Source organism: Rattus rattus, chromosome 5, assembly GCF_011064425.1.
Source record: "Rattus rattus isolate New Zealand chromosome 5, Rrattus_CSIRO_v1, whole genome shotgun sequence".
In the NCBI taxonomy this organism is placed as follows: Eukaryota; Metazoa; Chordata; class Mammalia; order Rodentia; family Muridae; genus Rattus; species Rattus rattus.
In genome coordinates this window covers 71153904-71225992 of record NC_046158.1, presented here as the reverse complement: position 1 = coordinate 71225992, position 72089 = coordinate 71153904, and the positions used below count along the sequence as shown (strand labels likewise).

The 72089-nt window shown below is 37.0% G+C and overlaps 3 protein-coding genes across 3 annotated transcripts; all 3 read left to right on the top strand.

Moving 5' to 3' along the window:
- The first annotated feature begins 14463 nt into the window (after nt 1-14463).
- Nucleotides 14464-15417, top strand: LOC116900460 (olfactory receptor 4A15-like). Its single transcript, XM_032902201.1, has one exon. The coding sequence runs from the start codon at nt 14470-14472 to the stop codon at nt 15415-15417; it is 948 nt and encodes a 315-aa protein (XP_032758092.1). The 5' UTR covers nt 14464-14469.
- An 18418-nt stretch (nt 15418-33835) lies between these two features.
- LOC116900459 (olfactory receptor 4A15) lies at nt 33836-34783 on the top strand. The gene has a single exon (XM_032902200.1). The coding sequence runs from the start codon at nt 33842-33844 to the stop codon at nt 34781-34783; it is 942 nt and encodes a 313-aa protein (XP_032758091.1). The 5' UTR covers nt 33836-33841.
- Nucleotides 34784-56596: 21813 nt separating this feature from the next.
- Nucleotides 56597-57529, top strand: LOC116900458 (olfactory receptor 140-like). Its single transcript, XM_032902199.1, has one exon. It carries the CDS (start codon nt 56597-56599, stop codon nt 57527-57529), a length of 933 nt encoding a protein of 310 aa, XP_032758090.1.
- Nucleotides 57530-72089: the final 14560 nt, after the last annotated feature.

Here is a 72089-nt window from a genome sequence, read left to right as displayed (position 1 = left end):
TTTGATCCTATCCCCTCAGCAGCCATTTCCTGCCCCTGTGGTCAAAATGCCCCAGGTTGGGGAGCAGAGAAGCCCCTAAAATAGTTTCAAAAAAAATCTACAACAAACTGCGAAGAACTTTGTTTTACCAGTCAAAATTTAGAATTCAGGCTTTGGCTGTGGCCAAGGTCAAGATTAATGTTTTTCTTTTCCATGGGCCTTTAGCCCACTGAGACAGTTTGATAAAGGGCTCCTACTGAGGTCCTGAAAGTCCCAGGTGAACTGGTTACAATTCTTTTGTCAGCCACTTGACGAAAAGATAATTTAAAAACATTAAATGACATTCAAAAATTACTAGGAAGCATAAATTGGGTTCGACCCTATATTAAAATGCCCAATGTAGATTTACAACCACTCTGGAGATCCTGAAAGGGATTCTCAGCTTACTTCACCCCCAAGTGCTTTAAATCCAAGGAAGCAACGGATTATCCTTAAGGGAAAGTAGAAGAAAAAGACTGGAAAAGGCAATGCTAAGAAGGTACAAGGAAAGGAAGATCTCCTTTTTGTACTAGAACCTTTCGTCAGCCACAGGAGTGCTATGGCAACAAGGACTGCTTCTTTGGATTTATCCCCATATTTCTCCAAATAAGACCCTTGAATATTACCCTTCTGCTGTTGCACAGCTTGCTATGTTAGGTGTTAAATCTTGCATTCTGCATTTTGGTATTGTACCCAAGAGAATTATTATACCATATACTACAGCTCAGATAGAAACATTGTGTGCCCTGATAGATGATTGGGCCATATTATGCTGTAGTTTTGATGGAGAGTTTGACAATCATTATCCTAAGGATCCTTTGTTACAATTAGAACCTTTGTTACAAGTAGAAATGTTGTATGAATTCAGAAACAACAATAATACAGTAGACGGGATTATAGATCCTAAATAGCTAATGGTCTGAATCATTTGAAGTCATCAGCCCAGGTAACAATACCATAAATAACCTTACTTATTTTATGCAGTTTGCTAACTTTGGATTAAATGAAAGATTCATAGATTGACCATCCTCTAGAACACAAATTACTGACCACTTAAGAAGTAGTTAGATGCAATATTGTTCTGTGTTATATTTCAGTAAATATGGCAATTTTGATGGTATGGAAATTACACTTAAAATTACTCAAATAAACCTATCAGCCTAAAGAACTGACTCTATGTCTACTTACATATCTATAGTAAATTGCTCCTACTAGAAAGTATCTTGGCAACTGGAATCCTTTCTTTGTTTTAATTGCTAACATCTTTATAAATGTCTGAGTTTTATAAATTGAGTCACCGAACAACCAATGGTGTTTATATTTTCTGCTCTTTATAGTATTACCTAGAATTTAGAGATTGTTATTAATTTTGTGCCTCCACCTAAGATCTTTTGAAGAAAATAAGAGCTGATGAAGAGAACTCTTTTAGGATCCTTGGATAAAGATGGCAATAATACATGTTTATGATTCCTGTAAGATCTGTAGAGTGGAAGATAAGGATGAGGACATACATCCTACCGTAATGCGCTCATGGTACTCTTTATATTTCCATGGCAGGTCACTTAAATCAAAGAGAAAAAAACTCAATAACGTGTTTGAAAAAGATTGTCTGGGACATGAACAAAAAGTTACCAAAGAAGAAAAAAATCGTTTAAGAAATATCACCAAAATTGTTCATTGTCCTTAGCAAATACGGAAATGCAAGCCAGACAACCAGAATAGCCCAAGGTCAACAAAAGAACCAACAACAAATGCTAGAAGATGTGTGATAAAAAGAGAACACTTGTTCATTGTTTTTGAAATTACGAACTGGTGAAACTACTGTTAAAAAAAAGGTGGTGAACTCTTTTTGAATCCTTATTCTCTCCTTAACATTTTTTATTGAACATTTTCTCATGATGTTCAAATTTATTGCCTCTAAACATAATTTTAATGGTTATATATTTTAAAAAGAATATATGAGCAGCACAAATTAGATTAGATGGGTTTAAAACAAAAAGGGAACAAAAAGTTGGGTGGATAATTTAGGAAGGATAAAGAGGGGCGGGTGGTGAATACAGAAAATATTAAAAACTCAAATTTTATTAAAAAATTAAAGTTGAAAAATAAGGTTTTTGAAATGAGTCATCTCACTAAATATAATTTTCTTTTTAATGTTTGTATATGTGTATGCAAATCATGATTAAAAAACTAGACAGGACACTAGGAGAAAAATAACTGAAGTAAAATAAGATAAAAAGTACTGATTTTTAGATACTGATTCATTGATTTATTTAGTGAGTTACTTATAGCACCTCCTGTACTGCCTATTTGTCAAGCATGACGCACTACCTGGAAGGGAATGACCTTGAGAAATAGCTGAAAGAGTGGTTATTGCCTTTGACACCATGGCTGCTGCCATACTTCTGCAAAATCTCCCTTGATTGCTGCCCCATCTTGTAGTGTCAGAGTATAAAAGGAGAATGCAAACTCAACCCTCAACCTGAGACACATCAGGAATTAGCCTAACTTTGGTCTGCCAATGAAATCTCCTTACCTCTGCTCTCAATGGTGCCAGAGTGCTTATTCCAGAGAGATCTCTGAAACAAAACAAGAGGTATTGATGAAAGAGAGAGTGAAAGGTGAAAAGGATCAAGGGAGAAAAAAGGAAAGAAGAAGGAAGGGAGAAAGACCTACAGAAATTGCATGTGAAGAATGTTGTAATGAAAAATAATTATCTATAAGCTATACAGAATAAGCTAATAAAGGTAAGGCATAGTAGTTAGAGCTGAGTACAGTACAGTTTGCAGTCAATTAGTTCCATAATGTACAAAACAGTAAATTAGGTTGATAAATTTCAAATACCTGAATGAATTATAGAAAAAGACTGTACAATTGACTATAGTAAATGACAAAGATTCTGCCATTGAGCACAGTGAAGAGGTAGCATCCATCCAATTGAAAATTTCCTTTGACATCAGGAAATTCATAGGTAAAAGGACTGAAGTAGAAAATATCATCCTGGGTGAGGTAACCCAATCACAGAAAAACGTACATGGTGTGCACTCACTGGTAAGTGGATATTAGCCCAAAAGCTTGAATTACCCAAGATACAATCCACAGACCACATCATGAAGCTCAAGAAGAAGGATGTCCAAAGAATGAATATTTCACTCCTTCTTAAAAGGGGGAACAAGAATATTCATAGGAAGGAATATGGAGGCAAAGTTTGGAGCAGAGACTGAAGGAACTGCCATTCAGAGCCTGCCCCACATGTGGCATATATATATATATATATATAGATAAGATAATCTAGATAAGATTGAAGAAGTTAAGAAAGTGCATGTTGACAGGAGTGGGATATAGATGTCTCCTGAGAGACACAGTCAAACATATCAAATACAGATATCGAATGCTAGCAGCAAACCATTAAACTGAGAATAGGATCCTCGTTGGAGGAATTAGAGAAAGGACTGAAAGAGCTGAAGGGACTTATAAGCCAATAAGTACAACAATACCAACGAACCAGAGCTCTTAAGGACTAAACAACTACCCAAAGGCTATACATGGACTGACCCATGGCTCTAGCTGAGATGTAGCAGAGCATGGCCTTGTTGGGCACCAATCGAAGGCAAAGCCCTTGGTCCTGCCAAGGATGGACCTCCCTTTGTAGGGGAATGTGGGGGGGGAGGGTGAGGCAAGAGGGATTAATGGGGAGGGGAACTCCCTTATAGAAGAAGGGGACAGGGATGAGATAGGAGGCTTATGTCCAGGAAACCGGGAAAGGGCATAACATTTGAAATGTAAATAAAAAATTTCCAATATAAAAAAATTCTGGAAAAAAAATTTCCTTTGGATAACTAGGATAAAGAGAGGGCCTTAGGGAATTTCTCTAATTCTGTTTATTTTAGCCCAATTTCTAAAACCACATGAGAAGCAGATAATAGTAAGAATATCTTGAACATTTTAATATTTATATGCAGGTAAGAAACTGATCATTCTTTGTGTTTAATTCTTAAACTTTCCTACAAATGAAGTATTTTATAACCCTCATTCTACACTATCTGTTGAATAATTTATTAAAGTTCATAGAGTTGTTCAATAGAGATTCTCTGTATCATATTCCAAATCAGAATCTGGTGCCTCACATTTCTGAAGCTCCAATAATTCAGGCATCCATGTGTTTTGATGTAAGATATACAAAACAAAAGCAAAGCAAAACAAAACTGCAATATAATGTAGGAGATAAATGATATAGGAGAACCATGCTCTCTGATTCCTGGTTTTTAGTATTTTTCCATAAAATCCATTCAATTGAGTGTTTTTTGCTTTGAAGAAATTGAAGAATAAAACATTGACTGTTTTTAAAAATGTATATTTAAAGTGAGGTCTGTAATTGTGTTTTCAGCTTCTATTTTTTTCCATTCTTACTACATAGCATAAAAGATTTTATGGAAAAAACTTAGCTTCTATCATAGCAGTTGTTAGTAGTTGTGCATTTCCTTACCCTTTCTACATAAAATTCTCTAAAAATCAATATAATAAATACAAATGTGCTCTGAATTCAGGTTAGACAATGAATCTGAAGGACCCTAGGGGCTTTTGCCAGCCTTACACCCACCCGACTCGGGGCAAGGCTAGGCCAGGTTTCATTCTCCACCTACAATTCTTGAGAGGAACAGGAACATTCTTTCAAAACTGCAAAATGTACTGACTGATAGTCACCTGGCCCTCTGGTCCCAGATAGAGTTCGAATGCTTGTCATAATCTGCCTATGCTTGCTAACCAAAAGATTTGAAGGTCAATATGCTTAGCCAATAAGTTTGAACTATAACCTTGCTGATGTAACCTCTACCCCTAAAAAGTATAAAAACTGCTTGTTATAGCCATTTGGGGTCGCCTTCTAGTTACTTGCCTTGAGGGGCTGATTGAGGGTTGACCCTAACATGCTGGAAAATAAACCTCTTGCATTTGCATGGAACTCTTTTCTTGTTTCTCAGTTGGAGGAGGGGGGTGGGGGCTTCTCCCAGTGGTTCAGACTCATTTTGAGTCTTACAAAACAAAGGGCAGGATTATAACATATGAAAAAACAGACAGCCTAAAGTATGCGAAGCAATTATTCCAGGTAACAGTGTTGGAAATATGTTTGCAATTTTGTTATTCAGGCTAGTATGTTGAGGTTTAATGAAAAATTCATGAAGACTGGTCATTTTTTGAGATAAATTGACTGATCACCTAATGTGTAGTAGGATGAAATTGTATCCAGTGATATGTATAAGGAAGGGTTGTTGTTAAGTTTGGTACTATACAAATTACATTGTGAAGTTATTCCTTCCTATCTATCATCTCCAAAACCTGGTTTTGTTCCGTCTTTTTTCTGTATTTGTAGATAATCAACAACAATAGAAAATATATGAGTTTGCTGCAGGAACCATTCCTCCTTATCATTGCTTATTATGTGACAGTTGATAATATATTCAAAATACATAGTTAATTAAATAACTGTGGTACTTTTGATACTGCTTCAAGGATGTTTACATTGGGCTAGGACAAAGAAGTAGGCTTAGGCAAGAATTTAACATTGGGTTAGGACAAGACTCAAGATGAATACAACTGAGGAATGTGCTCTTTGTATCCTGATCATCTTTGTAATGTCCTGAATACAGTAATCCAGAGACCTTTGTTTATGCTTTCTTTGTCCCTTAACTACTTTGTCTATGCCTTGGAACTGACCCTATTCTTTGCATGTACCTAGAATGATAAAAAAGCAGACTGGGAGAAATTAAATGTACATCAGTATTTGCTGACATACTATAATGTCTAATTGTCTTTTCTTTCTTTAATCCTTACTCCTTCACTTGAGATCCTGTTGTCTGATTGAGTGGGCTTTGGTCAAATAATTGACAGTGTTCTGCTATTATCCTCTGTATAGTGTCAATTAACATTTAGAGATAAAGCCATAAACCTCGAGGTCTCAAAAGAAGTCATTTGAGAAAACAGATTTGCTATGGGAAGGTCCTTAGGGTCCTTGGACAGAATTTTCAATTGATGCTCATTTAATGTTTCCTGAAGTTTTTTGTATGTAGATGATAAAAATGAAGATGTGTTTCATGTCCCAATAAAAGAATGTTTTGTAAGACTGGAGAAGCCCATAACACCTAAGTTCGGGATATCCCACTCACAGAGACACAGAGATAGAGATCCATGCAATAAACAAAAGGTTTATTGATCAAGTGCACTGGGGTCGTTCTGCAGTCGGGGCAGAGGTGACCCCAAAGAACAAAAGCACACACTTTTTATACTTGTTCAGGGTATAGGCTTTAGGTTACAGCATGAGTTGGTTATTTCTCATTGGCAGGACTTATTGCCTTTTGAATTCATTGGTGGCTGCCTATTGTCCTTGGAATTCATTGGAGGCCCTTGGTGGGGAGACACCTTTGTTATGCAGAAGCGGGGGGGGGTGTGTGGACGGCTCCGCCCTTACTGTGTTTGGGACACTTCCTGGATAAGGTGTTTACTCAGCAAATTCTTGTGAAACTACCTGGCCTCAAGTTTATCAGGAAGTCCCAGTCACCTGATGTTTTCTGAGATAGTTTTGTCAGCTTGATTCCCTCACTACAGAGTTTCTCCTCACAATTTCATAGAGAGCCCTGTTTCCTCTGACCTTCCTTCTGAAAAAATAAGCCAAATAGAAAAGTAAATGGAATAAGAAAAAAACAGAATTTGTTTTCTTGGGTAACAATCAGGATTCTGCTGGACAACAAATATTGTCATGCTTTTGTTCATCTATACTGTGACAATAATGGGCAGCTTACTTATTCTGAGGGCAATGGTTGCCGGTCCCTCCTTGGGCATTTCATTGTACTTCCTTCTATGTTGTTTATTCCACTGCCTTCTCATCCTAATTAATTTTATAGTTACTATGTGATGAAAAAATTATTTCATTTCCAGTTTGCATGGGGCAGAACCTAATAGCACAATTCTCTGGTGGGGCCGAAGCCTTCCTTTTGATGATGATTGCCACCTGCAAGCTGCTGCACTATTTGTCATAAATCAGGCTTATATATGCCCATTCGTAGTACAGTCTGAAAGAGGATTTTCATCTTCTCTGGTTTAATTTCTTCTTGTATTTGTCTTTATTTTTTAAAAGGGGAATAACTTCATGCAATATATTTCGATCATGTTTTACCTTCCACCAATTCCTCCCACATCCTCCCCATCTTTCAACTCACACAACCATAAATTTTTTTTGAAACAAATAAAAAACAAAACAAAAATACCCCATAAAAACATAAAACATATATAAAAATAAATAAGCAAGTGACCAATGAGACCACCCCCAGCCCCCACCCCCCCCAATAAAAGCAGGGAGAGATAAAAGTCTACAAGAATAAGTCTGAGTTCCTTTTGTGTTGGCCAACTACTCCTAGGCATAGTATACTCGGTGAGACTCCTTTGGCAGTGGGTAAAGACTGCAGATAGTTTCTTAGTTAGGGTATTTGTCTTTCTCAGTGTTGGGACCCCATCTAGATTGATTTTGGGTAAGTCTTATTTCTGTGGCACAGTTTCTGTGAACTTATATGTATATTAATCCTGCTGCCTGAAAGTCACTATTCTCTTGAAATCATCAAACTTCTGGGTTTTTTTTTATATTCTTTTGCATCATTTTCTGCATTGATTTCTCAGTTCATACAGGAGGCATTTGATGAAGATATCTCATTTAGGACTAAAATCTCCAAAGTTTCACTGTCTGCCTATTTTCCAGTTATAGATCTCTGTATTAGTTCCCATATACTATAAGAAGAGGTGACAATGACTCAGCAAGACATTGATCTATTAGTGATCTATTAGACTATCATCAGGAGTCATTTTATTAACATATTTCATTGGTAGAATAATTGGTATTAGGCTTTCCCCTAACTCTATGAACTGTCTAGTCTTAGATTCTTGGGCACTTGAGTACGGGTTGTGTGGCATAGAATGGGTCCTGAATTCCATCTAAATGTAGTAGTTATTTCTGTAACATTTGTGCCACTATTGTACCAATATATGTACCAGTTGATGGCTGTAGGATTTGTAGATACAGATATTGATGATAACCTCAAGTAGGATGTAGAGTGTCTCCAGCATCATGAATGCTAGTCAGTATGGATAAAAGGTCTAATTAGATACTAGCTTTCTTTTCCATGTAAATGACATATAAGTGCTAACTTCAGCAGTAGGGTCTAACCATCAGGTTGTGGAAGGAAGCCAATAGCATTAACGACCTATGATGTTTGAGGGTTTCAATGAGGACCCTTATAAAAATAGTAACCTATTACACTGAAAGCTTTACTTGGCAGCATAAATTATTTGTTCATAACCTTCCTTCCAGTGGGCACAACCATTTCATATATGATGTGTACTCTTTACTCTAGCTTGTGCCATGTACTTTATTGATATTACTTGATATTGCTAGTAGTAAAGCAGTCTGCATTGTGACAGCATTGCAAAAACTACTAATTGTGCTGATACTTCTGAATAATTTATTCCATTAATATTAGAATAAAACCAAGAGGAATGTATATTTTCTAGAAATGGAGGGGGGTGGTGGTAGTAAGCCACTGCCTGCCTGGCATGGCTGTTGTCTGAGGGGCTCTACCAGCAACTGAGTGAGACAAATACAGATACTTTCAGCCAACCATTAGATTGAGGTTGGGGACCAATATGGAAGAGTTAGAGGAAGGACTGATGTAGGTGAAGGGAATTGCAATCCCATAGGAAGAACAACATTGTTAACTAACCTGAATCCCTCAGAAGTCCCAAAGACTATGCCACACACCAAGGAGCATACATGGTCTAGTCTGTAGCCCTGGGCACATGTGTAGGAGAGGACTGTCTTGTATGGCCTCAGAGGTAGAAGATGCACTTAAGCCTGTGGAAATTTGATGCCCCAGGGAAGAGGAATGCTGATGGGACTGAGTTGGCATGTGGGGGGAGCACCCTCTCAGATGCAGGGGGAGAGGAGGGACCAGGAAGGGGGTGAGCTTGGAATGTAAATAAATAAAATAATTTAATAAAATTGTTACAGTTAATTTTAAAAAATACAGGTGGAAAAAATACAGGTGAAGTTTTTTCCACAAATCTCTGATTTTGAAATGCTGATATTGTTTTATCATCATGGAAAATTTCCAACTTGGTTTCTATGTTTCACTTAGTGATTTGTTTTTCAACATTTGTTCATTATTCATTCATGTTTAGATCATGAATATTGGGTGGCAGAAATTATTAGAATTACCAGGATATTGGCCTATGACTTTAAGCACTTGCAAAGCGGAAGCAGGATTATTAGTTTAAGACAGCATTTGGAAAACTCTAAAACTGTTATTAGAAAAGCCCACAAAACACTTTAAAGAAAGACACTCTCTATGGTGTCCTAAAATGGACTCTATGAGCTCATGACCTAAAATCAAGATGTTTTGCTCTTTCATTTAAGCTTCTTAATAAAATATATTTTACTAATTTTCTTTCTCCCATTTTCTTGAGATCTTCCTCATCTCACAACCCATTCAACTTTATGTTCTTTCTTTCTCCCATCTTCATCTCATTAAAATGTACCATAAATACAGAAAATGAAAGTCAAAACAAGCAAACCCAAAAGACAAATAAGTTAAATAAACAAAAGACAACAAAAATCTCATAAAAATAGATTTTCTGAAGTATTGAAGTCACCACTACTGTAATTTTAAATCTAGAAGAATTTGTGCAGAAGAGATCAGTACACACACAGAATCTATTGGAAGGAACACATAGGATAGATCAGTTCTCTGGGGTATTATTCTTTAGAGATTTAATTTAAAGGAAGCACACTGGGGGCAACTTGAAGAGATCAGTAAAATATTTAGTATTTTATTATGAAATTCTTATAAATATTTTCCTTTATCTCATAAAGGAATTCTCTTGAGGAATTGATGTTACCATTCATTATAAAACAAAGAGTCAATAACATGGTACATATAAACCAGATTAATGCTGTTTTGTGAATGATCAATAATATAAAATAGAGTCTGTATTTTGTGGCTATACTGTACTGTGCACAACTGAAACACATGCTAAGAGGATTATGTGATTAATTTAATAGTAACCATATGTGCAAAATTAAAATAGAGTCTTAGTATATGTTCCCAAAATAGCTTTCAAATTTCATGATTCATCTTATATATCAACTGTTTTGTTTTGTTTTCTGGATTTCAATTGTGCAAAAATCAGTAGTCTGACCTCGCAATTGCTCTTTGAAGAATGGAGAATGTTTACCATGCTCCGTGTGAGCCAAAGAAGCTGTATCTATGTGACAAAGCAAGTCTATCTTATAGGACTGAATGTTAATTTGTTTGAAGGTATACCTTTACTGATATGATTGTAGTTTTGACATTAAAGGTAAAAAGATATTTCTCTAGGCTTGAAAATGAAACCACAGAAGACTGAATTGGAATAAATGAACAAAGAAGAAAAAAAACCCAGGTAACATATCAGAAAAATCTTTCCAGTGGTATTTTTGTTGTTGCTGTGGTTTGTATTTTGTTTTTGTTTTAAAATAAGGTCAAAGAAGCTTAGTTCAATTGTGTCATTCATAAATAGGTTGATGACTTATTTCATAGTTTTATTCCAGAGATAGTAGGATAGTGCATGCACTTTATTTACTTTATAGAATATTAATAAAATAAGTAAACTAAAATTTTCTAGAAACTTTATATTATTATTTAAATGCATATGACACAAGTGAGAGTCTGTTGCAAAATGTGAACAATGTAACATGAACGTGGTTTATCTTCACAATAATGTGTTTATCAGATATTACAATTTACAGAATGCAACTGTTATTACAAATTGTCACCTCCTTGTGGGATTTTACATTTTCTATGTCTCTGCAGATGTTTCACTCTTTTTAAAATTTAATTTAACTGTTATAAACAATTTTTATCTTTAAAGTTAAAATATAATGACCATGTTCCTCCCACATTCCCTTTCCTTCCTCCAATTCTTTTCATGCACTGTTCTCCTTATTTTCAATCTAATATGTGGCCTCTATTTGTTCAACTGACTGAACAAGTTGTATTTAAGCATATTATCAATCCAGATATAAATGTATATAAAATTCCAAATGTATATTTTACAACAACAAAATTAGTAGAGGCCATTTCTTTTTAGTGAGGCAAATGCAAACAATTTATTCAATGTTGTATCCCCACACTCCATCACACCCTTAATCCTTAACCACACTGAATTATAACTCCACATCCCTTCCTCCTCCCTTCTCCTAGACCACTGTTCTATTAGTTCTATGAATATGACTAGTCTAAGTACTTCATAAATGTGAGATATTAAAATATATGTACCCTTATACTGACCCGATGTAATAATTTGATATAATTTATTCATTTCACCTATTAATTACATTTCTTATTGAAATGGAATATATTACTCATCTATTTCCTTACTAGTCCTACTTGGAAATCTACTTTGATACTAAACCTTTGTGAGTGTGTGTGTGTGTATGTGTCCTACAGTGTATTATTTATTTGTCTGCTGATGGACAAATGAGATGTTACAATTTTTTTGACTTTTGTGAATAATTCTGCCTTCAAAATCAGTTCAAAATTAATTATGGTTCATTTTTTAATTATTTTATGTATTTACATAAATGGAATTTTGTACTGGAAATTGCTAGGTAATTATTAAATATGCAACTCATGCTCAGAAGTTTATTCTTTTTCTTTTTTTTATCTCAAGTTTATCTGTAAAAGCAGCATAGGTCATCAGCACATAGTGTGTGGGTAGGTGTGTCACAGCAGTCCATCTGTCTTCACACTGGCAGAAGCCTTTTCTATGGGGCTTTCACAGGGGTCTGGGTTCATTTGGGAGCCTGAGCTGGAGCTGAAGCCTGGGCCTTAGCTGGAGCTTTGGCCTCTGCCTTGGTTTGAACCTTGGGCTTTGATTGTCAGAGCCTACAACCCTTGATCTGCTTCCTAAGATTGAGGTGAGCAATGAAAGTCAATGGCTGAGTTTGCAGCTGGGGCCTTTTGGCATCTTGGCCTGAGGCTTCCCAAGGACCTTGATGGCCTCTGTGCATGCACTCACTGCCTTTGCACTGTTGGCCTGTCTTCTTCAGGCCTTTCATGTTGTGCTTCTTGGCAAAGCACATGTTCCTCAGGAACTTGGAGCCCTTAAAAGAATCGTATGTTTGTGACCGGGGTTTCTTGATGCCATTTCTGTCCCATTTGCAGGACTGGTTGTGTGTGGTGTGGTTCTTGAACTTGGCCATGTCTGCAAGGTAAACTGCAGCTCCTGCAATGCCTGGGACTGGAAGAGCGAGATTTATTTTTTAAGTATTAATGGAAATACTTTTCCATATTAGAATGGATAAAGATTTTTTTATAATGATTGATATATACAATTTGCATGAATCTTCAAAAAATATCACCATCTGTTTCTGACTGTTCTATAGATTTCATTTTAATTGTTTTAAAAACTTCTGTGCTCAGTTGATTCTATAGCTTTAAAACATTAAATTAAATTGTAGAAAGTTTCAGTTCCATTAGTAATTCACAGAAAAAGAAACACAATGAATTTCCTCATAGTAATGTGTGTGGAAAGCAGGTGCAGGTTCATACCTGTGCACAATAAAATATATAATCTTCCTACCTATCCAATGGGAATTCCTGTTTGGGTCACGAGAGGTGAAGGCTCTTGGAAAGATTCACGAAGATATTTTACATTAACCATGACATTTAAAATTATGTACAGAAACTAGTAACAATCAAGATTACTTTGAATTTAGTGTTTATGTACCAGGTAAGTTTCTTTACACTATATTTTCATTTAAGCCTAGACACTCCTATAGGGCGTGTCCTATGTTAGATGTTTTACAGTTATCATAAAATATATTGTATAATTCACTCAAAGTCACACAATTGCTTAAGATAGATTATGGAGATTTAGAATCCGAACCAGAAATTGGATCGGAATATCTCAAGAGTTCCAAGTACTCTTTCCCATGAAGGCAAAGCAAAATTGTGCACCACCATGAATGACACAGGAAACCCACATTCTTTGATCATTGCTTAACTTGATTTTTCACCAAGTTCATACTTGCTTACAGATTTTAGAGATAACATTTTTTCTATTCTTTGAAGAAACTGAGTAAGAAAACACATAATATTTAAAGAAGTCATATTTAGGATGAGAAATCCAATGATCTGATTTAATTTTTAATTGGGGTGCATGTCTTAGATATGTTAGTTCCATAATTATTGTCCAATATTTGAGGAGAAGTATTGTTTTCAAAGGATATAAGTCTTATTATAGAATGATTTAAATAGAAATGCACAACCTTTCCTCATATGTTTCAAAATGTCAGAATTCAAACTGAGATCTCATCAATTATACTTGCAGAAAACTGTTGTTTAAAAGTGTTTCTAGCATTTTATGCTCTCAAATTCTATGCAGTCTGTTTATCTCTTATGAGCCTGTCTTGTGCAAGTTTCTTTTATTTATTTTATTTGCCATTAATCAGGTTCACATATTTAAAGCCTCTACTAAAAATCATTTGTTAAGTACTTAGGACATTGGAAGTATTACCAATGTTTATGTTTCTTTGTTTAATAAAGCCTATCATTGATTCAGAAAATGCATAAATTGAGAGAATAAAATAAGTACAGATATATCAACTTGCAGTCTTTGTAAGAGATTGTCTAAAGAAAGCCACTTTGGGGGAAATAGAAGACCCTTTTGTCCCAAAGTTTGTGAAAATCAGGTGGAGTACAGTGAGAGGAGAATCCATTTTCTGAGGTGTTGTAGGTGTAAGTAGCGTGAAAATGCTCAGAAAGTTTCCACAGTCATTCTCAGTTAGCGGTGGGAATTGGTGAACCAAATCCATATCCATTCTGTGATTTTCCTAGTTTATATATGGTTCTCATTTATGTAAGTGATACCGACTGTGAGTTCATGTGTGTAGTGTCCCTGTCATGTCTGGCTAATACTACTTTACATCAAATTTGCACTAATTCTGACCCATATGCATTCCTGACCCCTTTCTGTAACAAAATCTTTGCCTTATGAAGAGATGGATATAATAATAATAATAATAATAATAATAATAATAATAATAATAATAATAATAAATATATATTACATATGGTGTCCCAATTAGAGCTAAGACTCTACAATCTCCAATTTTCTGAATGCCCACCAGTTGTATGTTTTTGTGTGAAATTCTGTCTTCTATAGAAAGAAGATTCTCTACTGAGGTTCGAGATAGGTACAAGTGTATGGATATAAAGATAAAAATCTAGGAAATACTTTGATACTATATCATGTGAGCAGTTAGCCAATAATAGAATTTTGGTCATGAAACTTAAGATCACTTCAAATTCAGCATCCACTCTGTCTGCAGGCTCTGGCATCTTTATGAGTTCAACACTCTCAGAAGAGCATATGGAAAAGAATAATGTGACTGAATTTATCCTTCTGGGCCTCACCCAGAACCCAGAGGGCCAAAAGATTCTGTTTGTCACATTCTTGCTCATCTACATTGTGACAGTAATGGGCAATCTGCTCATCATGGTGACCATCATGGCTAGTCAGTCCCTTGGCTCCCCTATGTACTTTTTCCTGGCTTATTTGTCATTTATAGATACTGTCTATTCTACTGCCATTGCTCCCAAAATGATTATTGACTTGCTCTATGAAACAAAGACCATCTCCTTCCGGGCTTGTATGACTCAAGTTTTTATAGATCATTTATTTGCTGGAGCTGAGGTCATTCTTCTGGTGGTGATGGCCTATGACCGCTATGTGGCCATTTGTAAGCCTCTTCATTATTTGACCGTCATGAATCGGCGTGTGTGTGTTCTCATGCTGTTGGGAGCCTGGATTGGTGGCCTTCTTCACTCACTAATTCAATTTATTTTCATTTATCAGCTCCCTTTCTGTGGTCCAAACATAATTGACAACTTTCTTTGTGACATTTATCCTTTGCTAAAACTAGCTTGCACCAATACTTACCTCATTGGGCTTTGTATGATCGCTAATGGAGGGGCAATTTGCACTGTCACATTCTTAATACTTTTAGTTTCTTATGGGGTCATTTTACACTCTCTAAAGGTACATAGTCTGGAAGGGAAGCGCAAAGCTTTGTACACATGTGCTTCCCACATTGCTGTGGTCATTTTATTCTTCGTTCCCTGTATCTTCTTGTTTGCCAGGCCTACATCCACATTTCCCATTGATAAGTGTGTGACTGTGGTTTTAACTTTAATTACTCCAATGTTGAACCCCTTAATCTACACCCTGAGGAATGCAGAAATGAAAAATGCCATGAGGAGACTTTGGACCACTAAAGTTTCTTTAGTAGGAGAAATGTATTCTTCCTGCAGAACATGACAATCATTCTTTCATGAAAAAAAGGAATAAATGCCTTGAAGCAATCCATTTACATTGTTATTCTCTTTTTTATTTATATTGTTTGTTCTTAAAGAATGATCTTGATTAATGTATAAATTAATTATGATTTAAAGAACAAGGTCATTGTATAGAGTTAATGCCAACTAATAGAAGATATTTTGATGGACTATAATTTTGTCTTTCCATATAATTTCAATTTCTAAATTTATTCTATGAACTTTGAATTTTGTTTTCTTGACAAGTTATAAAGTAATATATGATGTTTTGTTTTTAACATGTATTATAAAATGTTTTAATAAAACTAGTTGACATTGTTACCTCATCTTTTTGTGTGTTTCCTATTTCTAAAAGGGAAAAACATATTTATGTTTATATGCTATGATAAAGTTCAAAACAAAATATATTTTTGGAGAAATAGTTCTCTTTAGTCCAATGATCAAGTACAATTAGTTTCTAATTTGAGATTCAAAAATATTGTTTACAGTACCTAAAGAAATTATTTGATGCACATATGATTAATTAGAATATTTGTCCTATGAGTTTGACCTTTCATTTAATATCATAATCTCAAGATGGGTCAGTTTTCCTTCAAAGTGCATAATTTAGTTATTTTTGCTGCTGAATAAAATTTGCTATATGTCTGTATAACAGGTCTTCTTTATTTATTTCTCTGTTGCTAAACATCTGAGCCAACTACATCTCTTAGATGATGATTGTGTTATTTAACCAGTATGAATTATGCTTTGTTAAATACTGATATGCAAAGATATCTGGCATATTTGCTTTGGGTAAACACACAGGAGTTATATATAATATGTTAGTTCTAGTTATAGATTTTTGGGCAACATCCAAGTACTGAATTCAATCATGGCTGTGTTAATCTGCGTAACTCTCAGCAGCGTAGAAGCATCTGTCTCAGCATTGGTTAGTTTTATTTATTTTTTATTTTTTATTACTTTTATTTTTTCCATTCCAGTCATTACCACCCTCCTGGTCCACACTCCCATAGTTCTTTATCCCATTCCTCCTCCCCCTGTCTCCAAGACGGTATGCCTCCTTATCTGAAGAGGCCTCTCCCATTCCCAGGGGCCTCAAGTCTCTCCAGGGTTAGGCTCATCTTCTCCCACTGAGGCCAGAGCAGGCAGTCCTCTGCTGTATATGCGTCTCTCCCATTCTAGTCCCTTCCCCCCTCTGCCTCCAGTGATTGCTTTCTTCTCCCTCCCAAGTGGGATTGAAGCATTCTCATTTGGGCCCTTCTGCTTGTTAACCTTGAGTTCTGTGGATTGTTTCCTGATATTTTGTACTTATTTGGCTAATATTCACTTATTAGTGAGTATGTAGCCTTCATATCCTTTTGGGTCTGAGTTAACTCACTCAGGTTTGTAATTTCTAGTTCCACCAATTTGCCTGCAAAACTTAGGATGTCCTCATTCTTAATAGCTAAATAGTATTCTATCTTGTAAATGAACCACATTTTCTGTATCCATTCTTCTATTGTGGGACATATGGGTTGTTTCCAGCTTCTTGCTATCACACATAAGGCCACTGTGAACACAGTGGAGCATACTTGTGGTATAGTAGGGCATCTTTTGTGTCTATGGCTAATGGTGGTATAGCTTGGTCTTCAGGTAGACCTATTTCTAATTTTCTGAGGAACTTCCAGATCGAATTCCAGATTGATTGTATCAGTTTTCACTCCCACCAGCAATGGAGGAGTGTTCCACTTTCTACACATCCTAGCTAACATGTGCTGTCACCTGCAGTTTTGATTTTAGCCATTCTAATTGGTGTAAAGTTGAATCTCAGGGTCGCTTTTATTTGCAGTGCCTTGATGATTAAGGACTTTGAACATTTCTTTAAATACTGCTTCTTGGCCATTTGATATTCCAATATTATGAATTCTCTCTTTAGCTCTATACCCATTTTTTGACCAGGCTGTTTTTTTTTTTTATTGAGTTCTTTATATATTTTTGGGTATTAGCCCTCTGTCTGATGTGGGTTAGTGAAGATTTTTTTTTTTTTTGTATGTAGGTGGCCAATTTGTCCCATTGGCTGTGTCCTTTGCCTTACAGAAAGTTTTCAGTTTCATGAAGTCCCATGTATCAATTGCTGATATCAGAACCTTCACCACTGGAGTTCTGTTCAGGAAATCTGCAATTGCCCCTGACCCCCTGCGCCAATGAGTTCAGGGCTCTTTCCCACTTTCTCTCCTATTAGATTCAGTGTATCTGGTTTTATGTTGAGGTCTTTGATACAATTGGACAATAGTTTCATTTTTCTACTTACAGACTGCCTATTAGACCAGCACTATTTATTATAGATTTATTATTTCTTTTGTCCATTGTATATTTTTGGCTTCTTTGTCAAAGATCGAAAGTCAATAAGTATGTGGATTTATTTCATGGTCCTCAACTCAATTCCATTAATCACCCAGTCTGTTTCTGTACCAATACCATTTAGTTTTTATCAGTATTGCTCTGTAGTACAGCTTGAGGTCAGTGATGGATGATTACCCCAGAAGTTCTTTTATTTTTAAGAATAACTTTTGCTATACTGGGTTTTATGTTTTTGCATATGGAATTGAGAATTGCACTTTCCATGTCTGTGAATAATTGTGTTGGAATTTTAATAAGGATTGATTTGAATCTATAGAATGTTTTTTAGGAAGATGGCCATATTTATTTTGTGAATCTTACCAATCTATGAACATGGGAAATCTCTGCATTTTCTGAGGTCTTCTTGGGTTTCTTTCATCAGAAACTTGAAGTTCCTATAACAAATATCTTTCACTTGTTTGGTTAGAGTTACTCCAAACTATTTTATATCGTTTGTGACTATTGTCAAGGGTGTTATTTCATTATTTCTTTCTTCACCCATTTATCATTTGTAAAAGAATGATACTGATTAGGTTGAGTTAATTTAATTTAATTTTTAAAAATTTTTATTGGATATTTTATGTATTTACAGTAAAAATGTTAAACCCTTTTCCACCTCTCCCATTCTTCCTCCACTCTACTTCTATGAAGACGCTCCCAAAGCCACCCACAGACTCAAACCCACACACTCCCACTTCAACACACTGGTTTTACACTATGTTGGAGAAACAAGCCTTCACAGGAGAAGGGCTTCTCATATTGACTCAGGACAAGGTCTTAATCTACTACATATGTAGCTGGTGCCATGGGTCCCTCCACATGTACTCTGTAGTTGGTGTTGTAGTTCCCGGGAGCTCTGGGCTGTCTGGTTAGCTGATATTGTTTTTTCTTATGGGTTGCAAAGCCCTTCAGCTCCTTCTCTAACTCCTCCATTGGAGTTCCTGTGTTCAGTACAATAGTTAGCTGCAAGCATCCCCATCTGTATCAGTAAGGTCTCTCAGGAGACATCCAAATTAGGTTCCTGTTAGCAAGCACTTCTTTACATCAGCAATAGTGACTAGGTTTGGTGGATGCATATGAGATGAATCCCTAGGTGGGGCAGTCTCTGGATGACCTTTTCTTCAGTCACTGCTCCACTTCTGAATTTCCTCCTGTGAGTATTTTATTCCCCCTTCTAAGAAGGAATGAAGCACCCACATTTTGGTCTTCTTCTTCAAGAGTTTCATATGGTCCGTGAATTCTTTCTTGGTTATTCTGTGCTTTTGGGATAATACATGGGTTCTTTTGTTATTGGGTTAATTCACTCAGCATGTTTTCCAGTTCCATTCATTTTCCTAAGAATTTCATGTAGTCATTGTTTGTAAGAGCCAAGTAGTACTGCATCGTGTAAATGTACCACATTTTCTGTATCCATTTCTCTTTTGAAGGACTACTAGTTCTTTCCAGCATCTGTCTGCTATAAATAAGGCTGCTATAAACATAGTAGAGCATGTGTCCTTGTTATATGTCTGAGAATCTTTTGGGTGTATGCCCAGGAGTGGTATAGCTGGGTCCTCAGTTAGTACTATATCTAATTTTCTGAGAAATCACCAGACTGATTTCCAAAGTAGTAGTACCAGCTTGCAATCCCACCAAAAATGGAGGAGTGTTCCTCTTTTTCCACTTCATCTCTAGTATCTGCTGTCACCTGAGTTTTTGATCTTAGCCATTCTGACTGGTGTGTGATAGAATCTGAATGTTATTTTGATTTGCATTTTCCTGATGACTAAGGATGCTGAACATTTTTCTAGATGCTTCCCAGCCATTTGGTATTCCTCAGTTGAGAATTTGTCTCACTCTCTACCCCATTTTTAAACAGGGTTATTTGATTCTCTGGAGTCTTACTTCTTGAGTTTTTGTATATATTTGATATTAACTCTCTATCAGATGTATGATTATTACAGATCTTTTCCCAATCTGTTGGTTGCCATTTTATCCTATTGACAATAAATATCCTTTGCCTTATAAAAGGTTTGAAATTTTATGAGCTTCCATTTGTCAGCTCTTAGTCTTAGCCCATACGCCATTGATATTCTGTTCAGGAAAATTTACCCTGTGCCCTTATGTTCCAGGATCTTTCCCACTTTCTCTTCTATTAGGTTCAGGGTATCTTGTTTTACGTGGAGGTCTTTGATCCACTTGGACTTGAGCTTTGTACACGGGGATAAAAATGGTCTGATTTGCATTTTTATTGGATAATTTTTGTTTACATTTCAAATGTTATTCTCTTTCCCACTCTACAGTCCATAAGCCTCCATACTATCCCCTTTCCCTTCTTCTGTGAGGGTGCTCCCCCTCCTGAACTACTCCCCCTTCCTACCTCCCAGACCTGACATAACCTTACACTGGAGGGGGGTTGTCCAGCATTGGCAGGACCAAGGACTTCTGCTCTCATTGGTGACCCAAAAAGCCATATTCTATTATATTTTCAGCTGGAGCCATGGGTCTGTCCATGTCTTTGGATAATGGTTTAGTCTCTGGGAGTTCTGATTGGTTGGTATTGTTGTTCTTATGCGGTTGCAAGCCCCTTCAGCTCCTTCAATCCTTTCTCTGACTCCTCCAACTGGGACCTCATTCTCAGTTCAAAGGTTTACTGCTAGCATTTGCCTCTGTATTTGTCATGTTCTGGCTGAGGCTCTCACAAGACAGCTATATGAGACTCCCATCAGCATGCACTTCTTGGTTTCATCAATATTGTCTAGATTTGGTGGCTGTACATATACTGTCTCTGTGCCTTCTGGTCAGTCTGGCTAAGGGTTTATCTGTCTTATTGATTTTCACAAAGAACCAGTTCCTTGTTTTGTTGATTTTTTTGTATTCTTTTTATTTGTGCTTGATTGATTTTAGTTCTGATTTTTATTTTTTCCCGCTCTCTACTCCTCTTGGATGTATTTGCTTCTTTTTGTTCTTGAGTCTTCAGGTGCGCTATCAAGCTGTCAGTATATGCTCTCTCCAGTTTCTTTTTGAAGGTACTCTCATCTATGAGTTTTCCTCTTAGCACTGCTCTCTCTATATCCTATATGTCTGGGTATATTTTGCCTACATTTTGATTAAATTCTAAAAAGTCTTTTATTTCTTTATTTCTTCCTTGACCAAGTTATCATTGAGGAGAGTGTTGTTCAGCTTCCATGTATATGTTGACTTTCTGTTGTTTTTGTTTTCATTGAAGAGCATCTTTAGCCCATGGTGATCTGATAGGCATGGGATTATTTCATTCTTTTAGTATCTGTTCAGGCCTGTTTTGTGACCAATTATGTGGTCAGTTTTGGAGAAGGTACCATGAAGTGCTAAAGAGAAGGTATATTCTTTGGTTTTAGGATGAAACGTCCTAAAGATTTCTGTTAAATCCATTTGGTTCATAACTTCTTTTAGTTTCACTGTGTCTCTGTTTAGTTTGTCTTTCCATGATCTGCCCATTGATGAGATTGGGGTGTTAAAGTCTCCCACTATTATTGTGTGAGGTATAATATATGATCAATCTTTACTAAAGTTGCTTTATGAATGTGAGTGCCTTACCTTTGGAGGATAGATGTTCAGAACTAAGACTTCATCTTGGTAGAATTTTCCTTTGATGAGTATGAAGTGTCCTTCCTTATTCTTTTTATAACTTATGGTTAAAAGTCCATTTTATTTGATAGTAGAATGGCTACTCCAGCTTGCTTTTTGGCATTATTTGCTTGGAAAATTTTTTTCTAGCCTTTTATTCTGAGGTAGTGTCTGACTTTGTAACTGAGGTGTGTTTCCTGTATGCAGCAAAAAACCAGTTCCTGTTAAGTATCTTCTTTGTTAGTCTATGTCTTTTTATTGAGGAATAAAGTTCATTAATGTTAAGAGATATTAAGGGATATTGATTGTTGTTTCCTGGCTTTTTTGTTGTTGTTGTTGCTGTTGTTAGAGGTGGAATTATGTTTGTGTGGCTATCTTCTTTTGGATTTGAAAGAAGCTTATTTTTTTTCACGTTTTCTAGTGTATAGTTTCTTCCCCTCGCATTGCAGGTTTTCATCTATTACCCTTTGTAGTGCTGGATTTGTAGAAAGATATTGTGTAAATTTGGTTTTGTCATGGAATATTTTTGTTTCTTCATCTATGTTAACTGAGATTTTGCTGCATATAGAAGCCTGGGCTCACATTTGTTTTTTCATAGGGTCTGCATGACATCTGCCGAGGTTCTTCTAACTTTCATAGTCTCTGTCAAGAAGTCTGATGCAATTCTCATAGGTATGCCTTCATATGTCACTTGACCCTTTTACCTTACTGCTTTTAATATATATGTTGCATTTGGTGTTTTGATGGGTGGAATTTCTTTTCTGGTTTAATCTATTTGGAGTTTGTCTTCTTGTATATTCATGGGCATCTCTTTCTTTAGGTTAGGGGAGTTGTCTTCTACAATTTTGTTGAAAATATTTACTGGCCTTGTTGGGAATCTTTGCTCTCTTCTATACCTATTATCTTTAGGCTTGGTTTTCTCATTGTGTCCTGGATTTCCAGGATGTTTTGGGATAGGAGCTTTTTGCATTTTGCATTTTCCTTGACTGTTGTGTCAATGTTTTCTATAGTCTTCTGACCCTGAGATTCTCTCTTCAGTCTATTTTATTCTGTTATTGGTGTTTGCATCTGTGACTCTGGATCTCTTTCCTAGATTTTCTATCTATCTCTAGGGTTGTCTCTCTTTTGAATTTCTTTATTGTTTCTACTTCCAGTTTTGGATCCTCACTTACTGTAGAGGTTCAGGCTTCATATAGCATCAGACTAGTCAACTGGAAGCAGGGATATCTGGAAGGCACATAATAAATATACACAGCCTAATTTTTTTGTAAACACGTACATGCAATTTTTTCAAGGCTTAAAGTTATTTCTCACTCTCTCTCTCTCTCTCTCTCTCTCTCTCTCTCTCTCTCTCTCTCTCTCTCTCCTGCTTGCTTTCTCGCAGCTTGAGGCTACACATACTCTGCATTCTCTTGTACACTATACTTTTCTCTTTTTCCCTTTTCTTTTCTTGAACTCCCACACTCATACACACCTAGGTTTGTTACCCTTACACTCTTACATACAGTCTCCATACACACCTCACACATATCTCATACATACCACATGCACTCTTCTTTCACTCACACAACAATCTTCATATATTCCTCACATTCCCTCTTCACTCACTCTTCTCATGCTCTTCTCATGCTCTTTCATTCATTCTTCACTTGCTCCCTTGCTCGCTTCCTAGTCTTTCTCTTGACCCAGTCTTTTATTTGTAATCCAAATGCAGGGAGAAAAAAAGACATTGTATAATCGTCGCCAAATCAAATTCAAAAGAATAACCACATCCCACAAAGAATTAAGAATTACAATTTTTCTCCAAAGTTTCAAGATTCCCCTATATTAGGTCTGTAGCAAAAATAATAATCGCAAACTTATCATTATCTAGACTTCAACTTTTGGCATATTATACTTCAGAGCTTAGCGTTCTAGGGTCAGCTCCTTGTATTTTCCTGTGATGTTCTAATGATAAATGATGTGGGCAAGGCTGCCAGGCAGTGGTGGGAGAGAATCAATTAACCGTTAACTCAGTAGTTCCACTAGCTTTCTGTTCCTTTACATTGCACACAATGACTATCCTAAGAATTTCAGTATTTGCCCTACTTTTACTAGTATGTAATTTTATGCTTTCTATACTTCCTTATCCAGGAACCACTCTCAAATGTTATGCAAAACTTATTTCATAACTTCAATAACTTTTTCCATTCTTAGCATTCCAATGTTGGCTCTAAATCATTTTCCAATAATTTCTTCAAAATCACTTTGTAAGTCAAGCATTAATCTAGAACTACCATTGTGCAGTTATTACATTGTTTCCAAGATGACAACACACAGCATGCACCTGGGCCATTAGAGCTGTGCTGTGCTGTGCCGCTATGCCTTAATTTCCAATTGTTTAAGAATCATCTAATTTCATAGAATTCACAAGAGCAGAAGGAGAAAGAAGTAGGAAAGTCAGATATAATAGAATAATTATGCACACCAAGGCCAACTGAAAAGCAGTCACACACAGAAATGAAATCTATACAGTCGTTATCCAGGGCTAAGGTTAGGAGAAATGGGAACAACTGCTTTTTACAAAGAGCTGCTGCAGGCTACTGAGATGTCTCCATCCTGGCCTACTGCAGGCAGCCTCTTTTTTCAGATGGTGTGTCCCCTGGTGGGTTGGGTCTCCTGTTTCTCAGGGTCCCAGAAGAAGCCACACCCCCTCTTTTTTTTTATAAGGAGCTGGTGCTGGCTTCTGAGATGTCTCCATCATGGCCTACTACTGGCAGTCCCTATTATGGTATGCTGTCCTCAGCAAATTCCTTCACCTGTTTGGTTGTGTTTTCTTGTAATTCTTTAAGGGATTTTTATGTTTCCTCTTTCAGGGCTTCTACATGTTTACTTGTGTTCTTCTGTATTTCTTTAAGGGAGTTGTTTATGCCCTTCTTAAAGTCCTCTATCATCATCATGAGGGTGATTTGAATCCAAATCTTGCTTTTCCCATGTGTTGGGATATCCAGTTTTTGCTGTGGTGGGAGAACTGGCTTCTGATGATGCCAAGTAGTTTTGGTTTCTGTTGCTTAGGTTCTTGTGCTTGCATCTTGCCATCTGGTTATCTAGGATGTTAGTTGGTCTTTCTGTCTCTTGTCCCTCCTTTGGGCCTGTGACCCTGTGATCTTAGGAGTACACTCACTCCTGTGAGACCAGCTCTCTCTGGGCAGGTTTTGGGTTCAGAGGCCTATGGGACAACCTTAGTTCTTTGAGTTAATTTTATATCTGCCCACTTTACTGAAGTTGTTTATCAGATGTAAGAAGTTCTCTAGTAGAATTTTTGTGGGTGCTTATGTACACTATCATATCATCTGCAAATAGCTATACCTTTCCTCCTTTTTTTTTTCAAAATTTTTACCTTCCTTAATCTCTTTCTTTTTTCCTTTTATTCTAGCTAGAACTTCCAGTATTATATTGAATATATATAGAGGGAGAGTAGGCAGCATTTTCTTGTCCCTTGTTTTAGTGGGATTACTTCAAAGTATCTCTCCATTTAATTTGATTTTGGCTCTTGGTTTGTTGAATATTACCTTTATTATGGTTAGGTACAGGGCCTCAATTTCTGAACTCTCCAATACTTTTGACATGAGGGGTGTTGTATTTTGTCAAATGCTTTTTAAGTGTCTAATGAGAAGATCATTTCTCTTTGAGTTTGTTTATATATTAGATTAATTTAATGGGTTTTCCTATATTGAACTATACCTGTATCCCTGGGATGAACCCTATTTGATCATGTTAAATGATCATTTTGATGTTTTATTGGGTTCAGGTTCTGAGAATTTTATTGAGTAATTTTACATAGCTATTCATAAGTGAAATTGGTCTGAAGTTCTCCTTTGTTGGGTCTTTGTGTGGTTTAGGTATCAGTCTCTGCTCCAAACTTTGTCTCTGTATCTCTTCCTATGAGTATTTATGTGGTCTGTGGATTGTATCTTGGGTAATTTGAGCTTTTGGGCTAATATCCACTTCTTAGTGAGTGCATACTATGTGTGTTTTTCTGTGAGTTTTTTGAGAAACCACCAGACTGATTTCCAGAGTGGTTGCACCAGCTTGCAATACCATCAACAATGAAGGAGTGTTCTTTCTCCACATCCTCACCAGCATCTGCCGTTACCCAAGGGTTTGATCTTAGCCATTTTGACTGTTGTGTGGTAGAATCTCAGGGTTGTTTTGATTTCACTGATGACTAAAAATGTTGAACATTTCTTTAGGTATTTCTCAACCATTTTGTATTTCTCAGTTGAGAATTCTCTGTTTCTCTCTGCAAGTCATTATTTTTCTTTGATTGGATATTTTATTATTTACATTTTATATGTTATGCCCTTTCCCAGTTTCCCCTCCAGAAACCTGCTATCCCATCTGCCCTCCCCCTGCTTCTATGAAGGTGCTCTCACACCCACCCACCCACTCCTTCCTAGCTCCCCTTCATGACATTCCTCTATACTGGGGCATGGGTCCTTCCATTGATGCCAAACAAGGTCATCTTCTGCTACATATGCAGTTGGAGCCATGGGTCACTCCATGTGTATTATTTGGTTTGTGGTTTATTCTTTGGGAGCTCTGGGGCATCTGATTGGTTGATATTGTTGTTCTCATTATGGAGTTGTAAACTCCTTCAGCTCCTTCAGTCCATCCTCTAACACCTCCATCAGGGAACCCTTTCTCAGTTCAATGGTTGTATGTGAACATCAACCTCTGCATTTGTCAGGCTCTGGCAGGCCTCTCTGGAAACAGCTGTATCAGGCTACTGCAAGCATGCACTTCTTGGCATCTGCAATATTGTCTGTGTTTGTTGTCTATATATGGGTGGATCCCCAGGTGGGGCAGTCTCTAGATGGACTTTCCTTCAATCTCTGATCTAATCTTTGTCACTGTATTTCTTCCCATGAGTAATTTTGTTCCATCTTCTAAGAATGTCTGAAGCATCCACATTTTGTTCTTCCTTCTTCTTGAGCTTCATGTGATCTGTGAATTGTATCTTGGGAATTCCGAGCTTTGGGGCTAATATCCACTTATCAGTGAGTGCATACCATGTGCATTTTTCTGTGATAGGGTTACCTCACTCAGGACAATATTTTCTAGTTCTATCCATTTGCCTACGAATTTAATGAAATTGTTTTTAATAGCCGAGTAGTACTCCATTATGTAAATGTATCACATTTTCTGTATCCATTCCTCTGTTCTGGGACATCTGGGTTCTTTCCAGCTTCTGACTATTATATATAAGGTTGCTATGAACATAGTGCAGCATGTGTCCTTGTTATATGTTGGAATATCTTTAGGGTATATGGCTAGGAGTAGTATAGTTAGGAAACTCCAGACTGATTTCCAGAGTGGTTGTACCAGCTTGCAATCTCATTAACAATGGAGGCATATTCCTCTTTTTCCACATCCTTGCCAGCATCTGATGTCACCTGAGATTTTGATCTTAGTCATTTTTACTGGTGTAAGGTGGAATCTCAGAGTTGCTTTGATTTGCATTTCCCTGATGACTAAGGATGTTGAACATTTCTTTAGTTGCTTTTCAGCCACTTGATATTCCTCAATTTATAATCATTTGTGTAGCTCTGAAGCCCTTTTAATTAATTAATTAATTTTATTTATTTATTTATTTATTTTTATTAACTTGAGTATTTCTTATTTACATTTCGAGTGTTATTCCTTTCCCGGTTTCTGGCAAACACCCCCTAATCCCTCCCCCCTGTCCCTTCTTCATGGGTGTTTCCTCCCCCATCCTCCCCCATTGCCCGCCTCCCCCAACCTTCTAGTTCACTGGGGGTTCAGTCTTAGCAGGACCCAGGGCTTCCCCTTCCACTGCTGCTCTTAGTAGGATATTCATTGCTTCTTATGAGGTCAGAGTCCAGGGTCAGTCCATGTATAGTCTTTAGGTAGTGGCTTAGTCCCTGGAAGCTCTGGTTGCTTGGCATTGTTGTTCATAAGGGGTCTCGAGTCCCTTCGAGCTCTTCCAGTTCTTTCTCTGATTCCTTCAATGGGGGTCCTATTCTCAGTTCAGTGGTTTGCTGCTGGCATTTGCCTCTGTATTTGCTGTATTCTGGCTGTGTCTCTCAGGAGAGATCTACATCTGGCTCCTGTCGGCAGGCACTTCTTTTTTTCATCCATCTTGTCTAATTGGGTGGCTGTATATGTATGGGCCATGTGGGGCAGGCTCTGAATGGGTGTTCCTTCTGTGTCTGTTTTAATCTTTGCCTCTCTATTCCCTGCCAAGGGTATTCTTGTTCCCCTTTTAAAGAAGGAGTGAAGCATTCACATTTTGATCATCCATCTTGAGTTTCATGTGTTCTAAGCATCTAGGGTAATTCAAACATTTGGGCTAATAGCCACTTATCAATGAGTGCATACTATGTGTGTTTTTCTGTGATTGGGTTACCTCACTCAGGATGATATTTTCCAGTTCCAACCATTTGCCTATGAATTTCATAAAGTCATTGTTTTTGATAGCTGAATAATATTCCATTGTGTAGATGTACATTTTCTGTATCCATTCCTATGTAGAAGGGCATCTGGGTTCTTTCCAGCTTCTGGCTATTATAAATAAGGCTGCTATGAACATAGTGGAGCATGTGTCTTTTTTATATGTTGGGGCATCTTGTGGGTATATGCCCAAGAGAGATATAGCTGGATCCTCAGGCAGTTCAATGTCCAGTTTTCTGAGGAACCTCCAGACTGATTTCCAGAATGGTTGATCTTAGCCATTCTCACTGGTGTGCGGTGAAATCTCAGGGTTGTTTTGATTTGCATTTCCCTCATGACTAAAGATGTTGAACATTTCTTTAGGTGTTTCTCAGCCATTCGGCATTCCTCAGCTGTGAATTCTTTGTTTAGTTCTGAACCCCATTTTTTAATAGGGTTATTTGGGAGTCTAACTTCTTGAGTTCTTTGTATATATTGGATATTATCCCTCTATCTGATGTAGGATTGGTAAAGATCTTTTTGCAATTTGTTGGTTGTTGTTTTGTCCTAATGACAGTGTCCTTTGCCTTACAGAAGTTTTGCAGTTTTATGAGATCCCATTTGTCGATTCTTGATCTTAGAGCATAAGCCATTGGTGTTTTGTTCAGGAAATTTTTCCAGTGCCCATGTGTATGAGATGCTGCCCTAGTTTTTCTTCTATTAGTTTGAGTGTATCTGGTTTGGTGTGGAGGTCCTTGATCCACTTGGACTTAAGCTTTGTACAGGGTGATAAGCATAGATCGATCTGCATTCTTCTACATGTTGACCTCCAGTTGAACCAGCACCATTTGCTGAAAATGCTATCTTTTTCCATTGGATGGTTTTGGCTCCTTTGTCAAAAATCAAGTGCCCATAGGTGTGTGGGTTCATTTCTGGATCCTCAATTCTGGTCCAGTGGTTGATCTGTCTGTCTCTGTACCAATACCATGCAGTTTTTATCACTATTGCTCTGTAATACTGCTTGAGTTCAGGGATAGTGATTCCCCCTGAAGTCCTTTTATTGTTGAGGATAGTTTTAGTTATCCTGGGATTTTTGTTATTCCAGATGAATTTTCAAATTGTTCTATCTAACTCTTTGAAGAAATGGATTTGTATTTTGATGGGGATTGCATTGAATCTGTAGATCGCTTTTGGTAAAATGGCCATTTTTACTATATTAATCCTGCCAATCCATGAGCATGGGAGATCTTTCCATCTTATGCGGTCTTCTTCAATTTCTTTCTTCAGAGTCTTGAAGTTCTTATTGTACAGATCTTTTACTTGCTTGGTTAAAGTCTCACCAAGGTACTTTATAATGTTTGGGTCTATTATGAAGGGTGTCGTTTCCTTAATTTCTTTCTTGGCTTGTTTCTCTTTTGTGTAGAGGAAGGCTACTGATTTATTTGAGTTAATTTTATACCCAGCCACTTGGCTGAAGTTGTTTTTCAGCTTTAGTAGTTCTCTGGTGGAACTTTTGGGATCACTTAAATATACTATCACATCATCTGCAAATAGTGATATTTTGACTTCTTCTTTTCCAATCTGTATCCCCTTGATCTCCTTTTGTTGTCTGATTGCTCTGGCTAGAACTTCAAGAACTATATTGAATAAGTAGGGAGAGAGTGGGCAGCCTTGTCTAGTCCCTGATTTTAGTGGGATTACTTCAATTTCTCTCCATTTAGTTTAATGTTAGCAACTGGTTTGCTGTATATAGCTTTTATTATGTTTAGGTATGTGCCTTGAATTCTTATTCTTTCCAGGACTTTTATCATGAAGGGGTGTTGAATTTTGTCAAATGCTTTCTCAGCATCTAATGAAATGATCATGTGGTTTTGTTCTTTCAGTTTGTTTATATAATTGATCACGTTGATGGTTTTCCGTATATTGAACCATCCCTGCATGCCTGGGATGAAGCCTACTTGATCATGGTGGATGATTGTTTTGATGTGCTCTTGGACTCGGTTTGCCAGAATTTTATTGAGTATTTTTGCGTCGATATTCATAAGGGAAATTGGTCTGAAGTCCTCTTTCTTGGTTGGGTCTTTGTGTGGTTTAGGCATAAGAGTAATTGTGGCGTCATAGAAGGAGTTCGGTAGTGCTCCATCTGTTTCAATTTTGTGGAATATTTTGGATAGTATTGGTATGAGGTCTTCTATGAAGGTCTGATAGAATTCTGCACTAAACCCGTCTGGACCTGGGCTGTTTTTGGTTGGGAGACCTTTAATGACGGCTTCTATTTCCTTAGGAGTTATGGGGTTGTTTAACTGGTTTATCTGTTCCTGATTTAACTTCGGTACCTGGTATCTGTCTAGGAAATTGTCCATTTCCTGCAGATTTTCAAGTTTTGTTGAATATAGGCTTTTATAGTAAGATCTGATGATTTTTTTAATTTCCTCTGAATCTGTAGTTATGTCTCCCTTTTCATTTCTGATTTTGTTAATTTGGACACACTCTCTGTGTCCTCTCTCATTAGTCCAGCTAAGGGTTTATCTATCTTGTTGATTTTCTCAAAGAACCAACTTTTGGTTCTGTTGATTCTTTCTATGGTCCTTTTTGTTTCTACTTTGCTGATTTCAACTCTGAGTTTGATTATTTCCTGTCTTCTAGTCCTCCTTTGGTGTATTTGCTTCTTTTTGTTCTAGAGCTTTTAGGTGTGCTATCAAGCTGCTGACATATGCTCTCTCCTGTTTCTTTCTGCAGGCACTCAGAGGTATGAGTTTTCCTCTTACCACAGCTTTCATTGTGTCCCATAAGTTTGGGTATGTTGTACCTTCATTTTCATTAAATTCTAAGAAGCCCTTTTTAAATAGGGTCATTTGATTATTTGGAGTCTAACTTCATGTGTTCTTTGTATATATTGATATTAGCCCTCTATCATATGGAGGATTGGTAAGATGTTTTCCCAATGTCTTGGATTACTATTTTGTCATATTGACAGTGTCTTTTGATTTACAGATGCTTTCCAATTTTATGAGGTCCCATTTGTTGATTTTTGATCTTATTAGCACAAGCCATTGTTGTTCTGTTCTTGAAATTTTCCCTCTTGCCCATGTGTTCAAGGTTCTTACCCACTTTCTCTTCTATTAGTTTCAGTGTATAGTTTTATGTGGAGGTCCTTGATAAACTTGACTTGAGCTTTCTACAAGGTGACAAGAATAGTTCGATTTATGTGCTGACCACCTGTTGTACCAGCACCACTTGTTGAAAATTTTCTTTTTTCCACTGGATGGTTCTGGTTCCTTGGTCAAATGTCAAGTGACCATAGGTGTGTGAGTTTATTTCTGGGTCTTCAATTCAATTCCATTGATCTACCTGTCAGTTTTTGTACCAATACCATACAGTTTTTATCACTATTGCTCTGTAATACAGCCGGAGGGTATGGATGGTGATTCCCCCAAACATTCTGGTTGTTTGGTTCTTAGAATCTTATTTAATAGAGCTCTTCTCTTGAAATCTTAGCAAAAGAAATGAGTACAAGGAATATAATAAATGGATACAATTAGGAAATGAAGCAGAATATTTCTGAAAACATGATTGTTTACATCAAACCCTGAAGACTCTTTGAGAAAATTCTTAGATAAGTAATTTCAAGAGAGGAGCAGATATAAAGTCAACATGGCATACAGTAGGAAGAGTGATGTCACCATGGGATTGGAGGAGGGATTGAGAGTTGGAAATGCTAAGGATGCATTATATATATGTATGGAATTTACAGAAAATAAATTAAGTTTAAAAATATGAAACTTAAATCTTTATCCTTGGTGCTTAGAATTAGTGTGACTACTCTTAAGTACATTTCTCTAAATACTCTATCTTCCTTGATTTTTGACACTTTCATTGTGTGGTTTCTTCTAGATTCTGTCACTTTCTTGTCTAGGTAATGTTCATTTCTCTGAAAGTAATTAAAATTCTACAAATAAACCCACAGTCTTTGATGTACTGAATCTGTTATTAATGCATATAATATACTTGAATATTTTGTATTGTATAGATTTCATAGTATATAAAAACAGATTTAAATTTATGGAGTTGAATCTTCCATGTAATTTAAATAGCATGTGATGATTAATGGTCAAATGTTTTTAAATTTATATTATTGTATCACATTTAAATAAAGTTGCATTGGACTTATGAGTATTATCTCATCTAAACTGTGTCAAAATTTTTAGTAAATTGATAAATGATGGTTTGTGATGTATTTTTTCTTTATTGAGTATTTTCTTTATTTACATTTCAAATGTTATCCGTTTTCCTGGTAGCATATCTGTTCTATAGAAAGCCTTGAACTTTTCTTTCATGTCAGTCCATTCTAGATTTAAATATTCAATTCCATGTTGATTTAGAAATTGGTTCTTATATAATGTAACATTTTTGATGGATAATTTGTTATTTATTGTTAGATTTCTACTTTATTCTACTTGATTTTGATGATGTGTCTTCCCATTTTGATGTATATCTTTGATTTTGATGTATGCCTTTGAACATACAAACTGCATTGGATGGAATATGTAGAAGATACCAGTTCTCTGGGGCATGGATCCTTAGATAATTTAATTTAGAACAAGTGCTTTGGGGAGTGCTTGAACAATTCAGTGAAATATTTTGAGGCTCATCATTAAGTTCCTTTTCTTTGTTGAAGCATTCTCTTTGGGAATTCATGTTGCTTCAAAATATAAACTAAAACCCATTACTTACTAGACACAAGCTACATTTGTAGAGACACGTAAATGCCACAGGAATGCAAAAAAGTCTACTTTAAGATTATTCAGTAGTATTCATATCTGACTAAATATAAAAATTTTATATATTTTTTAGTAAATGAGTAAAGGTTTAATTTGCTTATTCTTGACAAATTCTGAACAAGACTTCTCACATGATATGGCATACTAAGCATTTCAACTTCACTTTTGAAGTCAAATATAGGTAAACCCATAATTTAGTGGAAAGAATATAGTCATCTTAATCCATGCTGAAGGAGCTGTATATATGTGTGAGTAAGATTTAAAATCTCACTGTGTGTGCTCTCATCCTGTTCTTGCCATTATACTTAGATTGATATGGTCACAATATAAATCACTCTTAAACATGCCTTTAAGTTATATACAAAGAGTTTCATGCCAGGGCTAATTTTATAGAATAGTGCTAGAAAAAATATAATTGCAATAACGTCTTCAAATATTGTGTTATGTTTTAAAGCATGTTCTAAGATAAAGAAAACCTATGGAAAGCATAAAAAGTACCATGACATACGTATATTTTATAGTAATATTTCATAATATAAAGTATATATCTTTAATTGGAGACCGTCACAGATTTTAATTAATTTTCACTGTACATATGGTATTTTAAAATGTTCAGATTTCCTGTAGATGTTTCATTATTTTTGATTTTGGTAAAATACACCACACACTGTCAGGGAACCATCACTGTTACACTTTTATTTCAAAAAAAATTTCTGTTTCGGATTTTCATGAATAAAACAAATTCACATTTATTTTTGCTCATTTACATCTCTAAGGAAGCTTATATTCAATTAATTTAAGATGAACATTTCATGAACAATCAAACTGTTCTTGAAACAACTGTTATTTATATATGTTCAGCTTCTCATACTGTTTTGTCAAAAAGGCTCTGTCTAAATGTTGACATAAAATTTTCTGATTTATAGTAGAGATACTATTTCATATAAGTATAACACATGGTTATATTTTCACTCTATCCTTTCACAGATGAAACACCCAAGTATCTGCCAAAAAGAACCCTGCACATTCACTGTTATTGTTCAGAAAGAAGTTTTTGAAAATGAATCAGAAAACCGGGAAAGAAATCCAAACTAAGTGTGTAACCAAGCATGGGAGAGTTGGTGAGAAAATTGCCACATTGAACCATGAAGCATGGAATCATTTCAAAATCTGTTGCACCTGTTTACATGCTCTGGCATCTGAGTGAGTTCAACACTCTCAGAAGAGCATATGGAAAAGAACAATGTGACTGAATTTATCCTTCTGGGCCTCACCCAGAACCCAGAGGGCCAAAAGATTCTGTTTGTCACATTCTTGCTCATCTACATTGTGACAGTAATGGGCAATCTGCTCATCATGGTGACCATCATGGCAAGCCAGTCCCTTGGTTCCCCTATGTACTTTTTCCTGGCTTATTTGTCATTTATAGATACTGTCTATTCTACTGCCATTGCTCCCAAAATGATTATTGACTTGCTCTATGAAACAAAGACCATCTCCTTCCGGGCTTGTATGACTCAAGTTTTTATAGATCATTTATTTGCTGGAGCTGAGGTCATTCTTCTGGTGGTGATGTCCTATGACCGCTATGTGGCCATCTGTAAGCCTCTTCATTATCTGATTATCATGAACCGACGTGTGTGTGTTATCATGCTGTTGGGAGCCTGGATTGGTGGTTTTCTTCACTCATTAATTCAATTTATTTTCATTTATCAGCTCCCTTTTTGTGGCCCAAATATCATTGACAGCTTTGTATGTGATATGTATCCTTTGCTAAAACTAGCTTGCACCAATACTTACCTCATTGGGCTTTGTATGATCGCTAATGGAGGGGCAATTTGCACTGTCACATTCTTAATACTTTTAGTTTCTTATGGGGTCATTTTACACTCTCTAAAGTCACATAGTCTGGAAGGGAAGCGCAAAGCTTTGTACACATGTGCATCCCACATCACTGTGGTTGTTTTATTCTTTGTTCCATGCATCTTCCTATATGCAAGGCCTACATCCACATTTCCCATTGATAAGTCTGTTACTGTTGTCTTAACTTTCATAACTCCAATGCTGAACCCCTTAATCTACACCTTGAGGAATGCAGAAATGAAAAATGCCATGAAGAAACTTTGGAGAAAAAAATCTAGCTCCATTGTAAGTGGGCTATATCACTCTTGAAAAAGGAAACCCAGGATATTATTATTTAACAGAGAGAACAATTTTACTGCTGACATTTACTATTTTTTATTATTGATCTCTTTTGCCTCTTTAGACACTTATTTAAAAACAAGCACTAAGGATGCTTCCTTCAGTCCTTCTTAAAAGGAGGAGCAAAAATATTCATAGGAGGAGATACGGAGACAAAGTTTCGAGCAGAGACTGAAGGAATGGCCATTCAGAGCCTGCTTCACCTGGGAATTTAGTATACACACACACTCACGCACACACCCCCCACACACACACAGAGGTGAACGCTAGAAGCAAAGCATTGAACTGAAAATGGGGGTCCTTGTTGGCAGAGTTAGAGAAAGAATTGAGGGAACTGAAGGGGCTTGCAACCTCATAAGAACAATACCAAACAACCAGAGCTCCCAGGGACTAAATACTGTTCAAAGAGTACATAAGAACAGATCCATGGCTCCAGCTGCATATGTAGCAGAGGATGGCATTGTTGGGCACCAATGGGAGGAGAAGTTCTTGGTCCTGCCAAGGTTGGACCCCCAGTGTAGGGGAATGTTAGGGTAGGTAGGCAGGAAGGGCAGATGGTTGGGGAGGGGAGACACTTTCATAGAAGGAGGGGGAGAGGCATGGGATTGGGGCTTATGGACAGGAAACTGGGAAAGGGACTAACATTTGAAATGTAAATAAACATATTTAATTAAAAAACAGGCACTACAATTAACATTTAAGGAGTTAACATCTACTCTACAGAAAATTGGCATGTAAAACTTAGCACTTTATAAGTGTAGTCAGTCACCATAACTTAAGGTTTATTTTAATTCTGAATTTATAAATCATTCACTCAGTATAGTTAGCAATATTAACATTTCCAGATACCCATGTAAATTGTGTTAATCATAAGAAACTTCCTCAAAAATTTAATACATATTGAATAATTCATGCATAAGATGTTGTTAATTCAATGGTAGAGAAAGTAAAAATAGTATGGATAATTGGTTCCTGTAATAGGAGGCCAACACAAACAATTAAAAAGTTCCTAATTAATAGAATTAGAAAGTGCAGCAAGTGGGAAATATTTTGAAAATGCTGGGGACCATGGTTTCTCCATTAATGCTGTCACAGAGTTAGGGAAGCTAAGTTCCTGAAGAAAATCTGCTGTTTCCATTTATAAAGTTCATACCCTGACTCGGTTGTATACAGAGTTAATATAAATCTTTTAAAATTGTGCTTTCCAAATTAAATTCTTTAATGCCCACACTAAGTGTTATCTTTTAGTTATTTTATGAGATGGTAGAAAGATTAATTTCTCCTCAAAAAGTAATTTTCTCAAGCCCTCTCTCTAATGACAATCCCGCAACACCAACCTTCCACCACATTTTTTTACAACATCCTCTGTTTACAGAGTCTGAACTACTGCACAGTATCAGATACACCTTGTCAGACACCTGAGGTGTCTTAAATTAGCTCAATGTTTGATCATCTGAAAGACGAGATCCATATCATTATTTTATCAGATGTCTTCTGTGGATCAGAAATTTGTATACAGCTCAGCTGGGCGCTTCTGTAAAAGTCTAGCATCTCATGAAGCTGAGTCATAAATTAATTGGCTTTCAGAACATCTGTAAGTTTTTCTAGTCACAGGTAAAGTATATCTTGAACAGTAGGACTAAATTAGGTGCTTTGGGTGGCTCCCAACTCCCCCATCATGTGGTCTTTTCAAATGTTCCTGAGGCAGTAATGCCCAACTTCAGAGTAACTGGGCATTTCATATGGTATCTCAGAGCTCAGAGACCCTTAGCATGCTTTATACCCAACCTTAGATGTTACACAGAAGCTCTTCTGTTATATCCCATCAGTTAGGGCAGTCATGAAGTACACTGTGTATTCAATCAGCTAGACCCTGGCTTTTGATATAAAATTGATAATATTTTATAGAAGCAACTAAACAGGGTTGTTCTTTAACAATATTTAATCTGCTATATCTTTTCTCCCCACTGAAATATCTATCCTCTCAAATGTACTTTAAACTCTTCTATAATCTCTATAAGTTACTTTGAATATCTAAAAGAAATCACATCAGGTTTAGAGGAGAGGAAGATTTAGGAGTTTATCTAATTATAGATGTCTCATGGTTGAGGATTTTGTTTTTGTTTTTATGCTATTCTTTGAGTTCTCTGAACTGAAACACCTGTAAACTGAGGGGAAAGTAAGTGATGTACACTTAAAACACTTCCACAGTAGTGTAACCTTCTTGGATGTATGTGATGGTTAATATTAATTCTTTATTGTAGTTTGAGATGACTGTGAGAATAGTGATTCACATTTCTGGGTGTGTCTGAGACAGTGTTACCAGAGTTGATTGGCATATAAGACAGCATCAGAGTGGAATTTTACCTTGGGATTAGGAAGCACCATCTAGTAGACTGGAATATAAATGGAAAAAGGCATTCATGTTATATTGAGTATAATATAGGTCTCAGTATAATTTGCTTACTATAGTCATGATACTATGCATAACCAAAGTTCATAGCAATGGAGGCATACACTACTGAAGAGTACCTCTGAAACAATAAAAACAAAATCATTTTTCACTTAAAATCATTTCTCTTAAGTGTTTTATGACAGGAACGAAGAGTTGACTAGCATAGTCTAGTTTGTTTAATTTTTAATATTCCATGAACTCAAACTTCCAGAACTTTTGTTCTATATGTGGATTTCTTTTTCTCTTTTGAGATATACACTAGTCTCCGTAAGGGATGAAATGTGTGCAAAGGTTTAGGTCACTAGCTTTTATAATCTGTTTTTTAAAGAGGCAGAAAGGGACTACACTCCTGACATAGATACATTTGGTGGATGGAGTAGAGCAACAGCCACCCTTTATTTTTTCTCTCAGCCATTTCATGACAAAAATTCTTTATAAAATTACCTCACAGGTAAAATATTACACAAAAGAGAGTTATGGAAAGATGTTGAGAGCAACTTCAAAGCAATTTTTCATTCTATAAGCTTATTATAAGTTCAAAGCAACAGTTTCACATGGTCTTACTTTATCACAGTGCACAGCTTTTGCTATATTCTTGGACTTGAGCTAGAACGAATGTTTTTCTTGGTTAAGTCTGTTCCAAGCGTCTTTCTCTTCTTAGTGCAATTTATGAAAGTTCATCGCATTACTTATTATACAGCCTTACTATTCTATGAGAAGGAGGCATATTCTGTTCTTCCTTCTAACTATATTACATCTTTCTGACAAAAAACTAAAACCATCTGCTTTCACCTTTTTCCTAAAATTATTTAAATAAATTCATTAATTCTACAAAGTCACTGATTTAGATAGACAATATTAATTCAGGAAAGCACATGTTCACATTAATCTACAGAAAATATTCTCAATAGGCTAGTCTGATGCCCAGGGATCATTAGGCTATGTAATAATGGCAGTAAAGGCAAATGAGCTTGAGCAGCAATCCTGAGTGCAACTCTCAGGTTGTACCTCTCCACAGTGTACCCTTTAGTCATGAAAAACAGTGTATCATCTTCAGAAAACTCACTTGCTTGCCATAGCTTTTCCTATATGGCTTTTGTCAGCTGACCATGTAAAACTGAGTGTGGGAGCACCCTTTAGGTTATGGGCAAACTAACAACAGCTCATCTACAAAGAAAATTGACTCAACTTATCATCTATCAACTGCTAGTTTTTCTCAGGTTGAGGTGAAGCCTTTAGAACTCCTTTTTAATACTTCATGACATTCTAGTAATTGTTGAATCTTGAGCAGGTATTCAAAGATGCTGTAAGTTTATGTTGTATATCTGCAATATTATGTCCAGAATATAGCATTTCATAGTTCTCCCTATCTTCTGCATCCTACATTCTTTCTGGCCCCTTTCTTTTTATATACCATGAGTCTTGGCTGGGAGAAGGCTAATACAGATTAATGAAGTATTACCAAACACTCACAGTTACTTATTTTTGTCAATATTGTTACCATCTAGGATAATTGATGAGTCTCCTTTTTCTTCTAGTTAAAGAATTAAATGTCAAGAAAAAAATCTCTGAGAACTTCTATGGGTAGCAGCAGAAGAATGTCACATATAATAAACAGGATCAGCCATAACCAGCACCTGAAGAAAAGCTTTTATTGGCAGTGAGGAAACACATACCACATAAAAAGACTTTCCAAAGTAGGGGTAGCAGAACCAAAGAAACTGAAGCCCAGCTTTTTCTTGGGGACTGGGAGATTGTAAATTCTCTGAAGGTTTTTTTCCTCCCTAATTTAGTGTGTGTCAGTTTGGAGAAAAACAGAATGACTATGATTGATTGTAACTGTGTCCTGATCTGGTCTTGAGCAGGATAAGACAGTAAATCAGTAGGGAACCTATAGACAGGAGAAAACGGCACACAAGACCTCTGTTTTAAGCTGCCAGAATTTGTCTCAGATCATGAGGAGGAAAAATAAGCCTGTTGTCTGGGAAGTTTACAATCTTTATCCTCTATTCCTGTTCTCTCTTCCTATCTTTCTACGTTTTAGGCAGTCTTCTAAATCCCAGTCCCTCCACATATATACCTTTAAGTCTCTGCATTATTCACTACCCACAGCAATAAACAAGGTTGAGAAGAATAGAAATCATAAACACACATATTTAGGAGGAAGTTTAACTATATAACCATTTATTTAAGCAATTTTAGTTGATGCACAACAGCATATATAACTGGGGTCTATGTCTATGTCTCTTTACCCATGAATGTTTGACCATATTACTGTATCAAACATGAAATGCCTTCTGGGGATCAGACCAATTTAAAAAAGGAGGTAATTTTATAGGCAACTGTGGATGCTTTATGATACAAAACCAACCTGCTAGGCAAGATGTTACCACTGGTACAACAATAGCATGGCTGTTATAGGTAATCCTGTGTGTGTTCATTAGGTCTGATGCCAGTTTCTCAAATGGAATATTTTATGGCTATTAATATGTACATGGTCAAAGATCCATGGCTTGAGCAGTAGTGGGTCTTCGGGGTGACCCATTGCTTCTGTTTCCTATATGGCAGTGTTGTCAAATTTCTTGCTAATATTTATGTTTATACAGTAGTCTAGTGTCAACTTGGTCAGCTTTTTGTATTTTTATTGGATATTTTTTATTCATATTTCAAATGTTATTCCATTTCTCGGTTTCCTAGACGTAAGCCCACTAACCCATCTTCTTCCCCTTCTTCTATAACGGTGTTCCCCTCCCCATCCACCCCCCCCCACATCCTCTGACAATTCCCTAAACTGGGAGGTATAGCCTTGGCCCAACCAAGGGTTTCTCCTTTCACTGGTTCTCCTCAAGGCCATCATCTGAGATATATATATCTATCTGGAGTGGAGTCATGGGTCAGTCCATGTATAGTCTCTGGTATTGGTTTAGTCCCTGAGAACTCTAGTTGGTTGGCATTGTTCTTACGGGGTTGTAAGCCCCTTCAGCTCTTTCAATCCTTTCTCTAAATCCTCCAATGGGGATCCTGTTTTTAGTTCAATGGTTTGCTACTACGATTTGCCTCTGTATTTGACATGCTCTGGCTGTGCCTCTCAGGAGACATCTGTATCCGGCTCCTGTCAGCATGCGCTTCTTAGGTTCATCCATCTTATCTAGTTTTAGTGGTTCTATATATATGGACTGTATACCCATGTGGGGCAGGCTCTGAAGAGTCATTCCTTCGGTCTCTGTTTCAAAATTTGCCTCCATATCCCTTCCTATGAATATTTCTGATCCCCTTTTAAGAAGGACTGAAGCATCCACACTTTGGTTGTCCTTCTTCTTGAGGTACATGTGGTCTGTGGATTGTATCTTGGGTAATTTAAGCTTTTGGGCTAATTTATACTTCTCAGTGAGTGCGTACCATGAATGTTTTTCTGTGGTTACCTCAGTCAGGTCAATGTTTTCTAGTTCAATCCATTTGCCTATGAATTTCATGAAGTCATTGTTTTTGATTGCTGAGTAGTACTCCATTGTGTAGATGTACTACATTTTCTGTATCCATTCCTCAGTTAAAGGGCATATGGAATCTTTCCACCTTCTGGCTATTATAGATAAGGCCACTATGAACATAGTGGAGCATGTGTCTTTGATGTATGTTGGAGCATCTTTTGGGTATTTTCCCAGAGAGGTATAGCTAGGTCCTCAGGTAGTGCAATGTCCAATTTTTTTAGGAACATCCAGACTGATTTCCAGAGTGGTTGTGCCAGTTTGCAATCCCATCAACAATGGAGGAGTGTTTCTCTTTCTTCACATCCTTGCCAGCATCTGAGTTTTTGATCTTAGTCATTCTGACTGGTGTGAGGTGGAACTCAGGGTTGTTTTGATTTACATTTCCCTTATGACTAAAGATGTTGAACATCAGAAGTACCTTTGTTAGATACTTCTGAGCCATTTGATATTCTTCAGCTGAAAATTCTTTGTTTAGCTATGTACCCAATTTTTAATAGGGTTATTTGCCTCTCTGGAGTTGAACTTCTTGAGTTTTTTGTATATTTTGGATATTAGCCCTCTATCAGATGGAGGATCAGTCAAGATCTTTTCCCAATCTGTTGTTTGCCATTTTCTCCTAAAGACAGTGCCCTTTGCCTTATAAAAGTTAGGCAATTTTATGAAGTCCCATTTGTCGTTTCTTGATCTTAGAGCATAGGCCATTGGTATTTTGTTTAGGAAATTTTCCCCAGTGCCCATGTGATCAGAACTCTTCCTCATTTTATCTTGCATTAGTTTGAGTGTACCTGGTGATATGTGGAGGTCCTTGATCTACTTGGACTTAAGCTATGTGCAGGACGATAACAATGGATTGAATTGCATTCTTCTACATGCTGACCTCCAGTTGGATCAACACCATTTTGAAAATGCTACTTTTTTCCCCCATTGAACCGTTTTAGCTCCTTTGTCAATGATCAAATGACCATAGATGTGTGAGTTCATTTCTATTTCACTGATCTATCTGACTCTCTTTGTACCAATACCATACAGGTTTTATCACTATAGCTCTGCAATACTGTTTGAGGTCAGGGATGGTGATTCCACCAGAATTTCTTTTATTGTTGAGGATAGTTTTTTGCTATCCTGGGTTTTTTGTTAATCCAAATGTATTTGCAAATTGCTCTTTCTATCTGTATAAAGAATTGAGTAGGAATTTTGATGGGGATTGCATTGAATCTATAGATTGCTTTTGGCAAAAAACAAAACATTTTTACTATATTAATCATTCCTATCCCTGAACATGGAAGGTCTTTCCATCTTCTGAGATCTGCAATTTTTTTCTTCAGAGACTTGAAGTTCTTGTCATATAGATTGCTCACTTGCTTGGTTAGAGTCACACTGAGGTATTTTATGTTATTTGGTAATATTGTAAAGGGTGTCATTTCCATAATTTCTTTCTCAGCCTGTTTATCCTTCGAGTACAGGAAGGTTATGGATTTGCTTGAGTTAATTTAATACCCAGCCACTTTGCTGATGTTGTTTATCAGCCTTAGGATTTCTCTGGTGGAACTTTTGGGGTCACTTAAGTATACTATCATATCATCTGCAAATAGTCATATTTTTTATGTCTTCCTTTCCAATTTGTATCCCTTTGACCTCCTTTCATTGTCTAATTGTTCTGGCTAGGGCTTCGAGTACTATACTGAATAAGTAGGGAAAAAGTAGGCAGCCTTGTCTAATCACTGATTTTAGTGGGATTGCTTCAAGTTTCTCTCCATTTAATTTAATGTTAGCTACTGGTTTGCTGTATATATCTTTTACTATATTTTGGTATGGGCTTTGAATCCCTGATCTTTTCTTTTATCATGAAGGGGCATTCAATTTTATCACATGCTTTCTCAGACCTCATCTGTGGTGATCTGATAGGATGCGTAGGATTATTTCAATCTTCTTGTATCTGTTTTGGGACCTATTGTATGGTCAATTTTGGAGAAAGTACCGTGAAGTGCTGAGAAGAAAGTATATTTTTTGTTTTAGGATGAAATGTTCTATAAATACGTGTTAAGTCCATTTGGTTCATAGCTTCTGTTGGTTTTTCTATGTCTCTGTCTGATTTATGTTCCCATGATTTGTCTATTGAAGAGAGTGGGGTATTGAAATCTCCTATTATTGTGGGAAGTGAAATGTGGGCTTTGAGCTTTAGTAAGGTTTCTTCTCTGAAAGTAGGTGCCCTTGCATTTGGAACATAGATAATTAGGTTTGAGAGTTCATCTTGGTAGATTTTTCCTTTGATGAATGTGAAGTGTCCTTCCTTATATTTTTTGATAACTTTTGGTTGTATACCGCCACCCAAACTAGATAAGATTTATGAAGCTAAGAAGTGCATAATGACAGGAGCCTGATCTAGATGTCTCCTGAGAGGTATAGCTGCAGTATGTCAAATACAGATGTGAATGTTAGCAGCAAACCATTGAACTGAGAATGGGGTCTCTGTTGGAGAAATTAGAGAATGTATTGAAGGAGCTGAAGGGGCTTGCAACCCCATAAGAACAACAATACCAACCAACTGGAGCTCCCAGAAACTAAACCACTACCCAGAGACTATACATTGACTGACCCATGGCTCCAGCTGCATATGTAGCAGAGGATGGCCTTGTCGGGCACTAATGGAAGGAGAGACCCTTGGACTTGGCAAGGTTGGACCCCCAGTGTAGGGGAATGTTGGGGGTGCAGGAAGTGGGGGTGGATGAGGAGGAGACCACCATTATAGAAGAAAGGGAGGGATATTGGTTAGGGGGCTTATGTTCGGGAAACCAGGAAAGGGAATAACATTTGAAATGTAAATAAAACATGTCCAAAAAATAAAATAAAATATATTATTAGTAAAAAGAAAAAGAAGTCGATTTTATTCGATATTAGAATGGCTACTCCATCTTGTTTCTTTGGACCATTTGCTTGCAAAGGTTTTTTCTAGCCCTTTACTCTTACGTAGTACTGTCTTTGTTTCTGAGGTGTGTTTCCTGGATGCAGCAAAATGCTGAGTCCTCTTTACATATCCTGTCTGTTACTCTATGTCTTTTTATTGGAAAATTCAGTCCATTGATGTTAAGAGACATTAAGGAATAGTGATTGTTGCTTCCTACTTTTTTGTTGTTATGGTGGAATTATGTTTGTGTGTCTCTCTTCTTTTGGTTTCATTGCAAGGAGTTTACATTCTTGCTTTTATATGGTGTAGTTTCCATCCTTGTGTTGGAGTTTCCATCCATCATCATTTGTAAGGCTGGATTTGTAGAAAGATATTGTGTAAATTTGGTTTTGTCATGGAATATCTTGGTTTCTCCATCTTTGTTAATTGAGAGTTTTGCTGGATATAGTGGCCTGGGACGGCATTTGTACTCTCTCTGTGTCCTCATGACATCTGCCCAGGATCTTCTGGCTTTCATGGTCTCTGATAAAAAGTCTTGTACAAATCTGATAGGTCTGCCTTTATATGTCACTTGACAATTTTCCCTTACTGCTTTTAATATTCTTTCTTTGTTTTGTGCATTTGGTGTTTTAACTATTATGTGATGGGAGGAATTTCTCTTCTGGTCCAATCTATTTGGAGTTCTGTATGTTACTTGTATGTTTATGGGCATCTCTTTCTTAGGTTAGCGAAGTTTTCTTCTATAATTTTGTTGAAGATATTTACTGGCTTTTTAAGGTGGGAGCCTTCACTCCCTTTTGTACCTATTATCCTTAGGTTTGATCTTCTCATTGTGCCCTGGATTTCCTGGGTTAGGAGCGTTTTGCGTTTTACATTTTCTTTCGTGGTTATATTGATGTTTTCTGTGTCATCTTCTGCCCCAGAGTTTCTCTCTTCTGGTTCTTGTATTCTGTTGGTGATGCTTGTATCTATTACTCCTGATCTCTTCCCTGTTCCAGAGTTGTCCCTTTGTGCTTTCTTTATTGTTTCTATTTCCATTTTTAAATTCTGGATGGTTTTGTTCAATTCCTTCACCAGCTTGGTGGTGTTTTCCTCTAATTCTGTAAGGAATTTGTAAAGGGATTTTTGTGTTTCCTCTTTAAGAGCTTCTACTTGTTTACTTGTGTTATCTTTTATTTCTTTAAGGGAGTTATTTATGTTTTTCTTAATGTCCCCCATCATCATCATCATAAAATGTGATGTTAAATCCAAATCTTGCTTTTCCAGTGTGTTTGGATATCCAGTATTTGCTTTGTTGGGATTGCTTGGCTCTGATGATGCCAAGTAGTAGTGGTTTCTGTTGTTTAGGTTCCTGTGCTTGCCCCTCACCATCAAGTTGTCTCTGGTGTTAGCTTGTACTGCTGTCTCTGACAGTGGCTTGACCCCCTTTAGGCCTGTGTGCCAGACCTCCTGCAGACCTGTTTTCTTTCAGCTGACTCTGGGAACAGAGAGCTGCTCCTGGGTTTGTGTGACCTGAAGCCCCCAGGCTGTTTACTTGGTGAAGAAGAGTTGGTCCTACCTCTGTTCTCAGGTGTGTAGGCACTCCTGGTGACGGGCTTTCAGCTCTAAGTGCAGGCAGAAACTAGAAGGGTCCTGCCTCTGACTGCTCCTAGGTCCTTGTGCCTAGAGGGCACAGATGGCTCTAGGTGGTTTCCTCTTGGGTCAGGAATGTGGACAGAAAGTAGTTGTCTCCTCTGAGTTCTCAAAATTGTCCATACTTCTGAGGGCCCAACTGTCTCTCCCATGGATTTAGGTGCAGGGAGCTGTGGGACTGATTCTGTTCAGTTCCAGATGCAGGCAGAAACCAGCAGGTTCCTGCTGCTCCCAATATTCCTCTATCCAGAGGCACTATGCAATTTCCTCTTGAGCCAGGAATGTTAGCAGAAGTGGGCAGGAGTGGCAGTCTCCCCTGAGGTCTCAAAATTGTCTGCACTTCTCATAGATCATCTCTTTCCTCTAAGGGATGTTGGTGCACAGAGCTGTGGGACTGTTTCTATTCAGTTCTGGTTGCAGGCAGAAACTAGCACGTTCCTGCCACTCCCTGCTTCTATATTCCTTGCTTCTTTCTTTTAATAAACAGAATTTAATGTAAAGACATAATTATGTCTAGTCAAGGGACTGAAAATAAGTTACTTCTAAGTACTTGTCACTCAAAGCAAGTTCCATATTGCCCCCCTTCAACTCTTGGAAATATTGCAGAAGAAAAGTAAATTTTAAGCATCTAAAAGATCGGAATCAAGGCTATAAAGCATTGTCTACTAGACAGGTCATGAGTGCTGCACTCATGAACCCACAGTGGTTGTGGTTACCTGAACAAAGTCTGCACAAGATTGGACCCATTAGCAGTCACTCACTGATGAAAGTGTTGCTACTCATGGTACTCATGCCTTCCTGGAAAAATCTAGCCAACTGATTGTTGCTGGAGGAGGGGAACTCATTGTCTTTAGTGGCTCAGGCACTGGTGAAATAACACTGGTGCTCCAGGGCATAGTTTCTTATTCACACCCCTACAGCTGACTTAGTTAATATCAATAGGTCGCAAAGCAAAAGTTAAAACAAAATATATATACATATACCTACATATATCTATCTATATCTATCTGTCTATATCTATATTTCTCTCTCTATATATATATAATCTATATATATATCTATATATATATGTGTGTGTGTACGTATGTGTGTATGTATGTGTGTATGTGTGTGTTTGTGTGTGTGTGTGTTTGTATCTGGAGACTTGTTGGGCTGGAGGTTAGTGTGTTTGGTGAATGTGAGTAGAGTGTACCATGTACCTGTATGAGACTGTCAAAGTAATTTACAAAATGAAAGATCTTGAAGCAATGTTTCCCATTATATTTTTTTCACTGAATTTACTTGTTTATCTTTTGAATATGAATAGAGATAAAGAGACAGGTTTAATCTTGGGCTTTAAAGACATTTTTTTTTGTTAATTATTACTCTTATCTATGTCTTTGTGAAGAAAATCCTACAGAGTTAAAGGATTTTGTTCATTATGTTCACTAACCATTTTTATTTCCCAAAGGACAGATCTCATCTGAAAAACAATGGAGCTAATTGAAGTAATAATATAGTTCATTTAGGCAAACAAACCTGTATCTTTTGTCTGAATTATCCTAGTGAGCATATTAGCTACTCCATATAGAAAACAATAAATCAGACTCAGACAACCTCAATTCTTGTTCTTAAGTTGCATCAACATTTATTCTTTATTTAAAGTTATGTTATTTAAAATATGTTTCTGTCAATTCTCTGGTAAATATGAATTTTTGACATAATAGAATATTTACACCTCACAAATATTTATCATTTCTTTTGGTTGAGATCATTAAAATTCTTTTGAACATTTTAAAATATAGAAATATTTCTGTGAATTATATCAATTCTACTGTTAAGAGCAATGGAAGTCATTCCTTCTATTTGATCCAATGTTTTCATTCTCATTCACCAACTTTTCTCTGTCCTGCCTTTCCTCCATAAAGGACTAAAGACAAAAGTGTAGCAGAAACTTAAGGGTTCTTTGGAAAGTTGGTCAAATGATGTTATGCTGGGGCAAACACATGAAGGAACGTTTCGCTGAAGTCGACACACTGAAGAGAGAGGATGTTCTGCTAAAGAAAGCACATGAAAGGACATGTGATGAAAGAATCTTTGCTAATGACACACGTGTATTGTTCCACCTTACACTGTGTGGTTGAGTTGCATTTGCTGGGACTCCATGAGAAATAAGCACCAAAAACTTCTGGTGGTGTGCTGCAGTTTCTTGCCCCTTCCACAGATTCAGACTGATTGGCAGATTAGTGTCATCTGATACAGAAACACATGCCAAAGTATGAAACATACTGAGGCAAGACCATTGGAAGACCTTGATGTTTGGACAGAGTATAAAAGGACTTGAGGGACAGTGACAGAGATGAGGTAAGTTTCCTTATAGAGCTAGCTGTGCAACACTTGTTGTTCTTGTCTTTACTGGTCTTCGCTTCACTGAGAGGACATAACTGAGAACTTCTCTTTTTGGTCCTTCCTGCTGATTCATGCTGAGGCTAAGGCCTGGCTATCTCTGCTAGGTAGTGCCAGCACTGCTGATTCACTGCCGATTTGTGTTTGTTTTCCATGCTTTACAGAACTGGGCCACTGGTGTATCCCAAAGTGTTTGTGAGTGGATTGAGCTGCTTCTGCTAACCTGTGAACTGAAACTGCTTTCACAGACAGGAGTTGCTCCAAAGAATCTTTCTAAAGGGTTCCACTTCTACTCTGTACCCTTTCTTTCCCACTACTTTTGGTGGGGGTTGGGCTAAAAGGGTGGTTAAAACATTTAAGAACCATCATTAAAAAAAGGATTTGAAAAGTTAAAATTACACAAAAGATACTGTTTTGTGTGTTTCTTTGCTCTATTTTAATGCTCTATTGTTTTCTTTGAGACACCTATCATTTGGATAATGAAGACATTAATGATCATAATGAAACATACTTTTCAATTTTATTTTATTATTGGTATTTTATGCATATTAGTGTTTGGTCTGATTGTCTTTGCATCACATGCAAGCATGGTGAGAGGGCAGCAAGAAGAGTGTGAGATTGCCTGGGACTGGAATTACATACGATTGTGAGATATCAAGACTCTAGGAATGAAACCTGTTTCCTCCACTGCTTACAGTGCTCAGCCATGACTTGAGACTCTGAATCATATCACTTAACTCTTTGCTATAGGATATTTTTAAAAATTTATATCAATAACAATTTTCCTCACAGTCATCAATTTTGCTACAAATGCCATTCACTGTTTTTGAGGATGAATAGTGACCCATTGTATGCTTTTGTCACTTTTTTCTTTACAGATTCTTCCACATGGGAATATAAGTTGATTTTATATCCAAGTTATTGTGGGTAGAGTCACAATAGACAAGGAGTTCAGATGCATCTTCAACCTCTTAATCACCATTCCTCGGCATATTTATAAAACCCCCACATCTTCCCTGGCCATTTGGGAAGCCCTGGTCACATGGGAGATTTATCTATAGTTTTCGTTGAAGGATGCAATATATAATTTTTTATATTGGCTATATTATCTAAAATTCTCAATAACACAATGTGATGTCAGTCTTTCCATACTTTTATCAACTTTTGTCATTTAGTATCTTCCTCATAATTGTCACTTTAATCAGAGTGAGTTTTAATCTCACTAATGTTTGCATTACTATGTTAATTAGTAGTGTTGAGTAGTTTTTCATATACCTCTTAGTTCATTGTATTTCTTGCCTTAAAGAATGTCTATTCAGATCATTTGCCCTTTTTTAAAACCAGATATATTTTGTGCCAAAAATAACAATGTTAAAGTTTTATATTTGAAGTTGAATTTATTGTAAAACTTTTATATGTGACATGAGATGGGGATATGGTTTGGTTTCTATATGTGGATATTGTCTTGATCTTATTTCTATTGCTGTGTTAAAGGATGAGACCAAAAACAACCAGGGATAGATAGGACTTATTCCTTTTTACAATTCTGATGTCATATTCAACCATGAAAGGAAGTCACAGCAGGAACTCAAGAAAGAACTTGAAGCAGAAACTTGGGCAGAGACTATGGAGAAGTATATTTCTGCTTACTGGCTTTTTTTTTTTTTTTTTACTGCTTCCTCAGCATGCTATTTTATGTAACCAAGGACCACTTGCCTTGGGGTAGGTAGCATTTCCCATGGAGAGTTGGGCACCCCTGAATCATCAATAAAGTAAATGCCCAACAAACACTCCCAACTTAATATTATATTTAGGGAGTATTCATTCACTTTTAGTTTTTTTTTTGTTTCATTTTATAAAATATGAAAAGTATGAATTAGATGATGTCCAAAATACTTACTAAATTTTAAATTGGTATTATTTTATATTTTATTTATTTACTTTTTAATTCATAAGTTAAGTTCTTATATCTCTATGGTTGAATTTTAAGAAAGCTGTTCCAAAGTAATATGAAACCTGGTTTCTAGGAACCACAAAACTTGGTGATCCAGTCAAATTCAGGCTTCAATTCTACCATCATATTATTGTTTCATTTTGGGAATTTTCTTTGCTCATGAATTTTCTATATGTTAAACAATAGGAAAAGCAAGATACTCTGACAAACCTCACTTAATAATCGAGAACTACAATTTCATATTTATTATTAGTTTTTTTTAACAAATAAAATTGATTATCATGTGTGAAGTGGAAATTTCTGTTTCTTATTTTTTCTTTTGAGACTCAGTTGTGTCATGTGATGTTTTATGAGAGGATAGTTTGCTGAGGCAGACACATAGACATATGAAAGAATGTTTTGCTGAGAACAAGCATGCTTTTTGGTGTTTTTGTTTGTTTGTTTGTTTGTTTTTCTGTAAGCTACCTGGAAAAAGGGCATGTGATGTTTTGCTAGAACATAAATAAAAGTAGAAGACTTCAACACCCTGGTCATATCATAGTTATCCAGATAGAAACTAAACAGAAATAAAACAGAACTAACAGACATGACTCAAATGGACCTAGTAGATATCTATAAAACATTTCACCCATACACAAAAAATATATCTTCTTCTCAGCACTTCACAGAAGCTTCTCCAAAATTGAGCATATACTCACTCACAGAGCAATCCTCAACAGATACAAGAAGATTGAAACAACCACTTTTATCTTATCACAACATCAGTGATTAGAGCTGGACTTCAACAACAACAAAAACAACAGAAAGCCTTCACATTCACGGAAACTGAATAACTCCTTACTCAGTGACCACCAGATCAAGGAAGAAATAAATAGATTAAAGACTTTTTAGAATTCAATGAAAATGAATGTGCAACATACGCAACTTACCCAAAGAACCATTAGGTCTTACCACAAAAACCTGTACTCTACAAAGTTGGAAAACCTAAATGAAATGAACAATATTTTTATAGATCCCACTTTCCATTGTTAAATCAAAAAATAGGTAAACAATATAAATAGATTTATAACCCCCAAGGAAATAGAAGCAGTCATTAAAATCTTTTAACCAAAGAAGCCCAGGGCCAGATTTATTTATTTATTTATTGCACAGAATTTGGTCAGACATTTAAAGGACAACTGATACTGACATTTCTCAAGCTTTTCTACAAACTAAGAAATGAAGGAATGCTGTTAAATTAATTTAATAATGGCATAGTCACTGTGATACCTAAACCACACAAAGAGTCAGTAAAGAAAGAGAATCACAGATCAATTTCCCACATAAACATTGATACAAAGTATATTCAATGAATACCCACAAACCAGATCTAAGAACATGTCAAAAAAACAACCAGTATGATTTTAGACTTCATCTAAGAGATGTAGGATGGTTCAATATATGAAAATTCATCAATGTGATCCATTGCAAGAAATCTAACTCCAAGGAAAAAAAACCCACGTGTTCACCTCATTATATGCTGAAAAAGCCTTTGACAAAATCTAATACCCCTTCATGACACAAGTCTTGGAGGAATCAGAATACCAGTCATATACCTAGACACAATAAAGACAATACAGCAAGCCAATAGTCAACATCAAACTAAATTACAAGAAACTTATACCAATTCTGTTACAACCAGGGACAAAATAAGGCTGTTCATTTACTCTATATCTATTTTTAAACGTACTTGAAATTTTAGCTAGAGCACTAGGACATCTGAAGAAGTGAATACAAATTAGAAGGGAAGACATCACAGATCTATTCACATATGATGTGATAGTATAGATAAGTGATTCCAAAAATTCTACAGTGCAATTTCTACAACTGATAAACACCATTAGAAAAGTGGATAATAAAAAAATTAACTAAAAATCCAGTAGTCCTAATATATATGCAAAGAATGAAAAAGCTTGGAAAAAATAAGGAAAACAACACCCTTCTCTATAGGCATAAAGATAATGCAAAATATGCTGTGGTAACTCTAGCCAAGCAAGTGCAAATCCTGATGGAAAGAGTTCCTGTGTTCATGGATCTGTAGGATTAACATAGCAAAACCTGCCTTCTAACCAAGAGTAATTTAACACAATTCCTATCAAAATTTCAGCACACATCTTTATAGATTTTGAAAAACAATACTCAACTTCTTTTGTAAACAAAGAATGCGAAAATAGCTAAACAAACAAATCTGTACAATAAAGAACTTCTGGAGATGTAACCATCTCAGATTTAAAACTGTACTTCAGAGCAATAGTAATAAAAACTGCATGGAACTGCCATAAAAACAGACAGGCTGAGCAGTGGAATTGAACACCCAAGAGTTAAACTATATACACTGAGGAATGGATAAAGAAAATGTGGTATATTTACAGAATCTAATACTGATCATCTATTAAAAACAATGGCATCATGAAATTTGCAAGCAAATGGGTAGAACTGGAAAAGATTATCCAGAGTGAGATAATTTAGACCCAAAAATACAAACAGGGTATGTACTTACTTACAAAGGGATTTTACACATAAAGTACAGATAACCATGCTACTATCCATGCCCGAAGAAGGTAGGTAACAAGGAAGGCTTATGGAAGGGGGATGCTTGGATCTCATTGAGAATAGACATTGGATTGGATAGAGGAAGGGAACAGAGTCAAAGAGATTATAGTGGTGAGAAAGGGAGGATCAAGGAGGGAGAGAGTACTTGAAGAGAAAAATAGAAACAGTAGTCAGTAGTTGGGCATTTCTGGGAGATGCTAGAAATGTAAGATAATAGAAATTTCTAGGAATCTATGAAGGTGATCCTAGCTAAGACTCCTAGCCATTGAAATCTTAGGAACCTGCAATCAATGGTCATATCCTGTAACCAGGTAATACCTCCAATGGAGGGATTGGGACACCAACTCAGCCACAAAATCTTAGACCCATAATGTGTCCAGTCTACAAGATATGAAGAGACAAAATATGGAACAGAATTTGAGAGACGGGCCAACCAATGATTAGTTCAGCTTGAGACTCATGCAAAGGATGTAGCCCACCCCAACACTATTAATGTTATTCAGCTAGACTTGTAGATAGGAGCCTAGCATAACTGTTAGTAAAGAGGCTTTACCCAGAAATTAGTGGAAACTGATGCAAAGAACCACCGTCAAACATGAGGTGGAGCTTGGAGAATTTTGTAAAAGAGAGAAAGGAAGGAGTATAGGAGCCAGAGGGATCAAGAACACCAAAAGAAAATCGACAGAATCAAGTAACCTGGGTTTATTGGAACTCACTGTGACTAAACTACCAACCCAAAAGCATGCATGGGACATAACTAGGCCCCCTGAACATATGCAACAGTTTTGCAGCATGTTCTTCATGTTGAACTCCCAACAGCAGGAACAGGGGCTGTCTCTGACTCTGTTGCCTGCCTTTAGATCCCTTCCTCTAACTGGGCTGCTTTGTCTAGCCTCAATAGAATACGCCTTAGTCTTACTGCAACTTGTTATGCCAAGGCAGGTTGATATCCATTGGAACCCTCCAGTTTTCTTAGGAGAAAAGAAGGAGGGCTGGGTGGTAGGGTAGAAGGTGAGAGCAATGGGGACTGGAAGAAATAGGAGGGAGGGGAATCTAGGATTGGGGCATAAAGTAAATATTTAAATAGTAAAAAAAGAAAGAAAAATTGGAGAGATCATATAATATAAATGAAAGAGGAAAAATTGGATTGCAATTCTACATCTTACTTTACACAAGTCTGAGAAAGTGAAATGACCCTCATTAAACCTGCAAATAATGTAATTATACCATGAATTTATTGTGTAGAGTTTATTCTATACAAGATAATAAATTGGCTTCGATATAAAGCATGGTGAATCAATTTCCTTTAATATGAAGCATTTTCCTTTAATATTAAGTTTAGGCACATAAGAAATGAAAGAGGACTAATAGTATGTTATTAACTGATTTAACAAAATAAATAAAGTGGTGATTTCAATTCTCCTGATAGTAGAAGTGACATATTCTCAGAGGAATCTGAGAAGGTGACATATTTCAAATTCCCAAGTGCTTTTCGTAATCATTTCCCTTTTTGTTTCCTCCAACTCTATGAATCAGATTCAGAATCATTTTTCTTTGGAAGGTAGTATGAGAAAGGTTAATGCTGACTATTTAGGTAAGTTAATATTTAGAAGGTTCCATGGAACCAAATTAAGAACAAGCTGTATAGAGACTTTAATTTATTTAGCGCTACTCTTCAGTAAACATTTATGCTGGAGGGCAAGGCTAAACCACTCCATGCTGGATTTTTCCTATTGGTTAAACAGAAATAGCAACAATCAAGCCTGAGTTTACAATTTATCAAATTATCTATATTGTTTATGAAGCAAGTGGGCTAAATTTCTTTAGCTCTTGAACTTTCAAAAACATACATTTCTGTGACCACACAAAAAAATATAAAAAATGAGAAAGGAATAATGGAAGGTTCAGAAAGGCATTGTAACTTATTCAAAAATGTATTTCTCATGTGGGAGTAATATATTGTTAAAAATTTTAAATAGGGGTGATAACATGGCTCTGTTGCCTTGGCGTATTCCTTTCCACATTTTTTTTTTTCCGGAGCTGGGGACCGAACACAGACTTTCCACATTTAATGTAAATTCTATGTAAGTACAATTTAATTCAAAATATATGTTTAATAAAATAGCACTTAGCTTGTGTCTATTAAGTAGAAGATTTTGAGTTTTTAATTCCTGAAGGCAGAAAGGGCTGGATTTCTGAAAAGTGGGGATGATTACATGACGCTTACATTGTTAGGTGCTTAGTAATGGTGTCCATCCCTTACTGACATATATGGAATTCATTTCTTACTGGGAGGGCTGTCCTTGGAAAAGGGTTTAGGTGGTTCTATATGTGTTGCTGTGTGAGAGGTGAGTAAACAATGTGATGAATGTTCAAAACTGCAGCTTTCAGAACTGTGTCTGAGAGAAGCCAAATCCAAGACCTTTCTTGACAAAAGGCAAGAGAATATGACTCGATAACTGATTGGTGCCTCGTGTTCCCAAGTTCTAACTCTATTGTCATAAGAAGTTAGTCATTTGTATATCAACACAATGGAAAGCTCAAATGAATCTTTCAAGACCGGGTAGTTACAGTATTATTTCCTAGTCAGACTACCAACTATATCTTTAGTATAAAGACCATTTGGAGGACTTAGATGAGGAGTGATGGAACCAACAAGTAGAGATTTTCTGTGTGTATAGGGAGAAAAAAGGCTGCTAAGCAATGAAGGAGAATAAGTGTATTTTTAAATCAAAGAACAGTATAGTAATAACTTATAAAGGAGCCTCATTTTTACTGGAAATTATGGGGGCTTCTTTCCCTTTCATTTTCAGTTACTACAGTCAAGTATCTTCAATTTACAGAATATATTCAAGTGCCTTAGAGACTCTAATAAATTTAACTTATATTTTAAGGTAATACTAGAGTTATAAGGATCTTCTAAGTGAAATTAAATGGCTTCTTTAAAATCTCTAAGGCTCATTTATTTTACTTATTAAATAAGGATAATAGTCCACAACTCCCTACTGTTATTAGTGAATCTGTTTCTTAATAAGCCCTCAAGCCAATGCTGAGTGCCCTATCTGAGGCTTTACACATGAGATTTTCTCAATTAGCAGCAGTACATTCTTTCCTGGTAGTGGTTGTGATAATATGAATAAAATAATTCGAGTAATTTTTGCTATATTCTTTTTTTCTTACATCTTATGCTAAACACCAGTTTGTACTTGTATCACCCTTTCAATATGATCATGACCTCATGATCTACATACCCCAACTGTTCTCTTACTTCTTCCTCACTCTTACATAACTGATTCATCAAAGAGTTGTCAGAGTCATCTTACTAGAGCCTAAAACAGAAGACGGCTTATATCATTCTTCTGTGTAAAATGTTCTGGGGTCTTAACTCATCATCTAAAACGAGATCACACTTTTGAATGTGATAAAAATGTCTATAAAACCCTGTAAGGTTAACAACTACCTCTCTTTGTTCACTGAAGCCAACCCCACATATTATAAATTACTGATACATGCTCTGCTCCTTCCACAGGTATCTCCTTGGTAATATTTCTCTCTGAAGCTGTATCATAAATGTATTCTTAGCTCCTTACTCACCTTCAACTAGATAAGTATTTCAACTCAGAGAAGATTTCTTTTATTTCCCTTTCATAGGAAGTGATGGTTTTCTGAAGACTCCATGATAGAGTTATTTTGCTATGCTATTCTCACATCAGGTGCTTCATTCTAATAATCTAGATCATTCTATTTTGACTCATCATATTCACTTGCTGTGAGGACTTGCAAATAGACATCATGTTTATTTTTAATTGATTATTTTCATGTCATGGACTGACAGGTACATTATACATAATAAATATTTCAATGTGACATTTTAAAGAAATTGCTAGACAAATCTGGGTAATAAGCATGTTAAATTATATCAAAATAAGTAAATAAAATGCTATATTCTACTTAGGTAAGCTTTCTTTTACACACATATGCAGATATACACACACACTGATACTCCATGACATATATGCTACACTGATTAATTTGAGATTATTTTGATTGATAACTATGTTCAAAGTATTTAATTCTAGATACGCATGAAATTTAGAGTTTCATTTAAAGTTCTTTGTTAGCAAATTATATTTCTGCTAAAGCTCAAATTCAAATAAGTCCCTAATATAGTGACAGAAAAACCCATGGTGCAGACAGAGAACAAATGTGTGACTTGGGTGTTTTTCTTTTCAAATAGATGAAATAGCATGTTTCTTTGCTTTTGCATACCACGAAACACAATAACTTCTGTTATTAAAATGATTCTCATCAATTTTTAATAATATTTTTTCCAGGCTAACTTCTCACTTCAGACCTCCCCAGCAGAAATCAAATGAAAGGAAACAGAATGAATGTGACTGAATTCATCCTCATGGGACTGACACAGAACCCTCAGCTGCAGAGAATTCTTCTTTTGATGCTTCTTATCACCTACATTGTCACTGTCACGGGAAATCTGCTTATTGTGGGGACCATAGTTTGTAGCCAGAGTTTGAACTCTCCAATGTACTTTTTCTTGGCTTTTTTATCTGTGATAGACGCGTGCTATTCATCTTCTATCATTCCTAAGATGCTGGCAGATTTGCTATCAGAGACAAAAACCATCTCATTCCATGGCTGCATGATGCAACTTTTTGTTGAACATTTCTTAGGAGCTTCAGAGATTGTCCTCCTTGTGGTCATGGCCTATGACCGCTATGTGGCCATCTGTAGACCTCTGTACTATGTGACAAGAATGAATCACCACAATTGCTGTCTCCTAGTGGGTATATGTTGGATAATGGGTTTTCTCCACTCTTTTGGACAGATACTTGTTACTCTCTGGATCCCTTTCTGTGGCCCCAATGTCATGGACCATTTCTGCTGTGACATTTTCCCTTTACTACAATTGGCCTGTGCTGACACTTTCCTTCTTGGTCTTCTCATTGCTGCCAATGGTGGTGTAATCCCTGTGATCACCTTCATGATTCTATTGATGTCCTATATGGTCATTCTCTTCTCCTTGAGGACACATAGCACTGCAGGGAGGAAAAAGGCCCTCTCAACCTGTAGCTCCCACATCACAGTTGTTGTCTTGTTCTTTGTGCCATGCATTTATACATATATGCGACCAGTAACAACTTTTCATATGGATAAAGCCATAGCAGTGTTTTACACACTTGTCACTCCCATGTTAAATCCAATTATCTACACTGTAAGGAATGCAGAAGTTAAAAATGCTATTAAAATGATACTAAAAAAGAATTCAATTTTAGATAACAAATGATTTTTAATATGAATACCTTATTTTTGTATTTTCTTACAATATTACCCCTTACTAATAAGAAGTAAATTTAAAGATCTTTAGTAGTGTCCAAAATTAATATTATTAAAACCGACATACATGTTTCTATATATAGATGTATCTATAACAAATTAAATTTTAAATTATACACAATAAAAAGTTAAATACAATCAATAAACAATTATACTATTAAATTATACTAGTACATGATATTTTATTTTGTGACCATTATTTAGTGAAATCGGGGTTACTAAAACAAAGCACTGTGAAAACGTGACAATCCATGCTGATACTTCAGCAATTACTTAAATATTAAAAGTGGAATATTGAATATTATGAATTCAAAATATGAAAATTATGGACTAGTGGGAAAGTCTATCTTGTCCCAGATGATGTGACATTTCTTCACATGACAAAAGTCATTCAATTGAAATTTATAAATTACTTCTAGAGCTTTCAATTTAATGTTTACATGATTTCTACTCAATATTATCCAAGGGACTATGATCAAATAGACTTTTCCAGTGTAAATTCTTTTCTAGTCTACTTATCTGTTTCTTCCAGCCTATTTTATGATTGCAATGGTTTTATAGAAGAAATAAAATGTAGTTTAGAAAAGTGAAGTAATTAGATCAAGATAGAGTTATTAGTCATATTAACACTTTTTAGATTTAAATTAGATGCTCTTAAACATTTCAAAGAGTGTTTAATTTATGTTTTGGGTCAGAAAATTCTGATTTTGTGTATACTTCTTTTTTATTTTTTAGTAGAGTGCTGCACATTGTACCTGGTTGGTTCTCAAACTGTGCTGTGAGGATCTAAGGTAGAAAGAAGTCCAATTTGGTAGAAAGATAGTTCACAAAAATCTCTTCTCTTGCTACATGTATTTGCTCTATCCGATTTCAAAATTGTATTAGGTTTTCTTTACCATTGGATAGAAGTTGTGTTTCCTAATAAGCAATTTAAGTGCCAGTTAATGATTATATAACTATATAAAATTAGAATTTGATAATTATTTTAAACACAAAATCTGTATAAGAGCCTTGAACTAAAATATCACTTACTCTAGAGCCAACAGTATTTTATTATATGATATTCCAGATAATGAATTTTAAAATATGGCTTTATGTGCAAATTAACTCTTAATTATGTCACAAACAGTATCACATCTTAAATTAAAAATCATTAGTAGTGATTAGATGCAGGTGTTTCGAAAAGCACAAGATCATACATGAAACAATTTTACTTTCTTTTGTTAGCAAAACGGTTAGTTTTACTACGTATACTTTTAAACATTTTTTAATATTAATCATTCAATTCATTTACAGTATAAATGATATCCCCATTCCTGGTTACCCCTTCAAAATCCTCTCTCCTGCTTCTGCCCTCTCCCTCTTCCCCTTTGCCTCTATGAGGATGCCCCCCAAAGTGTCAAAGAAACAATTTTACATTTAAGGAGTTGGTTTTATGTTCAGTCCACTGAATACAGACTCCTCTCCAAAACTTTAGGGGCTGGAGAGATTGCTCAGTGGTTAAGATTACTTGGTAGGGGAATAGAAGCTCCAGGTTCATTTTCAGCATCTACATGACAGCTTATGATTATATGTAACTCTAGTTCTAGAGGATCCATCATTCTCTTCTGCCACAAAGGGTACTACACACATGGAATACTTATGTATGTTCAGGAAAAATACATGTGAAATAAACAACTCTTAAAAACAAAACTTTTTTTAGGAGTTGTGTTACAATTTTAATCATTAGAAAACAGGAATGATTATCTTATATTTGACCAAAGAGAAATGCTTTAGTACTAAACAATGTAGTTTGCTTACAAGATTGTGTTATGAATAACTACAGAACTTTTTAGAAAAGCAGTCTGTTTTCATAGTTCATATATGTAATCATAACTTTATATTGCCACCTTTCAACCACATATAGCTCTTGTTCTCATGCTATTAATACATGTTTTGTGATGGAATCCATGGATCCTGTAATGTAACAATACCTAGAAAGCTGAATCAATATACTGGCTCTAGAAAGAAAGAAATATAATTTGGAAGAGAGTTGGCAAATTTTCTTCTTTTGTCATGTTTGTTCTGATTTCAAAATTGTATTGAGCTTCCTTTAACATTAAATAGAAGTATTTCTAATCCCTAATTTTAGTGGGATTGCTTCAAGTTTCTCTCCATTTAGTTTGATGTTGGCTACTGGTTTGCTGTATATTGATTTTACTGTGTTCAGATATGGGCCTTCTCTTCCTACTTCTTCAATATAGTACTCAAAGTCCTAGCCAGAGCAATCAGACAGCAAAAGGAGGTCAAAGAGATACAAATTGTAAAGGAAGAAATCAAAATATCACTATTTGCAGATGATATGATAGTGTATTTAAGTGACCCCAAAAGTTCCAACAGAGAGCTATTAGCCTAATAAACAACTTCAGGAAAGTGTTGGGGTATAAAATTAACTCAAACAAATCAGTAGCCTTCCTCTACTCAAAGGATAAAGAGTTTGAGAAAGAAATTAGGGAAACGACACCCTTTACAATAGTCCCAAATAATATAAAATATCTTGGTGCAATTTTAACCAAGCAAGTGAAAGATCTGTATGACAAGAACTTCACATCTCTGAAGAAAGAAATTGAGGAAGATCTCAGAAGATGGAAAGATCTCCCATGCTCATGGGTTGGCAGGATTAATATAGTAAAGTTGGCCATTTTGCTAGAAGCAATCTCCAGATTCAATGCAATCCCCATCAAAATTCCTACTCAATTCTTTATAGAGAAAGAAAGAGAAATTTGCAAATTCATTTGGAATAACAAAAAACCCAGGATAGTGAAAACTGTACTCAATAATAAAAGAACTTCTGGAGGAATCACCATCCCTGACTTCACATAGTATTACAGAGCAATAGTCATAAAAACTGTATGGTATTGGTACAGAGACAGGCAGATAGAGCAGTGAAACAGAATTGAAGACCCAGAAATGAACCCACACATTATGGTCACTTGATCTTTGACAAAGGAGCTAATATCATCCAATGGAAGAAAGATAGCATTTTCAACAAATGGTGCTGGTTCAATTGGAGGTCAGTATGTAGAAGAATGCAAATCGATCCATTCTTATTGCCCAGTACAAAGCTTACGTCCAAGTGGATCAAGGACCTCCACATGAAACCAGATACACTCAAACTAATAGGAGAAAAACTCGGGAAGAGTCTCAAACACATGGGCACTGGGGAAAATTTCCTGAACAGAACACCAATGACTCATGTTCTAAGATCAAGAATTGACAAACGGGAAAGCATAAAACTGCACAGTTTCTGTAAGGCAAAAGACACTGTCATTAGGACAAAACGGCAACCGACAGATTGGGAAAAGATCTTTACCAATCCTACATCTGACAGAGTATTAATATACAAAATATAGAAAGAACTCAAGAAGTTAGACTCCAGAGAGCCAAATAACCCTATTAAAAATGGTGTACAGATCTAAACAAAACATTCTCATCTGAGGATTATCGAATGGCCAAAAAGCACCTAAAGAAATGTTCAACATCTTTAGTCATCAGGGAATTGCAAATCAAAACTACCCTGAGATTCCACCTCACACCAGTCAGATTGGCTAAGATCTCAGGGACAGCAGATGCTGGCAAGGATGTGGAGAAAGAGGAACACTCCTCCATTGTTGGTGGGGTTGTAAACTGGTACAACCACTCTGGAAATCAGTCTGAAAGTTCCTCAAAAAATTGGACATTCCAGTACCTGAGGAACCAGCTATACCTCTCCTGGGCATATACCCAAAAGATGCTCCAACATACAGCAAAGACATATGTGCCACTATGTTCAGAGCAGCCTTATTTATAATAACCAGAAGCTAGAAAGAATCCAGATGTCCTTCCACAGAGGAATGGATTAAAAAAATATGGAACATCTACACAATAGTGTACTACTCAGCTATCAAAAATAATGACTTCATAAAATTTATAGGCAAAGGGAATGAACTAGAAAATATTGTCTTGAGTGAGGTAACCCAATCACAAAACACACACTTGGTATGCACTCATTGACAAGTGGATATCCCAAAAGCTGGATCTACCCAAGATGCAATTCACAGACCACAGGAAGCCAAAAAGAAGGATGACCAAAATGTGGATGCTTGCACTCCTTCTTAAAAGGGGGAAAAACATCCAAAGGAGGGGATATGGAAGCAAAGTTTAGAGCAGTAACTGAAGGAACAGCCATTCAGAGCTTGCCCCACATGTTGCCCACATTTATACTGCCACCAAAACTAGATAAGATTGATGAAGCTAAAAAAACATATGCTGAAAGGGACCGAATATAGATCTTTCCTGAGAAACACATCCAGAGCATGTTCAATACAGAGGTCAATGCTTGCAGCAAACCACTGAACTGAGAATAGTCCCTCTTGGGGGAAATTAGAGGAAGTATTAAAAGAGTTGAAGGAGCTTGCAACCCCATAAAAACAACAATGCCAACCAACCAGAACTTCCAGGGATTAAACCACTACTGAAAGACTATACATGGACTGACCCAGGGCTCCGACTGTATATGTAGCCTTGTTGGGGCACCAGTGGAAGAGGAATCCCTTGGTCCTGCCAAGGTTGAACCCCCAGTGCAGGGGAATATGTGGGGGATGAATGGGGGGAATACCAGTAAAGGGGAGGGCAAAGGGTGGGGCCTTATGGACAGGAAACTGGGAAAGGGTATAACATTTGAAATGTAAGTAAAGAAATATAACTAGTTAAAAAAAAGAAGTATTTCTAAAATTCATTATATTTAGTTCTATATAAGCAATTTAAGTGTCAGGTACATGCATTGAATTGTAGAGACTTGTTTATCTTTTTAGGTCTGGGTTACCTCACTCGGGATCTTTTCTAGTTTCATGCATGATCTCACTGTTTTTAGTAGCAGGATGATACTCCATTGTGTAAATGGACCACATTTTCTTTATCTATTCTTTGGTTGGGGGACATATAAATTGTTTCTGGTTTCTGGATATTAGGAATAAAGATGCTATGAACTTATTTAAGCAGGTTTTCTTGTGGTAGGATAAAGTATCTTTTGGGTATATGTCCAAAAGTAGTATAGTTGATTCTTAAAATAGATTGATTTTCAATTTGCTGAGGAATTTGATTTGTCACATTGATTTCATAAGCAGCCATCCTAGTTTGTGCACCCAGCAGTAATGGAGGAGTATTCCACTTGTTCTACATCTATGCCAGAACGAGCTGTCACTTGCATTTTTGATCTTAGCCATTCTGACAGGTGATATGGTGTCCCAAAGAAAGTAGTTTCTATTTGCATTTCCCTGACTTTAAGTGTTTCTCTTTAGATCTGATTCCTAGATCTAAATTTGGAATATTGGATTTGTTAATGTCTATATTTCTGATTCTTTATATATTTTGGACAATAGCCCTCTGTCAGATGTGACAATGGTGAAAATCTTCAATAACTCTGTGGAGTGCGGTTTTAATCTATTGACAGAGTCCTTTGCCTCTTAGAAGCTTCTTACTATTTTAGTCTTGCATTTTAAAATTCACCTTCAGAAATGTTCTTTTTATAAAAATTTTGTTGGATATTTTATTTGCTTACATTTCAAATATTATTCCCTTTCCTGGTTTCCTTTCCTCAAGCCCCCTAGTCCATCCCTCATTACCCGGCTTCTATGAGGGTGTTCCCCCATCCACTCACACACTCCCATCTCACCGACCTGGCATTCCTCTATACTGGTGCATCAAGCCTTCACAGGACCAAGGACCTTTCCTCCCACTGATGCCAGATAAGGCCATCCTCTGCTACATATGCAGCTGGCACCTTGGATCGCTTCATGTGTACTCTAGTTGGTGGTTTAGTCCCTGGAAGATCTGGAGGGTCTGGTTGGTTGATATTGTTCCTATGGCGTTGCAAAGCCTTTCAGTTCTTTCCCTAACTCCTCCATTGGGATACCCATGCTCACTCCAATAGTTAACTGCAAGCATCCGCATCTGAATTTGTCAGACTCTGGCAGAGCCACTAAGGAGATAGCTATATCAGGTTTCTGCCAGCAAGCACTTATTGGCATCAACAATAATGTCTGGATTTGGTGTTTGTATATGGGATGGATCCTCATGTGTGGCAGTCTCTGGATGACCTTTCCTTCGGTCTGTGCTCCTTACTTTGTCCATGTATTTCCTTTAGGCAGGAGCAATTCTGGATTAGAAATTTGGAGATGAGTGAGTGGTCGAATCCCCCAACAGGGGACTTTGCCTAACCTCTGAATATGTTTTTTGTCAGGTTCCCCTCCCCTTTTTTGGGCATTTCAGCTAATCTCATCCCTGTCGGCTCCTGAGAGCCTCTTGCTTTCCTGGCATCTGGGACTTGCTGGTGGCTAACCCTAGTTCCCCATCCCCCATTGCTATACACCTCTACCCAAATTCCTGACCCTCTGTATATCATCCTTGTCTCCTCACATACCTGTTCCTCTCTCCTTCCCCCCTCCTTTCTTCCTCCCAAATTCCTCCCACACTCTACCTCCTGTGATATTTTGTTCCCCCTTCTAAGAAGGACTGAAGCATTCATACCTTGATCTTCCTTCTTCTTGAACTTCACATGGTCTGTGAATTGTATCATGAGAATTTTGAGCTTTTGGGCTAATATCAATTCATCAATGAATGCTTTCCATGTATGTTCTTTGGTGACTGGATTACCTCACTCAGGATAATATTTTCTAGTTCCATCCATTTGCCTAAGAATTTCATAAAGTCATTGTTTTGTGTTTGTTTGTTTTTTGTTTTCTTTTTCTTATATTTTTTATTTACATTTCAAATGTTATTCCCTTTTCCGATTTCCATAAGCTTTCCATCCATAAGCTCCCTATCTAATCCTCCTCCTCTTCTTCTATAAGGGTGTTTCCCCTTCCCCAACCATGTCCCCTTTGTGCCTCCCCATCCTGACATTCCCCTACACGGGGCAGGAGGTGTGCTGTGTCGGGAGGTGGGGAGGTTCCACCTTGGCAGGACCAAGGGCTTCTCCTCCCATTGGTGCCCAACAAGGTCATCCTCTGCTACACATGCGGCTGGAGTCATGGGTCTGTCCATGTGTAGTCTTTGGGTAGGGATTTAGTCCCTGGGAGCTCTGGTTGGTTGGTATGATTGTTCTTATGGGGTTGCAAGCCCCTTCAGCTCCTTCAATTCTTTCTCTAATTCCTCCAACGGGGACCCCATTTTCAGTTCAATGTTTTGCTGCTAACATTTGCCTCTGTATTTGTCACACTCGAAGCCCTATTTTTCCCCCATCTTTATTAAATGGGTATTTCTTACTTACATTTCAAATATATATGGGTGTTCCTCTCCAAATCCTCCCCCCCATTACCACTCTCTCTGCCAATCCTGTTCACTGGGGGTCCAGCCTTGGCAGGACCAAGGGCTTCCCCTTCCACTGGTGCCCTTACTAAGCTATTTATTGCTACCTATGCAGTTGAAGCCCAGGGTCCATGTCCCTTTCTTTGGGTAGTGGCTTAGTCCCTGGAAGCTCTGGTTGGTTGGCAATGTTGTTCACATGGGGTCTCAAGACCCTTCAGTTCTTTGAGTCCTTCCTCTGATTCCTTCAACTGGGGTCCCGTTCTCATTTCAGTGGTTTGCTGCTGGCTTTCGCCTATGTATTTGTTGTATTCTGACTGTGTCAGCCTGCACTTCTTTGCTTCATCCATCAAAACCCTAGTTTTTAATATCTGAGTAGTACCTATTATATAGGTGCAATTATACTACATTTTCTATATCCATTCCTCTGTTGAGGGACATCTAGGTTCTTTCCAGCATCTGGCTATTACAAATAAGGCTGCTATGAACATTATGGAGCATGTGTCCCTTGTTATATGTTGGAGCATTTTTGGGTATATTCCTAGGAGTGGTATAGCTAGGTCCTCAGCCCAATTTTCTAAGAAACTTCCAAACTGATTTCCAGAGAGTTGTACCAGCTTGCAATTCCACCAACAATGGAGGATTGTGCCTCTTTCTCCAAGTCCTTGCTAGCATCAGCTGTCACCTGAGTATTTGATCTTAGCCTTTCTGACTGGTGTGAGGTGGAGTTCCAAGGTTGTTTTGATTTGCATTTCCCAGATGACTAAGAATGTTGAACATTTCTTTTGGTGCTCCTTAGCCATTTGATATTCCTCAGTTGAGAATTCTTTGTTTAGCTCTGTACTCCTTTTTAAATACGGTTATTTGCTCCTATGGAGTCTAACTTCTTGAGTTCTTCATAAAATTGAAAGTTTCTGTAAGGTAAAGGACACTGTCAATAGGACAAAATGGCAACCAAGAGATTGGAAAAAGATCTTTTTAAATCCTACATCTGATAGAGGGCTAATATACAATCTATATGAAGCTTCTTTTTTTTTTATGAAGCTTCTTCATATGATTTTTGTTCTTAGTGTCTGTGCTATTGGTTTTCATACAGGAAGTTTTGTCCTAGTCTAATGTGTTCAAGACTGTTCTCTACTTTCTCTTTATTAGGTTCAGTGTATCTAGGTTTTATGTTGAGGTCTATGATCCACTTGGACTTGAGTTTTGTGCCAGATGATAGATATGGATCTATTTGTACTCTTCTATATACAAGAGTCAGTTGGACCAGCACCGTTTATTGAAGATGCTTTCTTTTTTTCTCTTATGTATTTCTGGCTTCTTTATAAAAATTATGTGTCTATGTATGTATGGATTTATGTTTATGTGTGTCTTTGATTCAAATCTATTGATCAACCTGTCTGTTTTATGCAAATACAATGCAGTTCTTATTACTAAATCTCTTCAGTACAGCTCAAAATCAGGCATGATGATACATCTGAATGTTCTCTTATTTTACAGAATTATTTTAGCTATGGGAATGCGTGGATATCCATGGGAAGAAGACATAGGCTAAATAGTGTGAGTAAACTGGGAGCAGGAGGGAATGGGAACAGTTGGGAGCAGGCAACAGTGTTAGGAAAACAGGAATTGAGTACTGAGAAAGGTAACTGGAATTTGAGGTATTTGGAGGCAATGTAGAAATCTAGTGCAGAAAAACTCCCAGGAATCTATTGGGATAACACTAGATGAGTCTCCTAGTATATGGAACTTGAAAGGGGAATAACCTTTAACCAGGCAAAACTTCTAGTGTGGGACACCAAAACAGCCTCAAAGCCTTTGACCTATAATTTGTACTGCCTATAACAGATATTGTGTGAGTGGCCAACCATTAAGAGGTGGAGCTTGAGATCCATGCCATGAGAGAGAACCCAAACATGAAACTTCATAAAGGGCCAGGACCCAACTAACCTTGCTTTATGGGGTCTCAGAGAGACTGAACCAAGAGTTGCAGAACCTGCATGAATCTCACCTAGGCACTCAACATATGTGTTATGGTTGTGTAGCTTGCTTTTCCTGTGGACTCCTATGAGTGGGAACAGGGGTGTCCCTGACTTTCTGGAATCCTTGTGTCTTTGCCTTCTTTTGGGACCCCTTTCCTCTCACTGTGTTACCTTGTCCATTCTTAATACAAGGAAGATTCTTAGTTTTATTGTAACTTGATAAACTAGGTTTGGTTTTTATCTTTGGGAGACCATACATATACAGCCACCAAACTAGATAAGATGGATGAAGCAAAGAAGTGCAGGCTGACAGGAACCGAATGTAGATCTCCCCTGAGAGACACAGCCAGAATACGGCAAATACATAGGCGAATGCCAGCAGCAAACCACTGAACTGAGAATGGGATCCCCCATTGAACGAATCAGGGAAAGGACTGAAAGGGCTGAAGGGGCTTGAGACCCCATATGAACAACAATGCCAACCAACCACAGCTTCTAGGGACTAAGCCACTACTCAAAGACTATACATAGACTGCCTTTGGTTTCCAACTGCATAGTTAGCAATAAATAGCCTAGCAAAGGCACCAGTGGAAGGGGAAACCCTTGGTCCTGCCAAATCTGGATCCCCAGTGAATGGGATTCTTGGGGGGAGGGTGGTAATGGGGGGAAGATTGGGAGAGGAATACCCATATAGAATCGGAGGAGGAGGGGTTAGGGGGATATTGGCATGGAAACCAGGAAAGGGAATAACATTTGAAATGTAAGTAAGAAATACCCAATTTAATAAAGGTGGGGAAATAAAAGAGGGAAGGGACTGTAAGGAGAGAGGGAAGGGGAAAACTTCTGTGTGAATGTAATATATGAGAGAATAGACAGACAGATGATAGATAGACAATTAAATAAATAATCCCTTTTGATATTCTGCTACACACATACATTGATATGTAGCTCAATAGTCATCAGAGAGGTTTCATCCAGCAACTGATGGGCACAGGTGCAGAGATGCACAAACATTAGGTCGAGCCAGGGGAAGCCCACAGAAGATGAGGAAGAATTGTAGGAGCCAAAGACATCAAGGCTATTATGAGAACAGGGGCCACAGAAATAAATAAGCAGGGTTCATAGGGGCTCACAAAAACTGAAACAACAAACATGGTTCCTGTATGGGTCTGAGCTAAGTCTTCTGCAAATACTTTATGGTTGTATAGCTTGGTGTTCTGTGGAAATCCCCACCCAAATGGGCCAGGGGTTGTCGCTGATTCTTTTGCCTGTGCTTGAGATCATTTTTCTCCTACGTGTCGCCACATCTAGTTGTGATAAGGGAGGTTTTGCCCAGTTTTACTGCATCTTCTTAGGCCATATTAGATAACTGTTTCTAGGAGAATTGTTCTTTTTTTCTTTCTCTATCTTTTGAAAAGAAACAGAGGGGACTTGGTCTAGGAGAAACCAAGGGAAGGGACTGTAAAAGTGGAGAGAGGGGAAACTATGGTCATGATGTAATCAATAAAAGAAAAATTAAAGTTTAAAAAAATGAACCAATAAGGTACTTGCTAAGTAGATAAAACTCTTCATTTTGTTTAAAAATAAGTGTAATAAATTATGAATGTTACAAAAAGTCCAAGTTTTGTTTGTTTCTTTTTGTAGATAACTCTGATGTACCTAACAATAGACATCAGCATAAATGGATCATGGCATAGTAACTAGAAATGACAAAATCTAAGAATAAAGGTATTGGCTCATGACTGAGGAGCTTTGGCCTTTATTTTTGTCTTGGCAGATAATGCTCATAATATGATTTAGTTATTAAGGTTATTATGTGGTAATGCCAATACCTCCTTTTCTTATGTATATTTAATATAAATGGCTAAAGTGAATTTAACAACTCAGAATATAATTCAAGAATTTGAGAACTTTCATTATAATGATGATAATATAATTCAATAATTAATATGAGGAAAGACTGGTACAAAAAACTGTAAGTTTTATTTAGTATGAGATGCTGTTCTAGTAACACAGGACATAACTAAAACTCATTTCAATATACCAATAATGTATGCGTAGGTAAGTAAAATACCAGAATGAAAAATTCTAAATCACAGATTAACCACCTAAATGTTTGTTTAAAATACTTATTTCCAGACTCCTCATAAATATTCTTAGTTTATTTTGTCATTAAATATTAAAGTTTATTTATTTATTATTTTACTTTATTTTATTGGTTATTTTATTTATTTACATTTCAAATGTTATCCCCTTTCCTGGTTAACTCTCTGGAACCCCCAATCCCATTCCCCCTCCCCTTGGCCTCTTTGATGGTGCTCCACCACATCCCCATCCATTCCTGCCTAACTGTTCTAACAACCCCTTATACTGGCCTCCACAGGACCAAGGACCTCCCTTCCCATTGATGCCAGATAAGGGAATCCCCTGTTACATATGTAACTGGAGCCATTGGTTTCTCCATGTGAATTCTTGGTTGGTGGTTAGTCTCTGGGTGGTTTAGTTGATATTTTTCTTCTTCCTATGGGGTTGCAATCCCCTTCAGTTCCTTCAGTCCTTCCCCTAACTCTTCCACTGGTGTCCCTGTGCTCATGCAGATGGTTGGCTGTGGGTATCTGCATCTGTGTTGGTCAGTTGTTAGCAGACCCTATCAGGAGACAGCTATACCAAACTCCTTTCAGCAAGCACTTCTTGGCATCAGCAATAGTGAATGGGTTTGGTATTCGCATATGGGATGGATCCTTAGGTGGAGTGGTCTCTGGATAGCCTTTCCTTCAGTCTCTGCTCCATTTTTTTGTCACTGAATTTCATTTAGATAGGAACAATTCTGGATTAAAATTTTTGAGATGTATGTGTGGCCCCATCCCTCAACTAGGGGGCCATGCCTATCTACTGGAGATGGTCTCTATAGCTTCTATCTTCCCATTTTTGGGTATTTCAGCTAATGTCATCCCTATGAACCTCTTGCTTCCCTGACATTTGGGACTTTAGTAGCTACACTCAGGTATACCAATACTGGCATATACCCAAAAGATATTCCAACATATAACAAGAACGCATGTTCCACTATGTTCATAGATGCCTTATTTATAATAGCCAGAAGCTGGAAACAACCCAGATGTCCCCCAACAGAAGAATGGTTATAGAAAATGTGGTACATTTACACAATGGAGTACTACTCAGCTATTAAAAACAATGAGTTTTCTAGCTGGGGCCTGAAACTCACTGACCCCGGCCCATAGCTCCCTGCTCCCAAACCCCATGGGAGAGAGAGCTTATCGCTCAGACAGGTGGGCACTCCTGAGACTGCAGGGCAGGAGAGACCACCAGTACTGCCCACCCTTGCCCACATCCCTGGCCCAAGAGAAACTGTAAAGGGCCTCTGGGAACAGGAAGATAGGGGCACACAGGCTGAGGGAACGCTACAGTCCAGATTATGCCAGGAACTGAAGGGACCTGGCCAAACAGTTCTCTGCACCCAAATCCCATGAGAGGGAGAGCTAGAACTTCAGAGGGGCAGACATGCCTGGGAAGCCAGAGGAGACTACTCTCTGCCCACATTTCTGACTCTAGAGGAAAACGCATAGTGCCATCTGGGCCCCCTGTGCACAGGGTCCTGAGAGAAGGCGGGCCAGGCCCTTCTGGTTGCTGCCCTCACAGAGAGCTGAAACCCAGGTTTCAGGAGAGACTTCAGGTCCGAGACTAGAGGTAAGACCAACTTCTCTGCCCCATGTGTCCTGCCTGGTGGACACAGGACACATGCCTACAGGAAGAGATGAAGACCAGTAGACAGGAATGACTACACGCCTGAAAGCAGAACACTCTGTTCCCATAGCTGGCTGAAAGAAAACAGGAAAAGAGGTCTATAGCACTCCAGACACACAGGCCTATTGGAAGGTCTAACCACTGTCAGAAATAGCAGAACAAGGTGACACCAGAGACAACGTGATGGACAGAGGCAAGTGCAGGAACCCAAGCAACAGAAACCAAGACTATGTGGCATCATTGGAGACCAATTCTCCCACCAAAGCAAACACTGAATATCCAAACACACCAGAAAAGCAAGATCTAGATTTTAAAGCACATTTGATCATGATGATGGAGGACTTCAAGAAAGACATAAAGTACTCCCTTAAGAAAATGCAGGAAAACACAAATAAACAAGCAGAAGCTTATAGAGAGGAAACATAAAAATCCCTGAAAAAAATTACAGGAAAATACAATCAAACAGTTGAAGGAATTAAAAATGGAAATAGAAGCAATACAGAAAGCACAAAGGGAGACAACCCTGGATATAGAAATCCAAAGGAAGATACAAGATAGAAGAGAGAATCTCGGGACCAGAAGATTCCATAGGAATCGTGGACACAACTGTAATGTAAAACTGAAAAAGATACTGGCCAAAAACATACAGGAAATCCAGGATGCAATGAGATGATCAAACCCAAGGATAATAGGTATAGAAGAGAGTGAAGACTCCCAATTCAAAGGACCAGTAAATATCTTCAACAAAATCATAGAAGAAAACTTCCCTAACCTAAAGAAAGATATGCCCATAAACACACAATAAGCCTACAGAACTCCAAATAGATTGGAACAGAAAAGAAACTCCTCCTATCACATAATAGTCAAAACACCCAATGCACAAAACAAAGAAAAAATATTAAAAACAGTAAGGGAAAAAGGTCAAGTAACATATAAAGGCAGACCTATCAGAATTACACCAGACTTCTCACCAGAGACTATGAAAGCCAGAAGATCCTGGACAGATGTCATACAGACCCTAAGAGAACACAAATGCCAGCCCAGATTACTGTATCTGGAAAATCTCTCAATTAGCATAGATAGAGAGACCAAGATGTTTCATGACAAATCAAACTTACACAATATCTTTCTACAAATCCAGGGCTACAAAGGATAATAAATGGCATAGCCCAACACAAGAAGGCAAGCTACACACTAGAAAAAGCAAGAAACTAATCATTTTGCAACAAAACAAAGAGAAGACAAGCGCACATACATAATCACATCAAAACACGAATATAAGAAGAAGCAACAATCACTATTCCTTAATATCTCTCAACATCAATGGATTCAATTCCCCAATAAAAAGACACAGATTAACAAACTGGATACACAATTAGGACCAAACATTCTGCTGACTACAGGATACACACATCAGAGACAAAGACAGACACTACCTCA

Bases quoted from the DNA above. Each gene is read 5' to 3' on its own strand.
- LOC116900460 (XM_032902201.1), top strand. From the start codon at position 14,470: ATGGAAAAGAATAATGTGACTGAATTTATCCTTCTGGGCCTCACCCAG.
- LOC116900459 (XM_032902200.1), top strand. From the start codon at position 33,842: ATGGAAAAGAACAATGTGACTGAATTTATCCTTCTGGGCCTCACCCAG.
- LOC116900458 (XM_032902199.1), top strand. From the start codon at position 56,597: ATGAAAGGAAACAGAATGAATGTGACTGAATTCATCCTCATGGGACTG.